The 72,089-nt window shown below is 41.5% G+C and overlaps 5 protein-coding genes across 5 annotated transcripts in view; all 5 read right to left on the bottom strand.

Annotated features, from left to right (window-relative positions):
* STX7 (syntaxin 7) overlaps positions 1-7,507 on the bottom strand; it is a 19,031-nt gene extending 11,524 nt beyond the window's left edge. Inside the window, exons 1-2 of the mRNA XM_048507732.1 lie at positions 7,423-7,507; positions 2,316-2,385 (exon numbers count right to left, since the gene is read on the bottom strand). Of these exons, the coding sequence (XP_048363689.1) occupies positions 2,316-2,385; positions 7,423-7,507 (155 nt within the window). The remainder of the gene's footprint in view (positions 1-2,315; positions 2,386-7,422) is intronic.
* Positions 7,508-28,611: 21,104 nt separating this feature from the next.
* On the bottom strand, positions 28,612-29,613 carry TAAR5 (trace amine associated receptor 5). The gene has a single exon (XM_048508630.1). It carries the CDS (start codon positions 29,611-29,613, stop codon positions 28,612-28,614), a length of 1,002 nt encoding a protein of 333 aa, XP_048364587.1.
* Positions 29,614-41,336: 11,723 nt separating this feature from the next.
* LOC125437650 (trace amine-associated receptor 4-like) lies at positions 41,337-44,758 on the bottom strand. The gene is made up of 2 exons (XM_048505451.1): positions 44,641-44,758; positions 41,337-42,434 (listed from the first exon to the last, which is right to left on the bottom strand). Exon 2 carries the CDS (start codon positions 42,378-42,380, stop codon positions 41,337-41,339), a length of 1,044 nt encoding a protein of 347 aa, XP_048361408.1. The 5' UTR covers positions 42,381-42,434; positions 44,641-44,758.
* A 7,949-nt stretch (positions 44,759-52,707) lies between these two features.
* TAAR2 (trace amine associated receptor 2) lies at positions 52,708-53,739 on the bottom strand. The gene has a single exon (XM_048508169.1). It carries the CDS (start codon positions 53,737-53,739, stop codon positions 52,708-52,710), a length of 1,032 nt encoding a protein of 343 aa, XP_048364126.1.
* A 9,481-nt stretch (positions 53,740-63,220) lies between these two features.
* Positions 63,221-64,428, bottom strand: TAAR1 (trace amine associated receptor 1). Its single transcript, XM_048508923.1, has one exon. The coding sequence runs from the start codon at positions 64,394-64,396 to the stop codon at positions 63,389-63,391; it is 1,008 nt and encodes a 335-aa protein (XP_048364880.1). The 5' UTR covers positions 64,397-64,428; the 3' UTR covers positions 63,221-63,388.
* Positions 64,429-72,089: the final 7,661 nt, after the last annotated feature.

The raw sequence follows: 72,089 nt of genomic DNA, 5'->3' as shown, positions 1-72,089 counted from the left end.
TATTTATGATTTAAAATACTGATTGTGGAAAAGGGGAGGGTAAGGTATAAGGACCATGTTAAAAAAACTTTCCCCATTGTACATGAAACAAGAGCTTTAAGAAAGCTTACAGAACCCCTTAGAAGAAAAGCAAGGGAAAGAAATTTCTATTTCCCTTATAATAAAGAACTGAATTAGTTTTATGGAGAAAACAATACTCTTATTTGGAATTGTGATCATATGAGATGAATCTCCTGCACCTATCAAAGAAGCTGGTCCACAGATTAAGGCCAGTGCAAGTCTTATGCTTTAAAATTCAGCTTTCACCTACCAGTTCACAGATCAAAAGTTAGCAATCAGCCCCATACAGAAACAGAGCCTCTGTAATGACATAACTGATAAATTTTCTTCCCTCATCAAATATCATACTTTATATTGTAACAAAAGTCCATCTCCTCCAGGAAATCTTATTCCAAGAAACCATATGACTCATAAGCAGGGCACAAAATGCATTTATACTAAGAAACCCAATATCTTGATTAAATAACATCACACAACGGTGATAATTCTGTACCTGAATCAAGCTTCTGCCCAACTTAAAACATACCTGCATAGTTATATGCATTAAGAAGACACACAGCATTATCAGTCCTCCTTGAAGCAATTCATTTTCACTTATTTTTCTCCCCCTTTATAGTATGCTAAGCTCCATTCCACAAACTATACATTTGCATTAATTTATCAAACTCAACTTATTGCACTTCTCTTGATATTGTATTTTCAGCAGCCAAGAAGATTAATATGACTACTTTCTGATCTTTGAGACAACTCTGATCAATTATGCACAAGGCATTTGCTGCATGAGGGAGCAAATGTGTGTCACTGCAAAATTTCTTGTACAGACATATCTCCTCAAGCCCCGCTTTCACTTTCTTTTCTCCACATGGCAAGCGAGACTACTTCTAGTTAATTCTGCTTCACAGCCAGTGGGCAGAGTTGCCAGTTAACACAGCTTTGCCCCAGACCAATTCCCTCCTCCCACAGCCACCCACCTAGTCTCAACCCCACACTTCCTCATACTGCTTTGCATGCTTCCCTCTCCACCTTTCTAAATTCTTATATCAGTACATCGAGAGGAACAACACAAGCAGGGTCTCTTTCTGGTTTCTCTCCACTTCTGCTACTCTGCTTTGGCTCTCTCTGATAATTCGGAGGGCATTTTTTAAACTTCCTTACAGACAAGCTTCTATTTTAAAAACAAATCTCTCTCTTTCACTTTTGCAAAGGAACAACAGAAGCTCTGCTTCCACGAGGATCAGGAGGGTTTTTACAATTTTATTTCAAACAAGACTGTATTTTAGAATAATTTAGTTGGCTGCAGCAAGGGCAGGAAGAGAGAGAGACAGAAAGAGAGGAGAGGAAGGGGGGGGGATCTAGCACATGGCCCCCTTCTTCAGCAGCATGTAGTCCAGGGAATGGTTTTGCCTCTTTCTTTTTTTTGTGGGGAGGGGGGAATGTTATGTTGGGAAAGGGGCTACAATATCAATATACTTGCTAACCCAGGTATAAATCCAATTAAAAGGAGCAGCAGTGGCATAGGAGGTTAAGAGCTCGTGTATCTAATCTGGAGGAACCGGGTTTGATTCCCAGCTCTGCCGCCTGAGCTGTGGAGGCTTATCTGGGGAGTTCAGATTAGCCTGTGTACTCCCACACATGCCAGCTGGGTGACCTTGGGCTAGTCACAGCTTTTCAGAGCTCTCTCAGCCCCACCTACCTCACAGGGTGTTTGTTGTGAGGGGGGAAGGGCAAGGAGATTGTAAGCCCCTCTCCTTACAGGAGAGAAAGGGGGGATATAAATCCAAACTCTTCTCTTCTTTTCTCTTTAATGAAGCCTTTTTATACTGCAGTTACAGGTGTGATTAAATCTGTGCCTTTAAGAAGAGTTGATGGGAAGAATTAAGAGAACCAGGAAAAGCTGCAGAGGTCCATTGAGACCAGAAAGGTAGTAAACAGAAAAATGCGAGAAGACCCCTCTGAAAGCCCACTGTGCACTGAAGAGGCCCTGAAGAGGCCCAAGGTAAGTGTTCTGTGCATAATGGGTCAGTAAACTCTGGTATCTCTGATTTTCTTTTACTTCAAGCACCACCTGGATGTTTAACAGGGCCAAAAATAGTCAGGTTAATGAGTCAATCAGCAGATATGTACTGCTTTCCCCACTCATATTCATTCTCAAACATCTGAAAGATACTAAACATTTCGGTAAGACATCATCAACACATATTCAGGGGGAAATTTACAATGCAGTTAAATGAAAGGTCATCTCATGAAGTACTTACAGCTGTTGCCGCAATTCATGTGTGTCTTGTGGCGTTCCAAGCTGATTCAGTACTCTTTGTATTTCTGCAGCTGTTAGCAAAAAAGAGGAAGAGAAATCTCAGTGATACATTTTCACTGCCACTTCATACATTTTTAATTGACAGTTCAGAAATGTACATCAGTTGACAGAGTTGTGGTAAGTCAAACTCTGCAGGACTGTCAACGTCCCTTTCCACAACACCAGATAGTGGGGCAGCTAGAACCCTCTCAAGGCAAAGTTTTCAAGCCCCATTCTGTTCAAAATTGTAAACAGCTACCTGAAGGAAACAGTCACATAAAATTTTCATTGTTTTAACAATATGAAAAACAATTTAAATGTCTTCCCAAATATAATACAGTCATTTTAGAATACCAGACACAAGAAAAGCCATTTAAAATTAGACAAGAATCAGACAAGTCAAAGAGAACATACAGGAGAAGATTAAAAAAGGAAGTGCAAAGTGTGAGGCAGGAGATATCAACAGAATTATCAGAAATTTTTAAAAATTATATGAGAAAACACATAAGAAATTGTGAAAATTCAAGAAAGGAATTGAATTGGGAGAAGGAGCTGCGGGCTTCCAATTCCAGGAAGATTATTAAGATCATAGGCAGACTCACTTTAGCTAGACTTAAAGCCCTTTTAATATACCTGACTTTTTTTCTTTTTATATAAACTTTGTTCTGTGACAATTTATAATTTGGTTGCAATGAAAACACTTCCTGTTTCTGTCTGGTGAGAAATGATCAACCAAATTATCAACCATCAGCTTGATCATGACATAGATTAGAGGCTAAATCTTGCATTTTTATTATGCATAATTAATTTACTCAAGTCATCCTGTGCAAATGAATGTTTCAGAAAATGTAGCAGGAATGAAATTCCAATGCCAGTTAATTGTGCTGAAGACCGGTATGATGGTTAGCACATCTTATGAGAGGGGGCCACCTGCTGGCCAGTTTAAAAAGAGTCCACCTTAAGAGCTCTGGTGAGGACTCACAATCTGCAGTAGCCAAGCCATAAGAGATATAATTACAATCAGATTCCAGAAATCAATTAAAACTTGAAATCTGATAATGAAACCTGCACCAACTTCAGCCTAGCTAAAGATACTGAGATACAAAAAGGGGCCTTATATAGTGAAAAGGACCTGATTTTTGCTTGATAAATAACCCAAACCATCGGAATAGTTTGGCTCCAAGACAGAAAAAAGATCATCATCATCATAACTGCTAAATAAGCTTTTATTCTGTCTAAAACATGATTAAGATGAGTAGACCAGGTATTGGAATCTGTAAAATGAGATCCAAAATAACAAAATAAGTGCACTTGCTCAATCAGATGCTCCTTAATTATCCAAGAGTGACTAACTCACTTTCTATATATACTTTCCTTCTGAAAAACTTAAATGTTCAATTTACTATAATTAATAACCAACTAGTTGTCCTGGAAAAATTCACCACAGCAAAAATTATATGGTTCAACCACACTCTTATACAAGATAATAACACAGCATCATCTGCATACAATACAATCGGCAGATGATGAGTGTTCCATTTATGAAGATGGAAATTACTGTGATTTTAACTTGAGAGGGAGAGTGTATAAATACAAACTAAAAAGATCTGGCGCCAAAATACAGCCCAGTTAAACTCCTTTTGCTACTGAATTAGATTGGAATACTTTCCAGGGACAGGGCATCTAACCTTAACAAAAGATGTAAATACAATGATTTAATTAAAAACAGTAGTCTTGGCAGCATGTGAAACTGTTCCAATATGCTCTACAAACATGAATGATAAATCAAAACAAATTCAGCACATCCATAGAAGCATCGTACAGCTTCCTACTAAAAGAAATATATTTATTTGCCAAAAAAGGGAAAGTGTATAAAAATTATATGTGTAAGGGAACTTTCCTGAAAATCGATTACAGAAGAAATGTTCATCTATTGATGTAGATTTAAGATAGCGGCATACAAATTTCCCAGGAACCCAAAGCATGAGGTGATAATTAGATGGCAGATTAAACAGACCCTTTTTATGGGCAAGAACAATTATGGCATGATTTTTTGGATTGTTGAAGGCTTTCACGGCCAGAATCAACTAGCTGTTGTTGGTTTTCTGGGCTGTTTGGCCATGGTCTGGTAGATTTTGCTCCTAAAGTTTTGCCCACATCTATGACTGGCATGTCACAGTGAGATGTGTTTCTTTCCGTGGCACAAAAACACATCTCACCATGACATGCCTCTGAAGATGCCAACCATAAATGTGGGTGAAATATTAGGAGCAAATGCTATCAGACCATGGCCACCCAGCCCAGAAAACCAACAAAAGCCATTTATTTATATTTATTTTATTGAACTTATAAGCCACCCTACCCCTTGTGGGTTCAGAGCAACTTCCAACATTAAATACAATCAATCTTCACCAAACTCAGTAGTTCTTGAAAGGAAAGGCCCAGCAGCTACACGGAAGATCTGGAGCCTCTATTTTAAAAAATAGCCTCCTTCCCAAAGTTATACCATTAATTAACATAGAAGCACTTTCTTTTAACTTTTAAAGGGAATGGTTCCATGTTGCTCATGACAAATCTTTCCAGAGCCCTTTGGGGAAGCTTCTTTTTCAAGACAGAGGCATCAAATTTAGCAAGTGCCAATTTTATGGGGCTCCAAGTGGAAGAAAACTGGGTGCCTATAAAATTGGTCCCCTGACCAAAACTTACCCAAACTCAGAGACTCCTATAAGGAGAGAAACCTGCAACTATGCTGAAAATTTGGTACCTCTACTTCAATCACACAAACACCCCCAGAGCCCCACTAAGACTCCTCAAAGTGTGCAACTTTGCTGAAAAAATGTCCTACCATTGCAATAGGGAGAAAATTTGTCTTAGTTTGATTTTCTGGTCTAAAATTGCTTCCTCCAGTTTGACTATCAGAACATCATGTGGAGCCCTGTCAAAAACTTCACTGACCTCCCAAAAGCTCCAAAATAAGCAGTACTGGAAGAATTAGCTCTATTGACTACAGGGATTCTGTGTTCAGAAGAAATGCCTCTCTTTATTAAAAGAATATTCCAGGACAGCAAACAGGATGCTACTTAGTGATCAGGATATTTGCAGTGGATACTCTAAGTAAGTAAAGAATTCAGTATAGATTAGGCACTTAGTACAATGGTAATTTCAGCCACATTAACAGAACATATATGCCAAAATGTATCAAGGCAGCAATCAACACAGCAATCAACCCTATTACCTATGAAGGGGTCCAAAACCAGTTTCAGGAATTCTGTTAGGCTCTACAAGAATATGCTGGTATGTATTGGTAAATCCACCCCAAATCTGAAGATGTCCAGCAGACAAAACTGAGTTTCAAGATGCACATTCAAAAGGTATATCATTTATAATCTCTGGCTTGTTTTCTTATAGAATACAAATCACACAGGGTGATTTTTACATTCCACAGAGCAACATAATGAAGCTCACTCTTGCTCATAAAAGGTTATGTCATGGTAAAACTTTGGTCCTAAATATGTACCATGAGATTGCACTGTTTTTGCTACAACAGAATACAAGGACCACCTCTTTAGAATAAAGTTCTCACCATCATCATTCTTTTAATAATCAGTATTCTGGATTAGATTCAAATAACAACCAGGCCTCCATTTATAGAATGGACCTTTCCTTCAGCCTCCGTTTTCTAACTCCAACCTCCCGTACTACCCTAAAAGCTGATTCCAAAGTTCAGGAGACTCTTGGAAAAACTTATGAGATGCAATGCTGGGACTGTAGGTTAGGGTGGGGGGTGGGGAGTCCACAGAAACTAAGGGCTACTTTGGATCCAGTCCAGGAACTGTGCTATTGCATTTTGAACAGTCCATTTGTCAAAGTGCTCCACTAGAGGTAACCCCCATTGGAGGTAACCATACATGAGGGCATACCTTTCCACTTGAGTCAGTTTTGAGCACCACCATCCCAATACAAAAACACTGGGTGAGGTGATTACACTACTGTGAAGTTACATCTTTTACTGCCCAGATAAAGTACAATAGGTTCCAGATAATATTATTAGGAGGACTAAATTGTGGCAAGGTGCCCAAAAAGCTCTGCAACTCAAACAAGTCCAACTGCATGTGCGGGTTAAGTGACATCAAGTCATTTCCAACTTATGGCAACACTACGAATTAGTGACCTCCATTATGTCCTATTGTTAATAGCCTTGGCTTTCTTTATTCTTTCTTTATTGAGTCAACCCAACTCATGTTGGGCCTTCCTCATTTCCTGCTGCCTTCATCTTTTCCAGTGATTCTAAAACTGAATACTGGCTGAAAAGTTTGCTCTAGATTTTCAAAACTGACACAGCCCTCTTTTAAACTAAGGATGTGAGGAAACAAATCCAGTTCAGAGATAAGAGTCCACTGCTCATGTGAAGAAGTGGAGAATCAAACCTGGTTCTCCAGATTAGAGCCCACCACTGTTAACTACTATACCATACTGGCTCTCTTAAGGGATGGGAGAAATCAGGAGATGGGAGTAGAGTGCCTTCTGCCCTTCCAAATTTCTCACTGCCCCTAAAAGACTGGAATGCAGGGAGCATGTTTAGTATTGGGTGGAGTACTCTCACTGTATTCAGAATGGGCTTCTCATCTTACCTCTCCACTGCATGGGTCTTGCCAGGTGACAGTGATAAGACTGGGAGGGTAGAGGATAGAAGTCCACTCCCAGCTGATTCACATCCATCCTAAAATTTCTCCTTTGTGTATGCAGATCAGAAACCCTCTCCCGGCTGATCTTCCAATCAGCTGAGAGGCAGCTTCTGACTCCCCACCCCACCAAAAAAAAGCTATCTGCATCTCCACAAGGCTGTGACTACAAAGTTTCCCAGCTGATTCCCATATCAGTTGAGAGTAAGCTTTTAAACAAAATGTATAGGATGTTTAATTTTTAAGTACTATCGATATATTTTAATATGTCAATAATCACTTTTAAATTAACATTCTCAACATGCAACAGTTGTAACCTGAAAAAGATGAAGGTATGAAAACATCATAACAGTTTAAAAATTAATATTAAGTTAAAATATAACTTACAGCCTTGTGTGATTTTCTGGATATTGGAAGTTATACGCTGGGCTAGTTGATTAGGGTCCCCAATGATACCTTCGTTGTATTCCATGGCTGATCACAATGCTTCACTGTCAGCAGATTCACCAGTAACACCACCTAAATATGTATATTGGAAAGTTAATTTTCCGTTTTAAAAATACACATAGTGAAAAGAGTTACACTGTTAGCAATCAGATCCAAATTGGCTTTGTCCACCAAGTCTTTCCCTAACATTGATACCTCAAATATCAGCCTGAATCTTGTCTGGGTTAAACAAATGACAAAGAATAACATTGACCAAGAACTCTTTGAGCTCTCTTGAGAAAGACATGTAAATAAATTGGCAAAAGAAGAAATTTCCTCTACCTTCATCACTGTACATTTGGGGCCCTTCCACATATTCATAATTACCAAAGCGATAGTGATATCCCCAGAGCAACCTGGAATTTTGTACCACAAACCCCCCCCCCCCGGCTTTGGTCATCAATACTACAGAATAGAGTCTGTTTTACTTTCCCATTGGGTTGGAGGGGGACAGAACCAACCACTGTGGGAAATGCCAAACTTTGAGATGGTGTTCAAAACAAGAACTGGTTTGAACCCCTAAATGTTAGAGCAGGGCTGAAATAAGGAAGCTATCTCTGAATACAGATAAATACAAAAATTATGCAAAATAGAAGTATTTAAGAGGACATTTTTCTAAAGGGATTACAATTGTAGTATAATCAAATAGCAGACACTTGTATAAAGGAATAAATTCATGCTGTATAGCAACATTTATTGTATGTATCACCTTGCTTTTATTGCATTGTCTTCTACCTTTGTAACCCACTTTCTGTATTATACGCCATGTCTTACACAGATTTCTGTTTGCTTGTTTTCTTATTCTGTAAGTATAATTGTAGACCTAGTTAGCCCAGGCTAGCCTGTTCTTGTCAGATCTCAGAAGCTAAGCAGGCTCAGTCCTAATATTTGGATGAGAGACCACCCATGCAAGTACAGAGGCAGGCACTAGTAAACCACCTCTAAATATCTCTTCCCTAGAAAACATAAGTCCGCTACAACTGGACAACAAAAGAAAGGATGAAAGAAAAAGCCTAGTCTAATCAGAGTGTTGGATTGAATTGTTTTCATCTTTTGTTATTCCCCTGCTCAGGGAGAAGAATGGGCTATAAATGAAGTAGGTAAATAATTCTCCCTGCTGAACATCAATGCTTAAAGCACAACATGCTGGATTCTCAGCATCAGTCAGGTCAGCTCGGCCACACTATGTTGATCAGGGCTCAAGTTTACTGGGACAGCATATAAGTAAGGGTGAGCTTTACAAGGTAAACAAGCCCATTTCATTACAATTACAGCACGCTTAATTACAGGGCTGCATTTTTAATCTATTAATCCAAATTGCAATCACAGTACAGCAGATGAGCAAAGCTTCTGCCATCTCATGTTTACACAGTCAGTCATCCTGAAGAGCGGCTTAAAGTAAGAAGCAGATTTAGAGAAAGCATTTTAAGTGCATATACTGTAATATTTCATTAATAGTATGCCTGGATCCAGAAATCTAATCTCTCAAACTTAAAAAGTCACAAAATATAATGTGAAAAGTTAGGGATTTTTAAGTTTCAGCTTTTGCTGAAGTAAATAGTAAGTTTCCTAAATTACAAGCAATAGTGGTGTGGTCTTCACTGAACTGACATGTTTTATATCCTTGAAGGCACTGTCTCCAGAATTTTCTGTTGGCAAGGACTCATGGGTCCATTAAGCATGGAAAACTTGCGTTGAGCCTGTTCTCTGTACAGTGGGCTCTCCTCGCATTTCTCTGTTTACACACAAGGAAGCAGTCCACAGCATGCAGCACAGTTTGTCTGCTGAACTCTGCTGGGTCTCTGCTTTTCCTGGTTCTCAACTGCCTTGAAGGCACAGAGCTGATATTCTCTCCCCCACTCCCTTGCCCTCCACACATGCACACTCTCTGCTGTCGTCACAAAAGAAGAGAGAGACTTGTTTTAAAACAGAGTCTTGCCTGAAATAAAGGCCTCTCAGCCATGGGGTGCGGCAGAAGCAGACTGGGGGAGGTGGGGTGGAGCCAAAAAGATGCCTGCTTGTGCTGTATGAAGGTCAGGTGAGGAGGAAGGTATGCAAAGCGCTGTGGGAAGGCTGGTCATGGGCAGGGGGAAGAGGTCTGGGGCAAAGCTGTGCCCACTAGCAAATCTGTCATGCTCTGCTGGCAAAGCAAGATTTAAATCATGCTATAAGTGGTTTTGCTTGCCATGAAGAGAGTAGGAAGTGAAAGTGGGGCTCCAGAAAATAAGGCCGTACAAGAAATCTTGCTACAGCAAACACTGGTCTCCACTGCGCAGCAAAGACTTTGTGCGTAATCGGCCATGCAGTCCTCAAATTAATTTGACGTTAATCCAGAATATATTTGAATGACTCTGCAACATTCTCACCAGAGAGCCTCAGCCTGATCTTGTCAGATATCAGAAGCTTAGCAGGATCAGCCCTGGTGAGAACTTGGATGGGCCACCATGAGGTGGAGGAAAGCAATGGCAAACCACCTCCAAACATCTCTTGCTTTGAAAACGCTCTGGGGTCGCCAAAAGTCAGCTGTGACTTGATGGCACATGCAAAAAAACCCCACCTCTTCAGAGACTTATAATTATGAATGGCACACATCCCTTAATGTTCTTCTGCAGTGGCGTAGCAGGTTAAGAGCTTGTGTATCTAATCTGGAGGAACCGGGTTTGATTCTCCGCTCTGCTGCCTGAGCTGTGGAGGCTTATCTGGGGAATTCAGATTAGCCTGTGCACTCCCACACATGCCAGCTGGGTGACCTTGGGCTAGTCACAGCTTCTCGGAGCTCTCTCAGCCCCACCTACCTCACAGGGTGTTTGTTGTGAGGGGGGAAGGGCAAGGAGATTGTAAGCCCCTTTGAGTCTCCTGCAGAAGAGAAAGGGGGGGATATAAATCCAAACTTCTTCTTCTCTTCTTCTGTCAACTATTTGGTGCTGAGGGAGGTATTGACCACACACAAGGACTTCAGAGTCTGTAGCTTCTTCATTTAAGAAGGAAGATCCAGGCTGAAGTCTCTGGAGACTACAAGTTTGGATACAGCAACAGAGAAGGATGAGGCTGCTTAATACTTTCCCCTCCAGCAAAATTGTCTGCTGAAATTCCAGATGTCCTCCTTTCCACTCCCCACCTCATCTCCCGCAGAAGGAAAAAAAAAGGTGTCTCAGTACCAATTTACAGTTAATAGGGATTGTTTTGTTTTGTCCCCTCTGACCACAGTGGTCCAGTCCTGCATGCATGAGACTGTTTACCCCAATGGGCAAGCAATCTCTAAGGCCCCTTCCGCACACGCAAAATAATGCGTTTTCAAACCACTTTCACAATTGTTTGCAAGTGGATTTTGCTATTCCGCACAGCTTTAAAGAGCACTGAAAGCAGTTTGAAAGTGCATTATTCTGCATGTGCGGAATGAGCCAAAGACAGTGATAGAAGTTCAGCCTGCCCAATCCAGCAACACAATATCACGCTCCTGACTTCCATATAGGGTATGTTGCTGCTATCAATGCAAGGCAGTTCACAGGGCCTCATTGTTTTTACAGTAACCTAAGTGAACACATTAAATCCAGGCTTCATGCCTTTTTTCTTTAACCTTAGGAAGGCTCTTGTTGAGAGAAACCCTTTGACTTCTTATCACCCTCACATGATTATTCCATCCAGAGGAGGGAGGCACTAAGGGAAGCCAAGAAAGGGATGCTTATTGATTCCCATTCCCTATCATGTACCTCCATCATTTTAGGCATATACCCCCAATGCTGTTGGTTGGCACACCCCGAGTCCTGTTTGTGTGCTCCACACCTCTGCCCTAAGGTTGCTCTTCCCCCGCATACCGGGGAATAAGGTATCCTACGGAGCCAGGAAACGGAGCTCATCAGAAACAGAAGCTGGTGGAAGATTAATCTGGGGGGCAGAAAGCCGGAGCAAGACTCTCAAACAGGAGAATCGGAGGTGCATGCCGAAAATGGGGAGCAGGTTCCAATTCTGTGCTTGGTCATTGGCGCAAAGAGAGCTGGCGCCCCTCAGCCCAAGACCCTTCTGGGGCAATTCAAAACTAACATGCCGATTCGGTCATTTAGGCATCGCGAGAGATGCCCCCCCTCCAGCCTCCGTTGCGAGGGACGCACCTGCCTTGACCCATGCCAGCCAGCCCTGCCTTGCCCTTCCGAGGGACTGTAGCAACTCTGCGCCAGGGCAGCGGCCAACTGAGCCTCGCCACGCAAACAACCCAGGAAGAAAAGGCTGGCCCGAGAAGCCTCGGCACCCCCCCCCCTTCTCAACAGCTTCTCCTTGCTGCTTACCCCAACCTGGCAGCTTCTGGCCTCACTGGGGTACCGCACGCGAGCGCTCAGCTGGCGGCCGCTCTCCTCCCACCGGACCAGCTGCTGCAGAAAGGGCCTCCCCTGGAAATGTGGGTGGCCACCAGCTCCTCCTCCTCGCTTCCTGAAGGAAGTCTCCGGCTGGGCCTTCTGTTGTGCATCTATAGGACGAAGCTGGGCAAGAGGAGTTGCCAAAGGCATGTGCGGAAAGCTAGCCGGGGCGCGTGTTTTTGGGGTGGGTCAACTGATAGTGCAAGTGCAAAGTACAATAAGCGGGAAGGCGTAAAAGCCATACATGGGCTTTTTTCTTCTATCAGCTGATGCATTTTGTTGAAGCAGCTGGCCATTCCTGTGCATTTGCTTCCAAGTAAGCGTGACTCTAAAGGAAACCAGGATCCTCGGATTGCAAGACCTGAGCCAGGCAGGGGCGTAGATGCTGCGGGGACATGTGGGGACAAATGTCCTGGACGCCCACTATTTGATCCCATGGGGGGTGGGTGGAAAAATTTGGGTTTGTTTGGGTTTTTTTGTATTTGTAGTGTATTTTAGGTTTTTGGCCGGCAGGAGGTGCAATTCTTAGGCTAGCGGCACCAAATTTTTTGGAAATCTTTAGGAGACACTCTTGCTGATACCACTCGTGTTTGGTGAAGTTTGGTTCAGGGGATCAAAAGCTATGGACCCCCAAAGTGGGTGCTCCAATCCCATTATTTCCAATGGGAGCTAATAGTAGCTCGGACTACCCTTTTGAGGATCCATAACTTTGGACCCTCGAACCAAACTTCACCAAACTTGGGTGGTATCATCAAGAGAGTGTCCGGAAGATAGCCTGAAATTTTGGTACTGCTAGCTTTAACTTTGCTCCCCTGATGGGCACCCCCAAATTTCACCCAGATTCTCCCTTTAAATCCACCCTGAAACAGTATCATTTTCAATGTTGTTTAAATTAGGGAGCCCAGATTCTCCCTTTAAGGTGAATTTAAAAGGAGAATCTGGGCTCCCTAGTTTAAACAACATTGAAAGTGATGTTGTTTGGGGGGGGGGGAATCCACCCCAAAACAGCATCGTTTTCAATGTTGAACTAGGGAGCCCAGAGTCTCTCTTTAAGGTGGATTTAAAAGGAGAATTTGGGCTCTCTAAACAACATTGAAAGTGATGCTGTTTCAGGGGGGATTCGCCCTTTAAGGGAGATTTAAAAGGAGAATCTAGGTTTCCTAGTCTAAACAACATTAAAAGTGATGCTGTTTCGGGGGGATCACCCCACCCCAAAACAGCATCACTTTCAATATTGTGGATTTAAGAGGAGAATCTGGATTCCCCCCACCCCGAAACAGCATCACTTTCAATGTTGTTTAAACTAGGGAGCCCTGGGTATGTTCAGATTTGTTTGCTGGGTCATGTTCTATAATGTGATTGTGACTTTGAGATGACCTGGTGCAAAAAACCATTCTTTAGTTGTGGGAGGGGAGCGGTCACCCATTCCGGGGGGACTCACATTTTGCCACGGGCTCCATTTTCCCTAGCTATGCCTCTGAAGCCAGGCTGATAATGACAGGACGTTTTGGAGGCCATTGATGCATATGCTTGCCATGATTCAGAAACGGGTCTGGGGAAAAGCTGGATCCTGATGATTTTAAATGGATCCTCATGAATTCATATGATTTTTCCCTTGGAATGAGATGAAACTACCATGAAACTATAGAGCATGTCTTAGTCTATAGAAAGCACCAAAACAATTACACATGCCACTCTCCGTGGCACTGTAGTGGCACTAAAACCTGATTGAAAATCATGGATCTTCATGATTTTTTCACATGGCCACCCCAAAACCACCAGCACATCACAGCTCAAGCTCTTAGCCACATCTTTGAACACAACAACCATGCATACCATGCTTCGTGCCATCACAGGGGTGCATAAACCAACAAAATCCAGATGATTTTAAACGGATCCTCATGAATTCATATGATTTTTCCATTAGAATGAGATGAAACCACCATGAAACTTTACAACATGTCTTAGTCTACAGGCAGAACCAAAACAATCATTCATGCCACACTCCATGGAACCACAGTGGTGCAAAAATCTGCTTGAAAAACATGGATCCTCATGATTTTTTCACTTTCTCACCCCAAAATCACCAGCACGTCATAGCTCAAGCCCTTAGCCAAATGTCTGAGCACAACAATCACACATACCACACTCAGTGGCACAGCAGTGGCACAAAAACCTGCTTGAAAAACATGATGCCTCATGAATTCTCCTGATTTTTTCACTTGGTCATCCCAAAATCATCAGCACATCACAGTTCAAGCTTTTAGTCACATGTCTGAACGCAACAATCGCTCATCCCATGCTCCGTGGTGTCGCAGTGACCCAAAACCTGCTTGAAATACATGGATCCTCATGGACTCTCCTGGTTTTTCTACTTGATCACTCCAAAATCACCAGCACATTACAGATCAAGCCTTAGTCACATGTCTGAATCCAACAATCACACATGCCAGACTCCGTGGTGTGGCAGTGGCTTGAAAAACATGGATCTTTGTACATCCTCCTGATTTTTTCACTTGGTCTCCCCTAAATCACCATCACATCACAGCCCAAGCCCTTAGCCATATGTTTGACCACAGCAATCACTCATGAAACTAAGGGCTTGAGCTGTGATGTGCTGGTGATTTTGGGGTGACCAAATGAAAAAATCAAGAGGATCCATGTTTTTGAACCAGGTTTTTGGGCAACTTCGGTGCCACAGAGCATGGGATGAGTGGTTGCTGTGTTCAGACATGTGGCTATGGACTTGATCTGTGATGTGCTGGTGATTTTGGGGTGACCAAGTGGAGAGTCTCTTACTGCTACCACCCAGGTTTGGTGAAGTTTGGTTCAGGGGGTCCAAAGCTATGGACTCCCAAAGGGGGTGCCCCCATTGTTTCCAATGGGAGCTAATAGAAGATGCGGGTTAACCTTTGAGGGTCCATAGCTTTGGACCCCCTGAACCAAACTTCACCAAACCTGGGAGGTATCATCAGGAGAGTCTTCTAAAGATACTGTGAAAGTTTGGTGCTGCTAGTTTAATAATTGCACCCCTGACAGCAGGCACCCCCAAAATTTCCCCAGATTCTCCTTTTAAATCCTACCAATTCCTGCAGCTTTGCACAGTTTTAAAGGGGATAATGTGAGGTCCCCAGTTTAAACATTGAAAATGATGCTGTTTCAGGGTGGGGGAGAATCCACCCCCAAACAGCATCACTTTCAATATTGTTTTAACTGGGGACCCCAGATTCTCCCTTTAAGGTGGATTTAAAAGGAGAATTTGGGCTCTCTAGTTTAAACAATATTGAAAGTGATGCTGTTTGTGGGTGGATTCCAGCATCACAGCAGCTGCCCAGGGGGCAGGGCACACAACTCAGATTTTGCACCAGGCTCCATTTTCCCTAGCTACGCCTGTGCCCAAAGGGGAGGGCAGAAAGGGCTGCCGGCTGCCAGCTGGGAGCCCAGTTGGTGGGGGGGGGAGGCGAGGGTAGGGCAGGGCAAGGCAGGGGAGTCTGCTGTCCCCGGCCTCAGAAACCTGCTTTTATAAGCACTGGGGCTGGGTGGGGCTTGGGGAGGCATGGCCATGCCCCAGGGGCGGGTGGAGGTGTGGCCCTGCCCCCAACCCCCCATAAAAATCTATACCTACATCCTTGACTTGTGCTGAATGGGCCACACTGTTTATATCCCTTACCAAAAGCTGTGAGTTGACTAGATCTGCTTTGTCAAACTAAGCTGGGCCCGGTGGAACAGTGGTGGCAAGCCATGCTCCCAGCCAGACCCTGCAGAAACCTCCTCATATCCCAGCCTGCCCTCTCCCACCCCCCAAAAATAAAGTTAGGCCTGGCAGGACATAGATAACAAGCTGTCCTCCTCTCTGACCTAGTACATGCCTCCCCACTCCCTTGCCTATCTCCTCCCACACCCCCAAAGACCAAGCCCAAAGACCAAGCCAGGCCTGGCAGAGCATGGATGATAAGCCACCCTCCTGCCTGGCCTGGCACATGGCTGCCTACTCCTCCACTCACCCTCTTACTCTCTCCTACCTCCCAAAGACCAAGCCAGGCCTAGTGGGCCATGGATAACCAGTCACTTTCCCGCCTTACCTGGCACATTCCTCCCTACTCCCCCACTCACCCTCTTCCACCCTCTCAAAGAACCTCAAAGGCCCCTGGCCACCCTCCCCCTAATCCAAACAGCAGGCCAACAGACATGTCCTAGGGCTTACCAACGACACAGAGCACATCTGAAAAAGTTTTGACACCTAAAATTCATATGCAGGAAAGGGACTTTTAGGGGATTCATGTTTGTAGACTGATACAATTTAGAAAAAGAGTTGAGTTATGGAAATTTCAGCAATTCATCTGAGATGTTAATTATTTCTTTGGTGCAGTCATTATGTCCATCATTTAAGCTCAGGCTGATATAGCTTTTCATTATCAAAATGTATAATTGCTAACATTGCTTGTTATATGCTAATATGTGGAGAGATGTAAGGAGTGGTGTCCCCCAAGGATCCGTTTTGGGACCAGTGCTCTTTAACCTATTCATAAATGACCTGGAAGTAGGGGTGGGTAGCATGGTGGCTAAGTTTGCAGATGATACCAAATTATGTAGGGTGGTGAGAACCACAAAGGATTGCGAAGAGCTCCAAGCGGACCTTGATAAATTAGGTGAGTGGGCTCAGAAATGGCAAATGCAGTTCAACGTAGCAAAATGTAAAGTGATGCACATAGGGGCAAAAAATCCAAACTTCACATACACGCTACAGGGGTCAGTGCTATCAATCACAGACCAGGAAAGGGATTTGGGCGTCTTAGTTGATAGTTCCATGGGAATGTCAACTCAATGCAGGGCAGCTGTGAAAAAGGCAAACTCTATGCTGGGGGTCATTAGGAAAGGAATTGAGAATAAAACTGCAAAGATTGTCATGCCCTGTATATAAAGCAGTGAGTATAGCTGCACTGCGACTTGGAGTACTGTGTTCAGTTCTGGTTGCCACATCTCAAAAGGATATTGAAGAGATAGAAAAAAAGTGCAAGAGAAAGGAGGCAACAAGAGATGATTGAGGGACTAGAGCACCTTCCTTATGAGGAGAGGCTGCAGCCGCTTTGGGACTCTTTAGTTTGGAGAGGAGACGTCTGAGGGGGGATATGATTGAAGTCTATAAAATTATGCATGGGGTAGAAAATGTTGACAGGGAGAAATTTTTCTCTCTTTCTCACAATACTAGAACCAGGGGGCATACATTGAAAATGCTGGGGGGAAGAATTAGGACTAATAAAAGGAAACACTTCTTCACGCAACGTGTGATTGGTGTTTGGAATATGCTGCCACAGGAGGTGGTGATGGCCACTAACCTGGATATGAAAACTTTAAAAGGGGAAAGCCTGGACATGAATTTTATGGAGGAGAAGTCGATTTATGGCTACCAATCTTGATCCTCTTTGATCTGAGATTGCAAATGCCTTAACAGTCCAGGTGCTCGGGAGCAACAGCCGCAGAAGGTCATTGCTTTCACATCCTGCATGTGAACTCCCAATGGCACCTGGTGGGCCACTGCAAGTAGCAGAGAGCTGGACTAGATGGACTCTGGTCTGATCCAGCTGGCTTGTTCTTATGTTCTTATGAAAATGAGCTATTTTTTGTGGATCACCTCAACATAAAATCAGAAAACTTTCCAAACTTCCAAACTATTTTCCTGGTATGCCTTTTTTTTAGTATGTATAATCTTCCTGTAGATGTAATTTGGGGATAAGAGGCCTATTCACATATTTGTAAAAGATTGTAAAGATATTTAATCCTTTCTTTGATTTCTCCTTGCTTCAGTTCTTTAACATAGCTTCCTAGGTGTTCCTAGGCAGACAGTCTATGCAAATATGGAGGCAGGGGAATTAGGTAAATACAGTGGTGGAATTCTATAAATTTATCTAACAGTTTGCCCCTGCCACTCTCCCCCTGCAGCTCCCCTCCCCCCACTGCTCCCCCCCCCCACTGCCCACTTACCTGGCTGCTGTGGAGGAACATGTCTGGCCCAGCCAGGGCCTTATTCTTCACCTCCCCACCTTTTCAATTGTTGGAGGAGATGAGGGAAGGTGACAGCTGCAGCTTGGCCGGTGTGTCACGGCATGGTCGCCTGGCCACCAGAGGCATAGCAGGGGGAAATGGTGTCTAGGGCATGACCTGGGTGTCCTCCCCCCACTGAGTGTCCCCCCTGCCCGGCTCCCTGCCCCCTCTGCTCATAGGGGAAGCGTGCCTGAGCAGGTTGTTTGGCCTCCAGCTGGCGCCTGCTCAGAGCACCCTGCCAGAGGCTGAGCAGCCTGCTTGGAGAGGGAAATGGCACAGCCACTCCTGAGCTCCATCCATGACCATGCCACTTCCAGGTGGCCAGAGACCGAGCAGCCTGCTTGGAGAGGGCATGGCTGAGCTCCACCCAGGGCCACACCACTTCCAGTAGCCCAAGCAGAGCCCCAGAGCAGCCTGGTGGCAAGAAAGCCCCCTTGCTCACCCTCCCCTGGGGTGCTGGGATTCAGCCGGTTCAGCAAACTAGGGAAAAATTTGCTACCAGTTCAGCTGAACCAGTGCATAGCAGTAATCCCACCACTGGGTAAACATAAGAACAAAAGAAAAGCCTTGCTGGATCATACCAGTCCAGCATTCTGTCTCACAGAGTGGCCAACCAGTTCCTCTGGAGTATAAAGTATTGCTTCCAAAGTGGCCATTTTCTCCATGGGAACAAATTTCTGTCCCTGCAGCTCAGTTGTAATAGTGGGAAATTTCCAGCCATCACTTGGAGATTGACAACCGTACTCTGGAGGTTCAACAATAGTGCATCTGGGCCAAGGTCTTCTCCTGATGTTCACTCCTGGCACCGTTATTCAGAGTTTTATTGTCTCAGAACATGGAGGTTCCCTTTAGTCACCTTGTCTAGTAGCCAGTTAGACCTGTCCTCCTTGAATCCATCTAATCCCCTTTTAAAGCCGTCTATGTCTATGATGATCACTACATCCTCTCACAGTGAATTCCATGTTTTAATCATGCTCAGTATAAAGAAATAGTATATATATAATACATAGTAGTATATATATAAATAGTATATAAATAGCGTGTGTGTGTGTGTGTGTGTGTGTGTGTGTGTGTGTGTGTATAATACTCATATATATATATAAGTGTATACATAAGTATATATAAGTGTGTATGTGTATGTATATGTGTGTATATATATATATATACACACACACACACACATACATACATACACACACATACATACACACATACATACATACATACATACATACATACATATATACATATACATATACATACACACACACACATATATATACACACACACACATATATACACACACACATATACACACACACACACACATATAATACTTATATCTACTTATATAATACTTATGTATACACTTATATATCTACTTATATATATATACTTATATCTACTTATATCTACTTATATATATCTACTTATATATATATATATACATACACATATACAAATACATATATCTACTTATATATATATGCACACATATACATATATATATATACATACATATATATACACACACACACACATATACACACACACACACATATACTATTTTAAGTATAAATCTAAATAAATCTAAATAAGCAACAAATAGTTACCATTATTTTATAGGTTATTATTTATTCATCATTTATATTCATTTAAGCAACTTGTTATAACAAGTTTTCAATGCATACATATGGAGAAAGTGGATATTCTAACTTTCATAACCATGGGTGGTATTTAATGTGGTGAACAAGACTATAATTTTATATAAGAAAATGGCACCAGGCATCTAGTAAGTTAAATATTCTAAAAAAAATTGGAGCAGTTCTTGAAAGCATGAAAAGTATGATCTAGTGCCAGATGGCAGAAACCATAGACAAAAATAATCTTATGCAAAATCTGAATCAGCCACAAGTGGGAGCCAAAGATCAGATATTTCAGTATGAAATATCCTTCATTTCTGTAAATTGAGTTTTTATTAGATGGGTACCAGATACCTTGGCATATTTAAAAATAACAGTAGATTAAAAAATTACATTCATCTTCCTGTACTTTTCCATTTCACTTTATACTGATTTGTACTTATTTTACAGTGTCTTGCTGGCATACCTGTCAACACTTTTTGAACTATTATCTTCAGACTCACAATTCCATATTAGCCAAAATGAGCATTTCACACTTACATATTTGGAATATGAATACTTCCAGTGTATTATCACTCAATTTTCAGAAACTACCCATCAAATAAGTAGTCCAGTCTCTAGGGAAGAGGTGGTATTTTAACCAGCTCATCTAAAACCTCATCAAGCAGGAAATTCCTTGGATATTCCCCTTAGAATGTGAAAAGTGAGGGTCTATCCAGAATAGTAATGATAGCTCTGAGCAAGATTTTGCAGGACTTGGATTAATGCAAGTTGAAGCTACATAAAAATTTAATCGAGTTAGCTTTAGGGTCTGTTATTGTTGAAGTATTTGCAAGCCTTTCTCTTTGTGTTCTCTGTGTATGCTCTTTCTCTCTCCTCACACACACACATACACGCAGACGCACATGCACACGCACCTCATTCACTTCCTTTGGGTTCTCCTAGGAATCCTATTTATGTTGGACACATGAAACTACCATATATTGAAGCATTTCTCTATCAGTCAGTACTCTGACTTACAATGACTTCCCCAGAACTAAGCTTGCCATTTGCCCACTTTCTGCAAGTAAATCTCAGCCTTTAATTCCAAGTACTCCCCCTCAAAAACTGAGGCTGAGAAATGGTTTCTGTAGTGATGCTCTAAGAATTTCCCCATGCCTCTAATGTCTTTACCAAATACATTTTTAGAATGTCATCGGCAGGTAATGTCACATGCTCCCTAAATGCCTCTCCAGGAACTGGCCTGCAAATCTGCAGGAACTGCCTGCAAATCTAAGGCAGTGCTGGCCACCCTACCAGGTCAGATAGATGTTTTTCTTATCATCTGATTACTGGAGATAGTGAGAATTGACAAATTCAAGAAGCTTTGGTTCATCAATGGGTTCTACCCATGCTGACTGGACAGAACCTCCACATTTTGAGAAAGTAAACCTTTGAATACCAGTGCTGGGAGACAACATGAGAAAAGGCCTTGACCTTAATGGCCTGTTCAAAGGCTCTCTAGAGTTATTGATTGGCTGCTATGTGAAATAAGATACTGGACTAGATGGACCAGTGGTCTGATCATGCTCTTATATGCTGGTACCATCTTCATGCAAAGCTACTGGGCCACGGCTGCACAGAGCTCCTCACTGCTGTATTGGATGGGCATGGAATACAACTGGAGAGGGATCATTAGGATCTAGTGGCTTGGGACTGAGACCAGATGCAGATATTTCATGTCTTCCATAGCAGAATAAGATGTCTGTGGGGGCCTGTTCTGTCACACCTTTTTCTAAGATTAAATGGTTAAATTAGAAGCATAGGCCCTTCCTGCACGGGCACTGAGCAAGGGTGCATTGGCATAAATTATGCCGATGCACCCTTCCCCCGGGACCGTTTACACAGACTGTCCCGGTAGGGGCGCAGGGGAAGGCGCAGCCTTTGCACAGGCTGCACTTTCCCCAATTGGCTTACCTGCTCCTGCTGGCTTCTGTCGTGTTGTGGAAGCTAGGCGACACACACCCCTGGGCAGAGTGATGGCAGCCAGCAGCCAGCAGGAGCAGGTAAGCCGGTTGGGGAAGGTGGGAGGGAAACACCTCCTTCCATCCACTGCCGTTCACATGGCAGCAGGTGGAAGGCGCCACTTTTGGAAAACCTCACTCATGGAGTGAGGTTCAAAAGTGGCGTTTCCACGTCGCTTGGGCGGCGCAAGCACCGCAACGCAGCAGCCCCTGTTGTGCAAACGCCTCCCCAGGGACGGCGCTTTTGCCATACCTGGGGCGCTGTATTCCGCCCATGCGGAAACAGCCATAGTGTCTAAACAGTAGAAGCATAGTCTCCAAATTACAAAAAGTAATACTTCCATTCAATCTTGTGTTAGTCAGATTACACCTGGATGACTGTGTTCAATCAGTTATGGGCATCACAATTTAAGAAGGATGTAGACAAACTGGGCAAGTTAAGAGGAGGTTTTCAGAAGTGTGTGGGGGGGGATGTCCTATGGTAAAAGATTGAAGGAACCACATTATCATGAGCTTGGATATGAGGGACTGAATCTAGAAGGCACAAAAAGCTATAATCATTGCTTTCTCTTCCCCGCAGCAGTTTCTTCTGGCTCCAGGAAAGTTGCTTTGTAAGGTCACACGACTTTCTAAGTGATGAGTGGACTGCCATGAGGAAAAGAAGGAAATAATTTATCTACTGTGAAGGACTGTGAAGAGATTCATATTAAAATTCCTTCCATGCAATGAAACTCACTGGGTGATTTGGGGCCCGTCCTATCACTTCACTATGAATTGGGTTGCTGTATGGAGAAAATATGTGTATGTGTGTGACAGAGAGAGTCTGTGTAGTAGGCCCTGATCATCTTGGAGAAACAAACAAGCAAATAAATGAAACACTTTGCACAATTCCACTTCGTTTGCTTTGTCCAAAATTTGAATTTTATTTGAATTTTGTTCATATGCAATAGTCACAGCCATGGCCATGTTCTTAACCAAAGGCCATGTTTTTCTATGCAGTTCACACATGGAGATCATTCTCAAACATTCTCTTTTTTGGTACAAGTTAGGTGTCCATGCATGAAACTAGATGGTCTGTTATCAAAATGCAACTCCCGGGGGGGTACTACTTGCTACTCCCCAACCCCGTCAGTTGCTAACCAATCTTCTTATCTTCTTATCCTCCTCTCTTCTTGGTATGGCTCAGAAGATCAGAAGGGAAGTCCCATCCCTGAGGATACAATTCATAAAAACTACCCTAATCAGTCAGACTTGCAAAGTTACTTGCTAAATGGCATTAAACAGTTCTCTGTCCCAGTTTCTGGCAATTGCTGCTTTAAGAGGCACAGTTATAACCTTAGAGTGAGGTGGAAATTTTACTGCTCTTAAAGCAAGATTCAGGCAAGATTCAACCCTGGGAATCCCAGTTGTCATCTTAATGTTATGTAATCATCTTCATTATATGTAGTCACAAAACTGGTAGGATGCCATATTATTCTTGAGGGTCCATTGTCACAGATGCAAAATCAACCAGAAAAATTACTTCCAGGAATTTCCCATGGGCTTTTCCTATGCCATTATCATTTATCTGGTTCATGTGAACACACATCTTTTTGTGAGAAAGAACCATACTGCTTAGAGTAGCAGTGGGCAGTAGGAGCTTGGAGTTGGGAATCCTCTGCTCCCACAGGGGACTGATTGACAGCTGTAGGAATGCTATAACATCTAAGGTTATTGTGTCTGCCTGAGAACAAGAGAGAGAAGCAGAGGAATCCTGTTTTCACCGTTCCTTTGTACTGTTTATGCAATCTGTTGCTGTGATGAAAGTATCCATGTGGGCATTGCACATATGATAAATTATTTACTGTTTTGAAGAAAGAAAGAAAGAAAGAAAGAAAGAAAGAAAGAAAGAAAGAAAGAAAGAAAGAAAGAAAGAAAGAAAGAAAGAAAGAAAGAAAGAAAGAAAGAAAAGCCATAAAACTGAAAGGGGGGGCAGGCTAAAGGCACAGATGAAATGGAAGAAAGAAGCAGAAGTTATACAGAGCTTGACACCCAAAATATTAACACTCAAAATTTAAAAAACTCAATGTAGACTGAAGTCGGCCCGCCTTGAAGTGCATGCAAGGAGAGAAGCGAGAGCCCTTTAGGATTGATATTATCAATCCGGTGGAGAGAGCCAGCAGCAGGAAGCGTGATCAAGTGGATCTACAGCAGCTCTGCCGTGTGCTAGTCCCTGGCACCTTTTATTAGGAGTTTACAATAGGGAGCATGTATGGAAGTGCGGGAGGCCCGGGGAGAGAAGGCCGGGGAGAATATCCATATGATACACATGACATCATTAGGGGTTTACCCTACGTCGCGGGGAGGAAAAGCTCAGCGTCTGGAGTCCCACAATCCATACCTGGGGGCAAGGAGCCCCTTTGTCCCTTTGTCTAGGACGCACCTGGTGACCACTGAGGTCCAGGTAGTTCGCGGATGACCACCCTGTGACTCACGGAGATTGCAGGAGATGATGGAAGTGTTGGCGTGTGCGCCCAGAAGGACACAGATGGCACAGGCATTCCATGCGCTCTTTCTGAGGCTCTGCTGGGTTCGCGGGGCTCATCCCTACAGTAGACTGCATGGGTGTCTGAGACAGCCAAAATATGTGGCCTCAAAGATAGAAACATGTGCATGAGAAACCTTTATAGACGGTGTAAAGAAGCACTGCATATGTTTGCTAAAATAACTACTGGACAAGTAGACAGTTTGAAGTTTGTTCAGTGCAGATCGAAGCATGGGATATTCCAAACAGAAGGAGCCTTCCTCTTGCCTGACATGGAGATTCCTTGTCCCACAGTCAGGATGGGCAGTGAAGCCCTGACAGGGTAAGAGCACTGTGCATTTTATATGGAATTTCCAGATGCCCTTCTTGCCAGCAAAAGGATCCAGGCAATTAATGAACCAAAGGAAATGGAAATGCTTTCTCCAATATTTAAAACCTAATAACTCTTTAAATAGCTTTTAAACTGTGTTTATAGACAAAGCTGCACAGAGCTACCATGGACCGGCAGACAAATATTCTCTTTGGGCTTCTCCGTACCACTTAGATTCAAATCAAACACCATATAAAAACAAATCACATGCCCTGCTTTTATCATGGTTAATGGGGTAATATTTATTAGGTAAGAAAAATTAAAGCAGAACAGAAAAGTGGGTAAATGGATTTTATTTGTGGTGTTATGTATAATTTACAATGGCCTATTCTACCACCTGCCCTGCCCCGCCCCACACATTTCAAATGACAACCAACTTGTTTGTTTCCATAGTTAAGAAGTTAAAAGATATCAATCTATAGGGAACAGACTTGCAGTGCTTTTGAAATAGAATATAATAAGGAAAAATAATTACTAAGCAATGAGAAAATGGCTCTGCTTTTAGCATAAGGATCAAGGCAGATGTTAGTCTCCCCATCTCCTAACCATTGACTAATACATGAGAATTTTTCTCTGGGTACCTTTTACTCTTCCCTCCCCTGACTGGCATAAATCATGGTGGAGCCTGGAGATCTCCCAGAATTATACCTATGTCCAGTTGACAGAAATCTGTTCCCCTGAGAAAATGGCTGCTTTGGAGGATGGCATGACACATCTCCAAAATTCCTCCATATACCAAACCATCCCCTCCCCAGGGTCCACCTCCAAACCTCTGGAGTTTTCCCAATCCAGAGTTAGAAACCCTAACCCCTTTCAGTTTTGGAGCCAACTGAAATTTGCAGTTATCATTAGAAGTGGGCTTGCAAACTGTGGCTACTAGAGTTAGCCACAATTAATGAAAGGGAGGGAAGGTATTAATGCATGAGAGCAGAAGAGGAGAGGGGGAATCTGCCAACCTGTCCCTGCGAACTCATTAGGAACAAGAGTTCAGTCAGTGTTACATAAGGGTAAAATATGCTATAGAATAATGAGCACGCTTACAGCTGATCAAATATCTCAGTGCTGCTTTTCTGCTTATTTTTCTGCTGAAGCTGAAAATAGACAGTTTCCTGCTATTTACCTTTTCCTTTCAGAAAAAGATTTCATTCACTATGAGCAAATAGTCTAACAGATTAATCAAGCAATAATAATTCTCAAGTAATTGTTGCAATATCTAATGATAGGCTTTGTAAATGGAATCACTGATGCAATTGATCTCACAGAACAATTGTAAAGTATCTAATGATTAGCATTTACAGCTGCAAGAGAAAACCCATCTAATATCCACACTCTTTACAAGCATTTTATCTTTTTTCAAGAACCTTTCTCTACTATGCAATCTGCATGCATGGTCATCAAGATGTAACATTGACAGGGCTTGTTTCTAGGTAATCTTCTGTAGGATTGTACCCTTGTCAATAATATACCTTTCTGAACTGACTGATTTAAAGTTAGATGAATGTACTTGTTTTTGAAATAATGGCCTGTATCCTGTAATTCTACCAGCAAAGTTTAAAGCTTTCCTCAAGCCTAAATGATCTTTCTATAACGTAAACAGATTTTTCTTTGGTGAACTTTGTTAAGTAGATTGGCAGAACACAGACCTGTGATTCCTTAGTATTTAATAAACAAAGCCTACTACTTACTTTTATTTTTTCTTTGTCATTTCCAACACCAAATATGCTTAAAATAAGCTAGTGAGCTATTAACTGACAGTCCCATCAAACAAAATTTTCCCTCACAAACTAAAATTGGCTTGTACCAATGAATCAGCTACTTGTTATAAAATGCCTCTCTAGCTGTCATTTCCAAATAGAAGAAGAAGAAGAGGTTGGACATATATCCCGCCTTCGCATCCTGTAAGGAGTCTTAAAGTGACTTACAAACTCCCTTCTTATCCCCACAGCATACATCTTTGTGGTGCACTTTCTGCACAAATCACCTAAAATGTTTCAGTCTCCCCTTTCTTTTCCACAATGTTTGTCTGCACTCATCCCTTTGAAACAGTTGATGGCCACAATTAGGTGTTTTTTTTTTCCTTTTTTGTTGTTTGTTAAATCGATGTTTCAGTACGTCTTGCTACAATTCTCATAGCTCATACAATTAATGATTCAAAGATTTTATTTTTACCTCACAATTTTTTAAAAAAATCCACAGAAATTATTGAAATAAACAGGCAATGGGAACAGAGTGAGCTCAGGAAATGGTGTCAAGGACAGGAACAGCACAGAGGCATGGAAAACATAGTAAATAGATCACACACCGAGCTGAAGATGTTTTTAAAACGTTTCAACAAAAGAATAATTTTAAAAGCGGATTCGTTTAAAACATTTTCAGACTGGAAGTCAAACTTTTGGGAGGGACCTAGGGAGGAAAACATAATGTGGAACTCAATGGAGGAAACATTTTATTTCCTGCCTCAACAAAACTTGAAGACGGCACGCAGAATGGATCTGCTAGTTAGGAGTGCGGGTAATTAGTTAATTTTAGGACCTAAGAGGAGCTAGAAAGATGTTTTTTCTACTACCTGGGAACTTTGTTAGCATTTTTAAAGTACTGTTAGCCAGCTAGTTAGAATGGCAGAAGAAATGGAGGTGTGGAGAAGAAAACTAGAACAATGTGTTTCCCCACTTCTTGTCAGAGCTCATCCGCTGCTGGTCTGCTTTTCCATTTCAGCTGGCAAAGTTTTGGCAAGCAGCGAGGCTTCCCTAAATTACAATGAAATTTCACAGAGCTGTGTGGCGCCTCTGTGATTCTTGAACGGCCCTGTCGTGGGGGGCTGGTAGTAGCAGCCTCCCCCCAATATCAACAACAACTACAGCGGCGGTGTTCGGGCCCGTGGAGCTGGCAGTGACATTTGGGTTTGTGGAGGAGGAGGCGGCAGCAGCCCACCAGTGGTGAGAGTGCTGGGGTGGGCTGCATCTGCTCATCATTGGAGGCTCCCGTGCAGCAGTGGGGGCCAGTGCCAGAGGCCCCCACAGAACATGCAGGGTACACCCCCAATTAGAACATGGAAGCGGCAGCGGAATGGTTGTTCTTCCCGCTGGAATGTTACACTCTACTGAGGATGGAGTTTAGTGGATGCTGTCACCTGCTGACTGCGAGGGGGGTAGGGTTTTTACAGCTGTTTAGTGATCTAACTGTGTTATTTATATTGATTGTTCTAGGCAGTTTAGGTGTTATATTCTAGGTAGTGAATTGGTTAATTGGTTGCAGTTAATAGCATTAGTGAGCATGGGGAGCTTAAGTACTCGGCTTAGTAATATGATTGCTTCTTACATAGGTTAGTTACTAGGCTTAGTTAATATATTGACACCATTAAGAACTGCTTGGTTGGTTAGCCTTGGGTCATTGTAGTCATTATGTTCTGTAGTTTGATTGTTGGAATGTACTGGAAGTCGTCCCCTTGTGTATTCAGGTTGTTTTCATGGTGGGGTTTGATGTTTTGTTAATGGTGTTTAATGATGTTACGATGCTGTTAATGATGCCATGATGTTGTTAATGAATCTATGTTACTATGTTATGTTTACTGATTTTCCTTTATGTGTAATGTTCAACTATTGATATGTTAGTTATAATTTTTATATTGTTACTCTATGTGGTTATGTTATATGGTTCTGATAATATTGAAGTTTTTGCTATTTTGTAGTGCTATATTATTGTTGCTCGTTGACCTGATGATGACTATTGATGCCTGTTGTTTATATCAATGTTGTTCACCACCCTGAGCCCACGCAGCAAGCTTCAAGCTGGGAAACAAATCCTGTTCACAGATAAGAGTCTACTGCTCATGTGGAGAAGAGGAGATTCAAGCCTAGTTCTCCAGATTAGGGTCCAGCGCTCTTAACTACTATATACCATCTGCTATCCTGTTCTGAGGATGCCTCCCTATTTTCCTTTCTAGCCCTTAATAAGAAATGTGAATAATTTTCTTCACACTGAAGGTATTGCTTTGTTATATCATTTCAGTTCAATCCACATTTTCACATATTACATCACAACAGTGTAGGCAAAGCTTCAAAAAACTGGGAGTTACCAAACTAGGCTCTTTTATATACTTCTGTTAAATTAGATTCACAAAAATGCGAAGTCCCATTCATCTGTCTTGTCAGTGGATCATTCATGGAATAGGTCAATGGTAGATGTCCTTGTACAAAAGATCTGACAAGTTAAGACCAGTTTTACAGCTTTCCTGAACCATCGGTAGGAAAACACATAAATCAAGGGGTTGCAGGCAGAATTAAAATAAGCAAACCAAATAAGAACATCAAACACAACAGGAGGGGTAATAAAATTTACGAGGCTGTCCACCATGGTGTCTATTGTAAAAGGCAACCAGCACAGGAGATAGATTCCTACAGCTATCCCAAGTGTTTTAGCAGCCTTCCTTTCCCTCTTTGTTGCTCCTAACTGGTTATTCATGTTGTCTATCTGTCTAGCTTGTCTGGTTGCCACAACAAATATCTTGACATACAACCCTATCATTATGAGACATGGGAAGAAGAAGAGGGGAAAGTTTATCCATCCCCAGAGTTTATTGAAGAGCAGTTGGCAGCTACCAACACAAGGCATGTCTTGCAAGAACTGTGCTAATCCTTCCTCAATTGCTTTGGTATAAAGAAATACAGAAGTATAAACCACAGGCACACCCCAGCCTATTGCTATATAGATGCAAGCAACCCGGATGGTGAACTTGGTGGAGTAGAGCAATGGATCACAAATGGCACAGTGGCGGTCAATGGATATAAAGCAGAGGTGGAATATTGAGGTCAGGCAAAAAAGTGTGTCCAGAAAGGTATGTAACATGCAAAAGTCATCCCCAAAATACCAGCAGCCCTCCACTGAACGGATAGTGCTGAAAGGCAGCACTGTTAAGCCTAGCAGGAGATCTGCCAGGGCAAGGGAAAGTAGTAAGAAATTAGTGGGTGTGTGAAGTGTTTTGAAGTGGGAGACAGAAACCACCACCAGCAGGTTCCCTAGTACTATGAGAAGCATCCCCATGGCACAGATTAAGTAGATTGCCAACTGGATTCCAAAGGGGTGTAGAGTTCTGTAGCAAGAACCATTTCTCTCAAAGCACAGTAGGTGTACAGATGCGCTTTCCACAACAGAGCTCATCCTTCTTTTCCAATTTAGCCTGCATTAAATAGCTCAGATCTGGCAACCTTCATCTGAAAAAAAAATGGAATTAATTAGAAGGTAAAGAATATATCACGTGTGAAAAGATCATGACAGAAGCCTTTCTTGGTATCTGGTTGAGTTGTATGAAGTTCAACACGCTGGCTTAGGAACATGAGCAGATGATCACAATCAGGATGATGGTCCCATTGGCTTTCTGTAGAAAGCAACTTCCTTTACTTCTGGAACTGTTAGTATCCATGGCTCTACAGGAATCACTAAAACGGACCTGTAACTGCACTGAAACTGTATAAGAAAGCCATCTCAGATGCTATTGGATAGTGCTGTTAACAGGGCTGTAAGTGCAAAAAGATTGGCTATGAGGTAAATCCAGGGCTCTGTTCCTAGGTGAGGTCCAAGCTCTAGACTGGGTTGCCAGCCTCCAGCTGTGCTCTAGAGCTCTGCTAGAATTACAACTGATCTCCTGTTTACAGAGCTCAGTTCCAATGGAGAAAAAAGTTCTGTTTGGAGGGGAGACTGTATAACATTATACTCTTGCTAGGATTCCTCCCCTCCCCAAATCATGGACCTGGGGGAGCTGCCACTGTATACTCCTTCTTGCTGTGACTATCTTTGGGGTGTAGGGGTGGGGAATGGTTCCAAAATTATAATTTTAATTTTCATTAGAAATGGCATGATCACTATCTTCACTAAACAGGAAAAATTGTTTCTACATCTGAAATACCTTTCCAAAAGAATACCAATACTATACGTTTTATATTGGGGGGGGGGGATCCAGATGTTTGAAAGCAATCTTTTGCTTAAACTGTGACAACTGCCAGAGCATCATCTGGAAGAAAAGGAAGGCCACTTCTTGCCACTGTGAAACAATGGGGAAAAACATTTGTTATAGTATATATACTTGAAATTACAAGTAAGTATAAGTGGATTTTCCTCATGTTCTATTATTCTACTCTGCCTGCATTTCACTTCTCCTGATTTTTAACCAGGAGAATTTCTAAAATCAGCATTTGCATCTCTCCCCCATCTTCTGATATGACCAGTTTATGCATATGTAATTTAAAAAAAACCTGCAAGGGAAGGCATTGTGACTTGACCATACATAGGATCTCAAGAAAGCTGTATTATGTGCATACACACATTTAAACACACACACACACACACACACACACACACACACACACACACACACACACACACAAAGTTCTGAGATGGCTTTCATAAGCCTATTGGGAAAATACCATACCAAATCATGCAATGACTTGTACATATGATCCCATCAGGATTATTTTCTTGTACGGTATTATCAATGCACAGATGTTCTCCAGTAATGTAGAAAGGGTGGGATGGAAGGACCCAACTGGAAGCTTCAGCAACTGGTGCATACACAGGGTTGTGTCTAAAATTTGTTAATGGAAAAAGAAATAAAGGAAAATCATAATTCAGGGAGAAAGGGGGATGAGGAGTAATTTGTAAGTATCTATATTAATGGACTATATTAGAACACAAAAGTTTTGAGGTGGGAGTCTTTTCCTCCAGTCTTACACTGAACAATCTCCTTGCATGGTATTCATGTGCCAGGGAAACAGAAACTCTGATAGCCAGAAATTAATTGCGGGGAGCAGGAACAGTTTCTGCACCTGACCAAGGAACTAACTTTGTAGACACTGTTCATTTAGGAAGTGATAAAAATAACTGCCGGTCATGTAAAATGTGTGACAAACATAAATAGGACTTATTCTATAAAAAATCACTTGTACATGTTGATGTGTGTTACCTAAATGTGCATTGAATGAATGTATTATCTGTTATAGTAAATGTTTAAAAGAGATAGTATGCTTTTTTGGTAGAGCAGTGTTCTGTTATACATTCATGACCATTCACAGATGAATTTTATATAACAGTGGCTCAATTTTTGTGCACATCTTATTAATGAAAATAACAATTAATTGCTTAGAGGAAAAAGAACACCAGAGTTTCTTGACAGAGTACAGAGCAATGCTTTCTGAAAAACCTTTTTTACTGTAAACTGCCAGGGCAGGGAGCTGTCTTGTTTTTATTCTTTACAATGCCAGGAACACTGATGAATACCATTAACTAAAAATTCTCGAAAGGAACTTTCTAATTTCTGATTCTGTTTTAAAAAATAAAGGCTCAAATTGCATCCGTCACATCTTGACACAGTAGTAGTATAAACAGAAACAATCACAGGGCTGACACAATTTCTCACCCAATACATTTCATAACTTATTGCACAACTACTGTCTCACAGGTTGGTGTCTCTGTTTAATATTTAAACTACTGTTTTACAAAGCAAATAAAACATGATGAACAAATGGCACTGTAATATGCATAGCATTTGTACCAATGGAAATTTCTAGATTTTTTGGCTGTTGGATTTTTCAGATCAAACCATTGACTGGTATAGTTTATGGAGACACATTTCTCCACACAGAGCAATTTTAAAATGTTTCCTAAAATGCAGGGAAATCTTATTACGTGACCATTTTGGTCATATACATACTCTGGTTTTTATACAGCAATTGAAATATATCTACAAAATGCACGGTTTACCTCCTGGTGTTCTCTGCTTTGACCTCCAGCAGTCTAATAGTGTCTTCTTTCCAGGTCTGGGAAGCAGATAAGCAGTTGATGTGATCCCTTATATAGTTTGAACAAACAGCCTTCTCTAATGAGTAGTGTGTTTGAAGGGTGTGGCCAAAAAGCATGCATGTTCAACAGCAATATTTTTTTTGCTTTGAAGAAACCGGAAGCTCACAAATAGGCCTACTCAATTTTTTTATGTTAACAGCTGAGCCATGAATTGTGTATACATTTTTACCATTTAATAAAGTCAACTTTTCAAATTGTCCTGACTTTATTTCTCTAGTTCAGTGTGTTCTATCTCACCACTCAGCCTAAACAAGGCTTCTTTGTTATTACTACTAGTTCTTCATCAAGTGAGCTACAGCTCTAAGCACCTGGGGATTTTCTTCATTTTCTCATGCCAGACCAATGACTTGCTTTACATATCCAGTGAAAATTTCATCCATTAAATGTCATTTTAAAAATACATTCCAGACATTGACTTTGTTCAAACCTATGAATCTAACCACTTTAGCAAGAAACATGCTGGCCGAAGAGGCACAAGTGATGATTTTGCCCACATTTTCCTCCTCTCTGAGGCCACCTTGCAAATTCTGCAACCCTGCCGTACTCTTTACAGCATCCATAGGCAGATGATTGAAGAAGGGGAAGATGGAAAGATCAACCTGTGCCAGTTTTTCTGTGGGCAAAGCACAGGATCCAACCCATAGCTTAAAATATATAGTGAATGAATGAATGAATGAATGAATGAATGAATGAATGAATGAATGAATGAATGAATGAATGAATGAATGAATGAATGTGTTTATTATTTAAAGCCAAAGGCCATCACAAAACAGAATAAAAAACTCAATAAAATAAAATCGGTACGCAGCAAATATACAACATTGCATCCCATCTCAGTAGCTGAACTCAAACACATGCTCTCTGATAACTAATATTTGGCTTGTATTTTCTTGGCTGCCAGAGCAAAAAATTTCAAGTATGTAATCAGAGGATTGGTGTCTGATGGGGAAGAGATAATTTTATTAGATGATAAATTCTGGGCCTTTACAAACTTATCTAAAAATTTAACACTGGGTTCCAAATGCAAACAGCAAAATAAAATGTTGTTGGGTAAATCTTCTACTCTGGACTTTCCATGAACACAGAAACATAACCCCATCAGCACTCAAGGAAAATGACCAGTCAATGGAGCCATTGGCAATGTCTGGAATTGTAGTTGAGCAACTGTCATGCAAAGCTTTTCAGCTGGTATAGCAACCAGATAAGGAGATCAAGGGACAAATTTAGGCTGCAATATTATCTACCTGTCATATAATGCATCACTTTTGTACAGTCTCATAAATTAGGTTCATCTATTTGAACCCTCAAAAGGTCATCTGGGATACAATAGCATGCCAAAATGTTATTATAGAGAGCCGTGTTATATCTTTGTTCAAAACTGATTCAAAATTAGATTAATAAATGAGCTGGCAGAGATGTTGCTATGTTTGAACCATCATTTTATTGGAACTAGATGTACATGGCCCCTGATGACAAGCCAAGCTCCGCCTGCCAGGCATGTACTCAGGTGGGGCAAGTCAGGGCACTTTCCCAAGGCACCACATGACTGGAGGCACCCTTTTGGAAGAAGGAGGAGTGCTGCTGCCACAAGATGCCCCACTGCTCAACCTACCAGGCCAGGCATACTACCAAAACTGCTCTGTCCCAGACACTAGCGTAATGCCCATTGGGCAAGTTGGGCAGCTGCCCAGGGCATCACCTTGTGGGGGGCATCAAAATGCTGGGTTCGTTTTTGGGTATTTTAGTGGTTTTCCATTTTTGGCCTGCAGGGGGCGCAGTTTTTAGGCTAGCAGCACCACATTTTCAGCGTATCATCAGGAGACTGTCCTTATGCTACCCCCCAAGTTTGGTAAGGTTTGGTTCAAGGAATCCAAACTTATGGACTCCCAAAGGGCGTGCCCCTATCCCCCATTGTTTCCAATGGGAGCTAATAGGAGATGGGGGCTACAGTTTTGAGGGTCCATAACTTTGGCCCCCCTGAACCGAACTGCACCAAACTTGGGGGTATCATTAGGGCAGTCTCTTGATGAGACCCTGAAAGCTTTGAGACTGTGCCTTCAGAAATGTGCCCCCCACAGCCTGCAACCCCCATTGACAGCAATGCAGAAAACTCAATGCAGAACAAAGATTCTTGGGCAAATTTATAGGATGTTCCTGCAGGGGGCGCATTTTTGAATGTATCGGCACCAAAATTTCAGGGTATCATTTGGAGATGATGGCACCCCCCAAGTTTGGTGCAGTTTGGTTCAGGGGGGCCAAAGTTATGGACCCTCAAAACTGTAGGCCCTATCTCCTATTAGCTCCCATTGGAAACAATGGGGGATGGGGCACCCCCTTTGGGAGTCCATAACTTTGGATTCCTTGAACCAAACCTCACCAAACTTGGGGAGTAGCATAAGGACAGTCTCCTGATGATATGCTGAAATTTGGTGCTGATATGTCTAAAAATGCACCCCCTGCAGGCACCAATGTCCTGGTCGTGGTGGAGTGGCTGCCCATGGGGGGGGGGGCATCCAACTCAGGTTTTGCCCAGGGCTACAGTTTGCCCAGGGCTGCCTCATTACGCCCCTGGTCCCAGACTGTGGTGCCAGCTGCTTCTCTCCATGGAATGGCAGTCAATCATATAGCTAACCACATATGACAGAGCAAACTTCTTTGACCATGTTGTTTCTATTTATAAGCATTTATATGAGAAATTAGAATTTCTCAGACTGGCCAATGCACTTATTTGTATTAGGGATCGTACATATGTTGGAATAAGCAACTCCTGCATTCCTGGAAAATGGGGGGGAGGCGCTATGTATTTCTAAGCTTTTCTATTGTTTGCTCTCCATGCGTAGGCTCCACCCACCAACTCCTCCTTCTTCACCTTGCGGCCATTTTCTTTCTGTCTTCTCCTTTGTACCAAGCACAATGGCTCCTGACCACTTTCCCACAGAAGCATATCACATTTGCACATATGTGATGGCGTGTTAGAATGCCCACTTTTGTTAGGGAAAGTTATTTCTTTAGACTAAGGTTTCTTACTATCTACTTTTCACCTGGAACAATGCCTATGATCTGAAGTTATTTGAAATAAAGGTAAGTTTTCCTTCTTTGCATGCATTTGTTTGGAAGAGCTCCTTTATTGCACTCACACACAGGGCTGGGTTGATCCATATTCAACCAAACTCCAACAACATACTCATACGTCAGCCAGAGGTAGTCAATCTAACGGGACTGTCAGTTTTTTTTACTGAGTTCTCAGTACAGGAAGCAAGAATGCCTCTGGCATTGCAAGGTTTATATAAACAATAAGAACATGAATGTGGAAATATGATTAGGAGAAGAAATACAAAAGAAACTGGAGCAAAAATCAAGAATCACTCTTCATGGCACTCAATGATTTTTATTTATTTATCAAAAATATTTCAATACAACTTTTCTGTCATAAACTGACATTTGTTTATAAATGGATATTAATAAGACATCTTGAATAATTGGTTTAAGCATCACCAGAACTGAAAAAGTGATACGAGGGGCTACCAATAGATCTACTGTCCTATTCAAAAAAGGATTTTGAATGCAGTGCTCTGAGGAACTGCCTCCCCACCCCTACAGTGACAGAAAACACGATGGATGTAAGAGCATCCATTGCCTGATTCACAGTAATGCTACTATGATAATATCCATTCTGCAGTCACAGCTTGGCTTATTAGGAGCTTTCTGGAACAATTCATGAACATTTAAGGCAGATACAAACTGGGTTTAATCACATAATAGTTCTATTTATTTATTGTCCATGTTTCTCACAGGGACTCAAGGTGGATTACATATAGTGAGTCAATACAATCAACAAACTGGTACATTCAATAAACAATGCATTGGGGTTTTAGAAGTCTGGAACCACTCAAAAGAACTAAAGCATAGCATGAATATTAACATGGCACACGACACATTAAGCGGTACAAAAAATACATAATAGGAACCTAGCTGCAATAGCTACACACAGCAGTGTAGACCATATTCTCCAATCATTTATCTAATAACCCAATCCAAAGCCTGTACTGGGAGGCCACAGCGCTACTTTGGCGCTGCCCATCACCTCCAGGAGGGCTTCTCGGCAGCACGGGAAGACTAAAATGTTTAAAAGTCCCCATTGGGCTCCATGGGCTTATACTACCCCAAAGTGTGGTGTAAGCCCAAATGCTCAGCACTGGCGTTCCAGTGGGGAAAGGTCAGGAGGAAGTCAATTAATGTTGGCTTCACCCCCGGAATGCCCCTGGAATGCCCCTGGACATGCCAGAACAGCTTTTTGCATTGGCAGGCCTATGCAAGGGCAGCAGCTTCTGAACTGACCACTGTGGAGCCACATGGTGCGTGGTGCAGAAGTAAGTAACCCCCACTGAAGGCTCCAGAGGGGGATTCACCCTCCCTGAACGGATCTATTTTTTGTGAACCATTTTTCACAGTGAACCCTGTTACCTGCCCAGAAAAAACCTCTTAAATAATTCAGTTTTGCTCAGTTTGCAGAAAGATAGGTGAGTGGCAGCTTTCCTGGCCTCCTCAAGTTGTCAGGGCTGTGAGACCCCAAGAACAAGAAAGAACAACATAATCTTTATGTAGTGAGTTAATATAATAAGTTTGTATTTATATTTACTAGTCTTTACTCCCTTTTTAATTCTTACTAGCTATGTTTCTGCAGAAGTCAGAACATAATTTACGAGTGCTAGATAGAGAGGAAATATTTCTTAGTACAAAGGCATCACTGTTGTCATGAGTTTAAGATAACAGAGTTAGTCTTTGTCTTAGCAGAATTTTTATGCTACTGCCATGTGTAGGGTTGGGTGGAGATCTGGAATAACAGCTGAGCTCCAGACAACAGAGATCATTTCTCTTGGAGAAAATGGTTGTTTTGGGAGGTGGGCTGTATGGCATTACAGCTGAACCCCCCCCCCTCTCCAAACCCTGCCCTCCTCAGGCTCCACACACACCCCTCCCCAAATCTCCAGGTACTCCCCAACCAAGAGCTGGCAACTCCAGTATAGGATAACTATTGTTCTGATTCAGGTCAATAGGACACTAGGCAGGAAAAGGACCCTTCATGAGCAGGAACCAGGTAGCTCCTGGAATTATACGCAGAGTAGGGAAACAAACATAGGAATACAGTATGACATGCCACTTTATTTCCAGTTTCATTTGGGCGAGCCATTGACCTTTGCCTGATCTGCTCACTGAATAACAAAATATGAGGATTATGATATGGGAGATTGATTTATAGTATACAATATAAATTTGGCAGTGTAAGGACACTGTCATGCATCTGTGGCTGCACCTTTTAGTTTGGGATTTGTTTATTTTTCATTCTGGTATTTTACTGTGTTTTACTTTTTTCTGGATTATTGCTTTTAATTGGTTGGATCCTTCCAGCTTCCTGCTGGTACAAAAGAGAGTGGGTCAATCTTATCCAACTGCCCTCATCACTGCAGCCCCCCCCCCCTCCAACATGTATTTTTACCAGCAAGATACCCCAAAAGTTTGTTCCTCAAGGAATTAAAGCAATTGCTGGAGGAAGGAAAACAAAAGCAATCTGCTTTTCCTGGCAGAAATCTGGTAGAAACCAACACATTGTTTTGTTTAATTTGTTGTATTGCAATTGTATGATTAACATTAATTGTCATTTGTTGGACATCACCAAAAGGAAATTTGAAAGGCATTATATAAATATTGCAATAAGGAAAAAATACCAAGCAGGAGAGTCAGAAGTGGTTGTTATGGGTCACTATTACATAAAATGACTAGGAAGGTCCAGAATAGGGTACACATGGAGTACATAAAGAGAGTATTAAAAAGAAGCCCCCATCTAGACTTAGATCTTTCTGCAAAGAGGTATACCTGAAATAGCTTTAGTAAAAGAAATCTCTAGAAAGAATTCACAGGGGTCTATGAAAGCTTCTTGTAGAAACCTTTTGGGTCTAGTTATTTCGCTGTCTCTTCTGAGCTGTTTGCTTCTGACAAAAAAAGTCTCACATTGAAAATGTCAAATCCAAACAATTATTTCAGTTCAACTCCCTGAGCTCTTTTAATGAACTCCATCTATCATATAACTGTAAGAAAACACCAGACTTTATGCGGAGAGATTACTTAAAGAAAAATAAAATAAAATAAGTGCAACCTACCCTGTTAAAGAGAATATGAATATTCTGGAATCCTTGAAATCATAGCAAAACTTTTGTGACTTTGCAGACATAAGTGTATAAAGACATGTGAACTGCAGATTAAAAAGGGTTTACTAAAGCACAAATATTTAAAAAGTAGACCATATTAATTGAAAACCACAGTTCATAAGATATATACTACTAGCATGAACATTAAATGCCTGCCAAAGTTTTTCTTTTATCTTATGTATTTACTATTCTATGTCTGCATGCTAAAAAGTATGATAATTGTTCATTTCCAGAAACCCTTGGAAATATCTGGCTGATTTTTAACTTGAATTAGGTTAGGCAGGAAAGTTGAAGGCAAGTGATGGAAGAAAGTGGCTCAGCAGAGTGGCGGGGGGCCTTCCAACTGTAAGTTAAAAGAACCAGCAGTAACGGGTTAAAACAGTGAAACCATAAACATGATTTACAAATGCACACCAACAAAGCAATAAAACAAGCAGAGGCAAGACAAGCCACTAAATCAACAACAAGCAAAGAAAAGGCAAGCAACAAACAAATAAATCCTGATACTTGAGCAAAATTTCTAAAGGAATACCTTTAGCAGGTGTCGATATTTTAATAGACTCAGAACCAGCTGAATGATTGTGGGTCACATGTTCTAGATTCAAAGACCCTCAAGAAAAAAATTCCTTACTTTTGTGGCACTGTTATGCCCCCACAGAGGCTTTTGTTATGTTGCCATTAAGATTCAGTTTCCCCATAGTTAGCATGGTTTTAGTTCATTGTTAAGTCTTCTAAGAGAGGGTATTTTCGTTAGCCCCTGTCCCTTTAAGACATTTCCCAATAGGCAGTTTCCTTTCTTTACCCAGCAATCCCCTGTTTTAGTTTTAGTCTGTCAGTCTGAGAGAGGTGATAAGGGTAGTTCGAAACTGGAATATTTGTGACGTCCATATTAGTATACAGTGGTCCATAGAGCAGAAGTCAAGTTTAAAAGCAGTTAAAGCTAGAAAAAGACTGAAAGAACTGAAAGGAAGCAAGACACAGTGGACTTTCTTGAAAGCAACCAAGAGAAGACAGTCTACAGCTTCAAACCTGCTCAAGACAAGCAAGTACTCTGACTTAGATAGACCCAAGGGAGGAGTTAGGGTCTTGTTTCTCTCAAGTAATAAACCCATTGTAAGAACTGTTGAACCTGGCTTGTGTCTCCCCTATTCTGTCCTAGCCAAGTACATGGCACCTCAAACAGATTCACTTGGGGGGCAGAACAGGCACTCGACCTTACTTCAGTAGGTGGAAGCACATGGAAGAGGCCATAGCATAGTAGATCATCTTAACTAGAACACAGACTAAGAAGGAAGCAAGAGTCTTTTAAGGATCACAGCTGTAGCCATTTGGTGCTTCAAAGCACTTTGAATAGACTGCGGAAGTAAATCACAGCCACTATAGTTTTTTAAGACTGTCAAGATATGTTCTGTGTAACTTCCTCCAGCCATCAATCTTATTGCTTGATTTTGTACCAATTCTGAGCAGTCTTCAAAAGGAGCACCACAGACACTGCACTATAACCATCGAACCAGGTTATGATCAGAGGATGGATAATAGTGATGTTTTTCAAGGAAGTCTGCATTTGAACCAACTAAAGGTAGCCAAAAAGGTTGCACATCATAAGAATCACACACCTGTAGCCAACAGAAAGCAAACTAGGAACTGGTCCTTGCCGCTGGAACCTAGAGATCTCCACAAGAGGCAGTAAGGGCCTGTATCCTGGCAGGAGATAGCTGTCCAGACCAAAGCACTACCTGATTTTGCATGGATGCTGAAATAGCAGAGTTCAGAGCTCAATTCATAGTCCTTCCCTTTCCTACAGCCAGGGGAAAGTCCTTTTTCCCTCCAAGATTTATTAAGTTATGCCTTCCTCCTAAATGAGACTGAAATCTTAATTTCTCAAACTGTTTCTCATGTACTCTTCCACTTGATCCGGGCATTTGTTCTGTCCCTCCACCTTCTTTGTTTTGGAGAAGATTCTACATATGTATCACTCAGGAAGTTCCTAGTTTCCCTGTTCCATGGGAGACTGCAGTTAGAGAGGAGGCAGGGGGATCTTCTCTGGAGCTTCCAGGTGCATGAAACCTTAAACATGGTAGGGACCTATTTGCAAAATTTCCTTCAACAATTAAAAAGTCTTAAAAAACAATGAATCAGTAAAAAACAATAAAGTAAGATTAAAAACTGAAGACAAACCAGAGAAAAATGCATTTAAAATTATTTAAAACAGCATCTGATGAAGCCAAAAAAAGCCTACTATAAGCAGGGCACTCTCATAAAGCAATAAATAAGCACAAATATTTCAAGCTCATAGACAGAACATGGTCTGTAATTGATTCCTTCTAACTGGCTCTGCTCATCTTTTATTATCACAGTCCTATGCTAGCCTCAATCCTAAGAATTTCCAGTAAAAATTTTAAGGCAGCAAATTTGGAATCTGAGACCCTGGAGAGCTGTTTTCAGTCAAAATACCCAAAGTGTGCTAAGTGGACAAATACAGAAGCCATAAATGGACCTTGTGCCGATTTTGCCTTGGGACTGATGTGGATTGATTTTGGAACTCCTTGCTGGTTCTGAGATGGAGAACAGCGTGGGAACATTGAGTGGAAAAGCACAAGCTGATAGCATCCTGAGGTCCAGATTAGCCAAGATGGTGCATTAGGATGTCAATCTACTGTCAGTAATTGAAAAACAAAACAAAAATACAACATAGTGCTCATGAGAAAGAAGCACACAAACCACTTTAGATTCAGGTCCTGTTTTTGTTTTGTTACTAAGCTATCCAATGACAATGTAATAGTAGCAGTCTAATAAACAGTGATCATCTAGTATTAACATTCTTTAAACATTTGCAGGAAAGAGATTCATTGCAGAAGAATCTCTTTGGAAGATAGTTCCTGTCACGATCATTTTAAATGCTTTGCGAAACCAAGGGTAAAATAAGCCATAAATTATAGGATTACACATGGAGTTGAAATAGCCCAGCCAGAGAAAGGCATTATACAAATCCTCAGGGGTTGAGAAACCAATGTAAGGGTCTGTTATGGTAAGAACAAAAAAAGGTAACCAGCATAGAACAAATGCTCCCATTACTATGCTTAATGTCTTAGTAGCTTTGCTCTCTTTTTTACTAAAAAAATTCCTTTTTGAGTCTGACCCAGACTTTGATGCACGTGGAATCTTAGTGATTTGCACGGCATGCTTGTTTGCCACTTTAAATATGTGGAGATAAATGCCCACCATTATTGTGCCAGGAAGAAAGAAGGCTATGAATGAAGCCATTACTCCCCAGAGCTTATTAAAGATGAGGGCACAAAAGCCATAGCAGTATAAAGAGTCCACATAGTCTTCAATGCCTTCAATATTTCGTTCTGAGAAAACTAAGCCAAATGCAAACAAGAATGGGACTGACCAACTAATCAATAGAAAAATTTCAACTACTGGAATAGTTATCTTGGTCATGTAATGAAGGGGAGCACATACAGCATAGTAGCGGTCAATAGAGATAAAGCACAAATGGAAAATGGAAGTGGTGCATAGCATAATATCGCAACAGGTATGGACTTTGCAGAAGACATCACCAAAGTACCAACATGAGTCTATTGACCTGGCCATACTGTATGGCATCACTGTGAAACTGAGCAAAAAGTCTGTGGTTGCCATGGAGCAGATGAGAATGTTGGTTGGAGAATGCAGTTGTTTGAAATGGAGAATGGAGATAATCACAAACATATTTCCACATGAGGTGAGCAGAATGGTCCCCACCATAAAGAGATACATAACAAAAAAACTGATCGGAGACCTCAGGTTTTTGGGACATGAATTATTCACAAACTCAAAGCAGTACTGCACATCCTGTGAGCTCCAGAGTGTGGTTGAGTTCATGATCCAGTGCCTCTGATGAAGAAATCTTCCATTAAAAAGGAAAAACAGCCATTTCTATGGAAAATAAAATGAGCAACATATAATAAGTATAATGTTCTGGAACAACAACATGTTCAAATATGGAAGGGGAAAATAGAGGGGCAAATGATCTCCATTATATTTGTGGTAGCAAATTTCTAGTGATATTAGTGAAAAAATTACTTTCTTTTGGCAATGATTTCATTGGTGATTTGGGTCTATTTGATTGTAAACTGTGTGGACTCTATACTCTCTGTCTGCTTTTTCCACACCATGCATGATTTTACAAATTTATGCTGTTCTTTTTCCGAAATCCCAAAGTGTCAGAATCTTTAACCTTACCTCATAGAAGAGATGCTCTAAACTCCTGATTGCTTTGCCTGTTCATTTTACACCTTCTCCAAGTCTATGATGTACTTTTTGAGAAAGGGTGATTGCTTTTTCCCTTCTTTCCCTGGATATACTATTTCCAAACTGCTTCACCATATATTAAAAATAAAGCCATTATATTGCTGCTGTTTTGATCTCAGAATACCTTTTTAAATTACTCTGCTAGGGAACCCCTAGTTTGAAGTCACTAGAAAAGACAGTAGCACAGGAGAAGTTGAAGGCAGCAGGAAAAAACAAAAACATAACATGAGATGGATCGTTTCAACAAAGGAAGCCATGGCCTTCAGTTTGCAAGACGTGAGCAAGGCTATTAAGATAGGACATTTTGGAGGTAATTAAATCATAGGGTCATCATAGGTTGGAAGTGACTAGATGGAACTTAGTATACATACATACAGAGAGAGAGAGAAAGAGACTTGCATTTTTTACTGCCACTGACCAACAAAACAATGTTTTCACTTAAATATTTGCCATCAATTCAAGACTTATTTTCTCTTTTTTTGCTGTCCATTCATCCTCTGTCAGTGTGTGCAAATTCCCTCAAATTATAAATCAAATCCAACTTGGTGGACACAAGTTTTGATGCCAGTTTTAACACAAGTAAATGTTAAAGTCATGCAATCATTGTGCCAATATTCAAGAAAGGAGATCCTTCAGATCCTTGTAATTATCACCCTATTAACTTTTTATCAGTTGTTGGCAAATTATACACAGTTGTTGGCAAGTTATATGCATTTTTGCTATATGGGAGGATGGTTGAATGGTTAGAAAGAGGATCTTGGGGAAAAATAATCTGGCTTCTGAAGGGGAGAGAGTGTGATTGATCATTGTCACATTCTAAGGCCCTTTCTGCACGGGCCTCTATGCGCCCTCACACCGGCAAGAATTCTGCCATCGTGAGGGTGGAGGCCGTTCGCACGCAAGCGTGTGAGCGGCCCCAGCAGAGGCCGGCGCAGGAGAGGTGGCTCCGCACCTCCAGGGGTCGGAGAACAGCGAGGGAGGGTCTTAGGAGGACAGCAGGGCGACGATGGTGACGAGGTAAGTGGAGAGGGACGGGGAAACAGCGTGTTCCTGGCGGTGCTATTCGCACCGCGCCGCTGGGAACACGCTGTTTACTCAAAAACTACCCTTTAAATGGGTGTTTTTGAGGGCGGCCTGACACCGCCCTGAGGGAGGGGAAGAGGAGCCAGGTCAGCGCTGCTGCGTTTCAGCAGTGCCGCCTGTGCGAACGGCGGCCTGGGGACGGCGTTTTTGCCGTCCCCAGGCCGCCGTTTTTGGCCTGTGCAGAAAGGCCCTATATTTACTATTGGTAAATACACTTGTAATAAGAAGGGATCACTAAGCACACCCTTTATGGATCTTGGAAATGCTTTTGATACTACTGAGAGATAAAATCTAGTGGAAGGATAGGAACATTTGGAAGTACATTGCTTCCCTCTGAACATCTACAGAGCGAAATTCTGAAATTCTGCAGAACTTCCTTGTCCCTCTTTGCCTTGGATTTTTCTTTGATCAAATCAATTAGAATTGATCATTAGATCGTTAAAAATTGACTCCCACTTCCCACAAAGAGAAAATAATAAGGATTGTTGGATTTGAGAGATAAACTTGCTAAAGATGAACTAAGAGCATTTATTTTCACAGTACTACCAAATAATTTATAAAGAAGTTAAACAGCGCTGATTCTAAACAGATTCACTGGGGGGGCCGCACTGCTTACTTTGCTTGGTCACAAGAAGTATCCATGTATTCCTTATCTTGCTGCTTCTTGTTGTTTATCCAATTACTGATTACTAAGAACACCCAATCATATTATTTCTCAGAACAGTCACCCTTACAATGTAGTCCTTACCAGAGTTGCACCCTTGAATTATTTCAGTGGGTTTTGAAGAGTACAAATTTGCTCAGGCAACACTGTCCATCCTTTCTGTGACTTGGAAAAAGGCAGGTCATACATACTGAAAAATGGGGATTAGTCAGTGTAAATGATCATAGAATGACAGCTTTGTTAGGGATTGTTTGTGGACCTTGGAGCCCTAGCATATGCTCCTATATACTTATCCTGATTGTTGATTGTTTTCCCTAATGACCCGGGCTACATTTTACATTAGAACTCCTTCAATTAATGGTTAATGTAATTTCTAAGCTATATAATACCTTTACAAACTGCACTACAAGGCTTTTTGATGGACCTGATGCTTTTCTCTTGGCTTCACCAGGCAAGAGTACAAGTGCTTTTTAATAGCAAAACACTCCTGTTAGAGATATTCTATTCAGCTGCCTGCTTTGTGCACCTAGTTGGTTAGGATTAAAAGAAATTCAATACTCATAATATAGAATTATGGTCTGGCAGTACAATTTGCTGGTAGAACAAAGCTCTGAAAGACCAGCTGAAAGTGGAATAAAAGAAACCACTATAGACAGACATCTATAATAACTATTTCATTATGGAAACAATTCAGCATCATCTTATTTCTTAACATGATTTATGAGCATTTATAAAGCAGTATTAGAATTCAAGCAAAGAAACATGTTGGCATCGTAAGTGACTTTCAGCCACACAGACATTTCCCTGTGACTTGATAAGCGTATGCACAATTTGCCCTATGCTTCCTTCTGCTGTTTGTAGTACTCTGTGTTAATAGGGGTATATTGTGAAAGGAACTGTATTTTGGTTTTGACCTGGTTCAAAGTAAAGGGCCACTTGAACTAATGGACCTAAGAAGATTCTGTGATTCTAGATTTTTAAAAATGAAAAATGAAGCTTTTTTTGGATGAGCCGTCCCTATGAAGATCTCTATACATGGATGGATCCCAGCACTGGATATATGCCAGAACAGGTGCCTGGGAACTCTCTAAGTGAATAAAGGAAATTATAACTTACAGCTTCTTTATAATATAAACCAAGCATCGGGGTCATAGGTAATTACTATGGTAAGTACAGTAGTGGTGATAAGGTCTTGCAAAGAAATAGTTTGTGAATGTAATAGTTGCTCCACCCAATATTGGTATGGTACAAATACTTTTCCCAGTGTTTTTTAAAAACTCCATAATAATGGCAGTGCCTTAAATGGAAATAAAACGGGATCTTTCTTGTGTCTAAAGAGGTGTATGTTTCAGTCCTGAATGGTGAACCAATACAGTTATAATTTTGAAGAAGGATCTTTGCTAAATATGGGAGGGAGAGCTGCAGACTACTGAAACTCACAGCGACTTCATGCCTCATGTGTTCACCTGTGGTAAGCCTTTTATTTAAAAGATTCATAGCTGTTTCTATATTAGTAGGTAGACCTGTCAGATTGGGAATCTGTGCCCTCCAAAAAGGCAATGCTGGAAACCACTCAAAGATGCATGGAAGCCCCCACAGAAATGATGTCAAACTCATTTTGTTGTTGAAACACGGCTTTTTGATTTTAGGATTCAAAGAGTTACTCCAAAGAAGATCTACTGATCTCAGATTAGGACATTTGTACACTGTAGTTAGATTTTTTTTATGATTGCTGTGCTGCTTGTGAAAATAAAATATGAACTCCAGATTTCTATTTGAAGAGAAAATGTGGAAACAGGTATTTTAATACAATTTCTAATAGTTCAGTCCTAAACAGAATTTCACCCTTCCATGTCCATTGACTTTAATAAACACAGAAAGATGGAATTCATCTTAGTATGCCACAAGTCTATATTTTAATCATATTATTAAAATGCATAAATACTAAACTGGTAGGTCTGAGGCCCAAAGTATCACTATAGTGCAGAATTTTTAAAAAGGTAACAATGATCTGGAACATAATGTTGTTGTGTCAGTCATGACATACAAGTACAGCTTGTTCTCATCTCTACATTTCTATTTCAAAAAGTAAAGTGGTTCCATAACACTTACTTTTTTAAACCTGATCACGTTTTAACTTCAGATCTTTTTAGGAAAACAATACTTTGACTGCATTTTATCCTCAGGCCTTATTTGTTAGGTTCAATAACATGGTAAATGTGTCTCTGTGGTGTTTTTTCTTCATACGTGGGTCCTCCAAAACTTAACAAATATTGATTTCACAAGCCTTCTCCATGTGATCATTACTGTGATACTGAAATGTTCCTGGTACACAAAGAGAAAATAAGACAGGGAAGTGTCTATAATGAGATTCACAAGTCTCTCATCACCATACCTGGTTTTTCGTTCATATTCTGCAACTTTTCATTCTATAGCTATGAGTGAGAACATTCATGACGCCAAGGAGAACTTACAGTGAAATCTTTTTTTAGATTATATCTTCCATCCTAGTAAAGATGATATCCATGACTACCTACCCTTTCACAAACCTGCCCTCCTTTTATACAACAGCCTCCCAACTTGGGGAAGTGGGACTAGCTATTTAACTTACCAGGAAAGTTCCCTGTGGACCACTGCCCTAGAGGGCAGCTGATAGCAAGAAGTAAGCATAGTCAAACCAAAAGAAAACCAGCCTTAGCATTCCCTCTGAAGATATGAGCCAGCTCTTCAGAGGTTACCCCTAAGCTCTTTCTTAGTAACAAAGATCAGCATCCGTTTGTGGGAGGATAGAATCAATGTCAATCAGTAGCTCTTCTAGATGGATCCTTCTTAGGCCTGATGTTTGTTTTGTATTCCATGTACCCAACATCTTCTAAAATTGGACACTCAACCTTGATCCCTTTAATGTTGGCATGACAAGGACGCTATTGTATAATAAACTCAAAGTGTTCTTTTTTTTAAAAAAGGGATGTATATCTTGAGGGGATGTTATTTATTTATTAATTCATTGTTTAATTTACAAAATTTGTGTCCCACATTTCTGCCCTGCCATGCAGGACATAGGGAGCCATCTGCCATGGGGACATAGGGAGTCAAATGTCCCTGGGTGCCCCCCATTTGGTCACGTGGGGGGTGAAAAAAATTCAGGTTTGTGTGTTTTGTATTTTTTAGTGTTTTTCAGTTTTTGGCTTGCAGGGGGCACAGTTTTTAGACTAGCAGCACCAAAATTTCAGAAATTTTTCGGGAGACTCTCCTGATGATACCACTCAGGTTTGGTCCAAGGCGTCCAAAGTTATGGACTCCCAAGGGTGCCCCATCCCCCATTGTTTCCAATAGGAGCTAATAGGAGATGGGGGCTATAGCTTTGAGGGTCCATAACTTTGGACTCACTGAACCAAACTTCACCAAACCTGGGTGGTATCATTAGGAGAGTCTCCCAAAGGTACCCTGAAAGTTTGGTGCTGCTAGCTTAACAATTGCATCCCTGAAAGGAGGCAACTTAAAATTTTCCCAGATTCTCCTTTTAAAACCACCCCCCTCAGCAGGGATTTAAAGGGAGAATCTGAGGTCCCCAGTTTAAACATTGAAAGTGATAGAAGAAACAACAAAACTCAAGAAAGCATCACTTTCAATGTTGTTTTAACTGGGCACCCCAGATTCTCTCTTTAAGGTGGATTTAAAAGAAAAATCTGGGCTCCCCAGTTTAAACACCATTGAAAGTGATGCTGTTTGGGGGTGGATTCCACTGGAGGTGTATTGTGAGAGATGATGCTGACATTTGTTTGGTAAATATTTCACTGGGGTGATTTGTGAGAGATTTACATTCTTAATACCCACTTGCACTGGCTTGGAGCTGTTTCTCAGTCTAACTACCTACCTTATAGGGTTAGTGTGAGGACAAAATTAGGAAAGAGAGTGGGGAGAAAGCCATGTATGTTTTACTGAGGCTGGGAAGTGTTTTGTGAGCTGGTGCAAAAAATCATTGTTTGGTTGTGTTGGGGGAGGATGGCCGCCCATACCTGGAGGGGCGCCAAACTTAGGTTTTGTCCCCGGGCTCCAGTTTGCCTAGATACGCCTCTACCACCATGACACCAAAGCAGCTCACAATTAAAATAAACATTACAAAAACGCTAGTGAGAGCAGCAGTGGTGTAGTGGTTAAGAGCAGGTGCATTCTAATCTGGAGGAACTGGGTTTGATTCCCCGCTCTGCTACTTGAGCTGTGGAGGCTTATCTGGGGAATTCAGATTAGCCTGGCACTCCCACACACGCCAGCTGGGTGACCTTGGGCTAGTCACAGTTCTTTTGAGCTCTCTCAACCCCACCCACCTCACAGGGTGTTTGTTGTGAGGTGGGAAGGGCAAGGAGATTGTAAGCCCCTTTGAGTCTCCTACAGGAGAGAAAGGAGGATATAAATCCAAACTCCTCCTCCTCTTCTTCTTGTGGGGATCTGCAAGAAACCTGCAGGAACAGCTATCTGATTGCCCCACTGATGCTTTCTCCCCATTCATTCTACTTTTCTCAGTCTCTCACCCTTTCTCCCTCCTACTAGCCCTTTTCTTAGTCCTATATGCCTGTCACTTTCTCTTTCTGCCCCATTACTCACTCTTTCTGCCCTGCATCACCATCACCTACTTCCCTCCCCCATACATATCCATTAGCAGTGATAACAGCAGCTCTCCCAGAATCACAATGTATCTTCCAATTACAGAGACCAGTTTCCCTTAGCATTGCCAGCTCCAGGATGCAAAATTCCTGGAATTTGGAATGGAGCCTTGGGAGGTGAGGTTTGGGAGGAAAGTGACTTCAGTAGGTTATAATTCCATATAATCCACCCTCCAAAGCAGCCATTTTCTCCAGAGAAATTGATCTCTGTCATTTGGAGATCAGTAGTTATTCCAGTAGTTATTCCTCATCTCCATTGATGAAACAGCTACTTTGGAGAGTGCAGTTGGTGGTATCATACCCTTTCATGCTCAGTTCCCTTCCCAAGCTGTGGATTATATGGCATTAATTATGCTGAAATCTCTCTCTCCCTAGACTCCACCCTCCCTGGGCTCCAACTACCAACCTCTGGGAATTTCTCAGCTAGATCTACCAGCACCCAAACTCTTTGATAATCAAATTTTCTTTTTCTGCAGCTGCATTATCCATAGAGTCATGAACATTCCTATAACATATGTCCCATGTTGTTTAGACCTAATATCAACCAAGGAAGTCCTTGATCTGGGCTCATTATGCATAGAGATTTTTCCTTGAGGCCCTTTGCTTCAAAGTGGGGGTCATAGTGGGGTCTCTTTGCATTTCCCTGTTTACATTCATTCATTCATTCATTCATTCATTCGTTCGTTTGTTTGTTTGTTTGTTTGTTTCTTCGACTTTTTTACCGCCCACCCCCAGAGGGCAAGAAGGCACCCCACTGTTTCCTGTGCAGCTTGCCTGCCCTCACTTCCGGGTAGCTCCCGGTCATCGCAAGACGGCAGGTTTTGTTTTTAAAGCCCTTTAATTTTTTAATATCAATATTTCTGTTATATCTATATTTCTGTTATGTCGATATTTCTCAGTTATATCAATATTTTTGGGATTTTTACAAAAGCCATCTGTAGATCCCACAGAAATAACCATGAGGAGTGGGCACAGGGAAATGAGAAGGAGCAGAAGCCTCAAATCAAGGGAAAAATCAGGGTTTTCCTGCTTTCACTAACCACAGGGCTTTCAGGATCTGCAGCGCCATAACCAAGAGCACAGAAAACTCTGTTGTGAAGGAAATATTCCCTCACTGTGGGGCAGAGCAGCAGTATATAATCAGCTTGGATCAAAGCCATAGCAAGGGAGAGAAAAATTACCTCTTTTTCTGTGTTGTTTCTGACCTCTTTGCTAAAGAGATGGGGGCTACCCTTTTGAGGGTCCATAACTTTGGACTCCCTGAACCAAACTGCACCAAACTGCACCAAACTAAAACACAATGAACTAATGCAATAAGTGTGTGTTTATATGATATTATATGATATGATAACTTTAGAATTGAATCAAAACTGTGTTTTGGGGAAATGCCCTCTTTTTCTATGGAAGGACCTCTCCAAGCTCCTTCCTTGTAGGTACTATAGAAAGGATTAGTAGCATGAGTCCCTTAAACAAAAGGTATTAGTGCCATGATAAGATCAGCAGTTATTACCCCAGTCATCATGCTCAGTTCAAGATCTAGTTGCATTCTTAGTAACAAATACATGTCACACTAATATAAAAAGGCAAAGAATAACCATGGGCATTCAAAGGACAGTTTTTTCCTGCACAGCTATTTCCTTACAAAACAGTGGAGTGCAGGATTTGGGGAAGCAGCAACTACAGTTGAATAGAACCAGAGGAAGAAGCTAACAAATTATACAAGAAACAACAAAACTCAAGATCTCCTTCCTACAAAGCTTGGCACTTTATTGCAGAACCAGGCCTGGGAGAGCCATGCCTGTTCTATAAATCCTGGGTTCTTTTCTCCAGATACTCTGAAACCAGCTGAGTTCTCAACGATTTTATTGAAAAGAAAACAGAAAACAATGAAACGTTCTAATACAGAGATTTCTAAGCTAAATAGCATGGTTCCTGCAGGCTTGCCTCAGCTCCCTGAGTTTAGAGATGCTCACTCGAAGTCAGCCTGGATCATAATCACAGTTTCTTTGTTTCTTGATTCCCAGGAAAACTCCGTTTCCTGCCATGAGGTAAGCCAGCCTTTGATGTATGGTGGTTTGGTTACTGGCTTTCTTTTGGGTAAATTTTCACAGCCTTTTGGTTCTCCATCCATCAAAGCCCTTGTCAGGCTAGTGTGACTTTTTCTGATACCATAATGGAGTAACTTCATCACATGCCCCTTCTAAATATGAAATTTGTAGGCCCCAAGTCTACATATTTCAGCTATCCATACATAAAAGGATTACTTATGTTAAAACAATATCAATCATCTCTAATACAGAGACCTGCTAACAACAGTGATAATACATGCATAACACTGTTATTATAACAGCACAGCAATACAGAATAAAATAAAATCTGCTTAACATAGAATAAACTCTAAAGACTCATAAGCAATGCAACACCCTTGAGCATTTAACAAAAGTACTCATTCATCCTTCATGGATTGTGACGGGTGAGGGCATCAGCCACTATATTCTCTGAACCTTTGATATGGGAAATTTCAAACTGGAAATCCTGTAAGCTTAAAGCCCATCTCAAAATTCTTGCATTGTTACCTTTCATCTTTTCTAAGAACACCAAAGGATTATGATCAAACTGCACATAAAATGTTGTTCCCATAAGGCTTCAGTCTGTTCAGACTCCATACTAGTGCTAAACATTCTTTCTCTACAGTTGCCTAGGAAACTTCATGAGATAACAATTTCCTACTCAAATACGCAACAGGATGTAATTCCTGATCACTGGACTGTTGGATCAGAACCCCAGCAATCTCTCTTTTCGAAGCATCTGCCTGAACTATGAAAGGTTTATGTAAATCTAGTGCCCTTAATATTGCCTTGTTAACTATTAGCAAGCACAGATGGCAATCACTGTCCCTTCTTTCATTTGTGGTGTGTATCTTTAGATTAGACATGCCCTTTCATGAGCTGCATAATATACTGGATTGCACTTTTGTTATGCAAATTTGTGTGAGATGGGCAAAGAGAATGGTGTAATGGATGCTGAGAGCCCACAGACACTTATGTGCCCCCATATGCAAGCGACAGCAATGTTGTGCAGGACAAAGAGGAAGGTGATAGCCTGCTAGGAAAAGAAGCTGAAGCTGTTATTCATGGAGCTCCTCAACCATATATATGTATGTGACAGTGCTGTTCTAGTCCTCCCTTGTTTGATCCAAGGTTTCTAGTTCTCTAAGTAGATTGCATCCAGGTTTGTTTAGTGTGCCAGAGACCTTTGAGCAGAGAGTGGGGCTGGCTCAAGACTTTTTGGCACCCTGTTTCATATTTTGTCCAAAGCTGTTAAATAATACCATGTCTCCATCTGACTGAACTAGCCTAGTATTCATTTCCTGACTTCCAGTTATAAGGAAACATATTTCAATTCATATCAGCAAGTCTACACCAAACAAAAGATACCATTTATGCCAAAGAAACTACTAAATGCCTTGGTGTGATAAATGAGTTGATTATTGATTTTCAGAAAACAGATTAGCAGTACAGAAATGCTGATGGAATATTTTCCCTAAGAGGATATACTTAAGTGCTTTTTGAAACCATGGGTAGAAAAAACCATATATTAATGGGTTGCAGGTGGAATTAAAGTAGCCAAACCATGTGAAAACATCAAATAATATTGCAGGGGTTGAAAAACCCATAAATGGGTCAATTAAAATAACAAAGAAACATGGAAACCAACATAAGAGGAAAACGCCCATCACTATACTCAAGGTTTTGGCAGCTTTCCTATCTTTACTTGAGGAAACCCCACTTTGTTCATCATTATGGGAACTTTTCAGCTTGCTTTTCATGGCTTTCAAATGTTTTTTGGATACACTGAAAATTTTTGCATAAATTCCAATCATCACACAGCTAGGAATAAAGAAGCCAAATGAGAACAGAACAGTTCCCCACAGCTTGTTAAACATAACTGGACAGGAACTAGAACATGCAACTAAAGTTGCATAACCTTCTATTCCAGAAGCATAGACTTCTGAGAAAACCACTCCAAAAGCAAAAATGGCTGGTACCAACCAGCAAAGGACTATCAATTGCCTAATCACAGGAACAGTGATTTTGCATGAGTAATATAGAGGATAACAGATGGCATAGAAGCGATCAACAGCAATGGAGCACAGATGGAAGATAGAAACCAAACACAGCATCAGGTCAAAGCTATAGTGGACTTTGCAGAAAGTGATCCCAAAGTACCAGCAGTTTTCTACAGATCGGATCATGCTGTAGGGCATTATGAAGAAGCCCAGGAAAAAATCGGTGACTGCCATGGAGAGGATGAGGAAGTTAGTTGGGGAGTGCAGCTGTTTGAAATAGGAGATGGAAATTATGATGGCTAAATTCCCAAACACTGTGATGATGATGACTCCGCTGATGAATACATACATGACTCTCTGAATACCAGCTGGCATGAAATTTTCAGGACAGGATCCATTTTCAAATTGAGAGCAATCAATGATATCCTCGGAGAAGTTAAGAAAAGCCATCGTACGGGATCTGAAAATTATTAGCTTTAGATGCAGCTTAAAATTATTAACTTTAGATACAACTTTTTACAGCTTTCCATCAACTGCAAGCCTAGAGTAGATTTTATATTTAGCCCAAAAACTATTTTCTGAAGAATGCTGCATGCCTGTAGAAAAGTACTTTCTATTTGTTATTATTTATTAATCATAAATCTAAACATAAGGATAATTATTTATATATAGCATTATTTAAAAGAATCATACATACATTATTTAAAAGAATCATACATCCATATCGGGGGAAATGTAAACGTTAGTTTGGGATCGATGAGAGATGGACTCAAAAGAAAATCAAAGGTGTAAAATAATGCTGATGCAGGAATACCTATGCAGTCTGATCCTATGTTTATGTATTCAGAAGTTCAGAAAAGTCTTAAAACATTATGGATTTGTGAAATAAACCATGAGCAAAAGAAACAAAAAGGTGGAGCACTGGAAAAAAAAACCTGAAAGTTAAATTAAATGAAATGAAGTACTGTGTAATTTGTGAGAACATATAGCCATATCATAGATTGAGTCAGTGCAGCGGTGTTGTCTGATGTGTTTAGAATCCTTCTCCATCATTCAATGGCCCCTTCCGCACATGCAAAATAATGCACTTTCAATCCACTTTCACAATTGTTTGAAAGTGGATTTTGCTATTCCACACAGTAAAATCCAGCTGCAAAGTGGACTGAAAGTGGATTGAAGGTGGATTGAAAGTGCATTATTCTGCATGTGCGGAAGGGGCCACAGTCTACTTCTCAATAAGTTAGTTTGGTGTAACAATGTCAGACTGCTACTAGGGAGACACTGGTGTATCAATGGCCATTTCTACACAGCACAAATAAAATATTTTTAGGACTTCAAAAAAAAGCATTTTGGAGTGGAATTCTACACAATCCCCCCGATTTATTTCTAGCCTCAAAACATTTTAAATTAATCCCCTTCTCTAGGAATTCTTTTGGCTGACATGTTTTTTTAAAAAGGCTTCATTTGTATGTTATCCCTTTAAGATGCCATTTTGCACGAGGCTGTGAAGAATTAAGCATTTTGCACAGCATGAGGTTGTGAAGTATGAAACTGATTTGTTCACACACTGGAAAAAAACAGGGGGGAAAACAGAAAAAGGCAGTCAGGAAACATTTGGAGGGAGAGAAGTCAAACACAAGTGGGGGTGGGGAGAGGGAGGAAGACTGAAAATGTTTAAGGAGATTTGTGCAGAAAAGGCCAATGTCAGATTCCGACTAGGAAGAGATGGGTTCAAATCCCCACTTGCCATGGAACTCACATGGCAGTCCATGGCTGGAAGTCCATACTCGCTCGCTCTCCTCTCTCTCTCTCTCTCTCTCTCTCAGTCTGAACTACATCACAGGCTAGTAAGGATACAATTGATGGTGGTGAACCATCCTAAGCTCCTGACAACAGATGTCCAGACAACAGTGATGAGTTCCTGTGGAGAAAATGGTTGCTTTGGAGTGTGGACTCCAATAAGCAAGGCTCACAGATTCCTCCTACACACACACCCTTCAGCCATACTGAGCATCATTTCACATGACTACATAAGCCTGTGGTAGCCCCTTTCATCCTCATGTTGATTTCAAATTTCTTCAAACTGATCATATGGATATACTGCCATGAGATGAATTCATCCAGGAGCCTCCTTTTGAGACATCCCCCCCCCCGGACATTTTTAAATCCAGGTCTGAGATTAATTCAGCTTGTTATGATAGATGTGCATTACACAGCATTACTGTGCTGGCTCAGAACAGCCTCAAGTGCATTACTGGCTCAGTGCAGCACCACTTAGGCATGGGTTTTCCCAGGCTACCATAAGCTGATGGTTGTATGAATAAGACAAAGCCTCATATTCCTGAGTTTTCTGAGCAAGACTTACTGAAATGAATGGGGACATGAATGGAATAGTACTATTATGAAGCAAAATTGTCCTCTAGATGCTGCCAGATTTCAACTCTATTAATCTATTTCTGTTCAATTCAGTATATGAAGAAAAAAAATAGTCAAGTACAATTTATTATGAAGTTTTCTGAGCAAAGTTCACTGAAATGAGTGGAGACATGAATAGCCCAGTAATACTATGAAGCAAAATGCTGTTAATCTACCCCAATCTACCCCAAGAATTTTGCCAAGAAAACCAAACCATATTTTCTATCATTTTTCTTCCTTTTATCTCCTACCTCCTGCTGTTGACATAAAGTAATTTAAATTGTCATGTTGATTTGGATAACAGATCCAATCTTTCCTCCTGGTGCCCTTTTCCAAAATAAACGAGGGTATAAGGATGCTGTGCTTTTATGACAATCCATCTAGGTCTCAAGAGAATTTCAAGCATAAGAAAAACCCAGGAGGGGGTGCAAAAGTGCTTGAGGGAGTGTTGGGGCCTTGCCTCGATGCATTTGCCCTCCCCAGGACACTTATCTCAGTGGAAGAGGCAGACTTGCAGGTGGCCACCTGCCCGTCAGCCCCGTCACCACAAAACCTGGAAGTCCAGTGTGTGGAGGGAGGCAGAGGCATTGTCAGGGGCAGAGCTGACTCCCACCTGGAGTTTAGAGACAAGAGTGTGGCGCTGTCCTGTAAGCCCTGTAGAGTGGCAGGGGAGGATTTTTGCATATTTTTTTTGGTTCCCACATCACCCGAAAGCCCTCTTGGAAGCATTGGTCCAGTGATGCAGCAGTGCTGCTTTCCACCGCCAAGGACTTTGGATGGGGCTGCCCATCTTTTTCATTGGTCCCAGCTTTGGTACTCAAACCATGCTTAAGGGAACAATGTGTTACCTTCAATCTTCCTGATAAGAACAGTCACCATTTTGTGTAAATTCAGCAATGAGCTCAATTTTCAGTTTCAGTACACATGATTGGCTTCCCTGATATATATATTTTTTGATGGTACATGTTCACATAAACTGAAACCAGAAAAATGAATGCCCTGCTCTATTCACACAAAATGGTGACTGACAATATCAGGAGGACTATGGGTAGTGCGATCTCCCCTTGGACACAGTTGAGTGCCAAAACTATAACTGAAAAGTTCTTTTATCTTTTTATTTCATATTGCCCTGACCTCTAGACCCCAGGATAGCTTAATCTCATCAGTTCCCGGAAGCTAAGCAAGTTTGGTCCTGGTTAGTACTTGGATGGGAGACCACCAAGGAAGTCCATGATCACTATGTAGAGACAGGTAATGGTAAACCACCTCTGCTCATCTGTTGCCTTAAAAACCCTCCTGAGTCAGCATGAGTCAGCTGCAACATGATGACACTGTATGCACATACACACACACTTCATAACATGTACCTGTCTGAGACTCCTCAGTTCAACCAAACTCCACCACTGAACCCATTGCTCCCGCAGTCTCCCATACTCTTTTGCTGCGCCTTATGCCTGGAAGTGCCTCTCAGAATGTGTATTCAATGCCACCTCTCTAGGTTCCTTTAAATACCTATTCAAAACGCATCTTTTCTCTACATTACCCCTTAGTTCCCACATCACACTAAAACTAAGCCAAAGCATGAGTAAATAGACGTTCTACATTTACAACCACTCACCTGCCTTATCCCTTTGTCCCCCCATCCCCGTTATGTTCAACTTTAGAGTAAAAGCTAGGGTTGGAGATTCGGACAGTCCGAATCTGGATTTTTACCGAATCTGCACTGATTCGGACGGATTCGGACGAGCAAGGTCCGAATCTGAGCTGTCCAAATCCTAACAGATTCGAATCCATGGGATTCGGATCACCAGCCGAATTGCGTTTTTATTTTTTGGTGTTTTTTCACGTTTCGGCCTGCAGGGGGCGCATTTTTAAACATATCGGCACCAAAATTTTAGGGTATCATCAGAAGACTATCCTGATGATACCCTCCAAGTTTGGTGCAGTTTGGTTTAGGGGGGGCAAAGTTATGGACCCCCAAAAGGGGTGTCCCTATCCCCCATTCTTTCCAATGGGAACTAAGGAGATGAGGCTACCCTTTTGAGGGTCCATAACTTTGGCCCCCCTGAACCAAACTGCACCAAACTTGGAGGGCATCATCAGGACAGTCTCCTGATAATACACTGAAATATTGGTACTGATACATCTACAAATGCCCCCCTGCAGGCACCCCCAGAAATTTGCACAAGATTCTTTGTTCTGCAGTGACTTAGCTACATTGCTGTCAATAGGGAATTTCTGATAGAGGGCTGTGGAGTGCACATTTTTCATGGTAAACCCACAAAACTTTCAGGGTATCTTCAGGAGAGTCTCTGGATGACACCACCTAGGTTTGGGGAACTTTACTTCAGGGGGCAGTGGGAGATGGGCCCTACCCTTTTGGGGTCCCATAGAATCAAACCCCCTGAAGCAAAATTCCCCAAACCTGGATGGTGTCATCCAGAGACTCTCCTGAAGATACCCTGAAAGTTTTGTGACCATACCTTCAGAAATGTGCACCTCACAGCCCTCTACCAGAAATTCCTCATTGACAGCAATACAGCTAAGTCACTGCAGAACAAAGAATCTTGGGCAAATTTCTGGGGGTGCCTGCAGGGGACACATTTTGAGATGTATCGGCACCAAATTATCAGGGTATCATCAGGTGACTGTCCTGATGTTGCCCACCAAGTTTGGTGCAGTTTGGTTCAGGTATGGACCCTCAAAAGGGGTGCAACTATCCCCCATTGTTTCCAATGGGAGCTGATAGGGGATGGGGGCTACACCTTTGAGAGTCCATAACTTTGGCTCCCCTGAACCAAACTGCACCAAACTGTGGGGTATCATCAGGACAGTCTCCTGATGATACCCTGAAAGTTTGGTGTCACTAGCTTTAAAAATGCTGGTTTGCGTGTTTCACCGCTCACTCACTCCAGCAGGCTTCATGTGCAGGAGCGGTGAAACATGAAAACCGGAATTTTTAAAGCTAGTGGCACCAAATTTCAGGGTATCATCAGGAGACTGTCCTGATGTTGCCCACCAAGTTTGGTGCAGTTTGGTTCAGGTATGGACCCTCAAAGGGGGCCCCCTATCCCCCATTGTTTCCAATGGGAGCTAAGGAGATGGTGGCTACCATTTTGAGGGTCCATAGCTTTGGCCCCCCTAAACCAAACTGCACCAAGCTTGGGGGTGTCATCAGGACAGTCACCTGATGATACCCTGATATTTTGGTGCTGATATGTCTAAAATGCACCCCTACAGGCACCCCAAAATTTGCCCAATATTCTTTTTTCTGCAGTGACTTCTGCATTGCTGTCAATGGGGAATTTCTGGTGGAGGGCTGTGGGGTGCACATTTATCAAGGTACAGTCACAAAACGTTCAGGGTATCTTCAGGAGAGTCTCTGAAAGACACCATCCAGGTTTGAGGAACTTTGCTTATGGGGGCAGTGGGAGCTGGACCCTACCCATAACATTGAACCCCTTGAAGCAGCGGTCACCAAACCTGGACTGTGTCATGAAGAGACTCTCCTGAAGACACCCTGAAAGTTTTGTGGGTTTACCATGAGAAATGTGCACTCCACAGCCCTCCCACAGAAATTTCCCATTGGCTGCAATGGAGCCAGCCAGCCAGCCACTACAGAGCACAGAATCTGGGGAAATTTCTTTGGGTGACTGTGAGGGGTGCACTTTTAGAGCTACTGTCACCAAAATTTCAGGGTATCATAAAAGTACTGTCCCTATGATACTCCCCAAGTTTGGCGAAGTTTGGTTCAGGGGGTCCAAAGTTATGGACCTTCAAATGTGTAGCCCCCATCTCCTGTTAGCTTCCACTGGAAACAATGGGGGATGGGGCACCCCTTTTGAGGGTCAATAACTTTGCCCCCCCCAAACCAAACTGCACCAAACTTGGGGAGAATCATCAGGATAGTCCCCATATGATATCCTGAAAGTTTAGTGCCGCTAGCTTTAAAATTGCGTCCCCTGCAGGCCAAAATGTGTAAAAACACCAAAAATTCAAAAAAATAATAAAACGGACCCGAATTTTTCGGATTTACCCGAATTTTTGGGCATATCCGAATCGGCTATGATTCGGATTCGGGTATACAAATCATTTTATGCCCCAAAATACCCAAATCCGAATTTTACTGAATTTTTTAAGTATTGACCAACCCTAGTAAAAGCCATGTGGAGTGAGGACCTGTTTTCTTGTACACTGTAAAACACTGATGGATGAATTATGGTGTTGATTGTTTGGTGCATATGAGAACATACACTGGGATCTTCAATCCAGGAGAGTTTAGTGGCATATGGATACCACACAGAAGGAAAGATGGCTTCTTGGCATGCTTTCTAATATCTACATGCTACTATTTACTATAGATACATATACATATCTCCTGGCCTGTATAAGAACTTTTAATTTATGAACTTTGAAAGGTACTTGTTTATGTGTGTGTATTTTACTAACCTCTGAAGAAGACCCTTTTTGGGTTGATATGTATCAGATATTTTGTACCGCTACACATTTGTAACTATTCTTGATTGTTTAAGTATTATACACTGCAAGTGTGAATACTGAGATAACAATTTATATTTTAGCAGTAATCATCACAACTACATCCTGACATCTCCAGTCCACAAGTAATAATTAAACAAATGGTTCCATAGCATTATGTTAAGTTTTCAAGAAAGTTAAACTTCTGAGCTCATCGCTGAAGACTATTTACAAAACAAAGCAGAATGCAGATGCCACCGGGGAACTGTTAAATGAGGCTGGCAATTAGATGTATTAATAGCAAATTTATAGCAAATGATGCTTGAAGGCATACTTGTCTACATTCCCACAACTAGTTTTAATCCACAATGGGATTAGGCAAAAAGCGCAAAGCATTTATCTCATTCTCTTCCAATTTATTATACTGCTGGGTTTAAACAGGACCAATAGATCTCATTAACACATCTCTGATGTATTTCTCATCTATAATGAGCAACAACAGCAAAACAAAACTAATTAGGTTCTAATGAAGCCAAACACTACTGGACATTTACAGAACATGATTATTCCTTATGAGGCAATATGTTTTGAACATGGAAAGTATGGATGCTCTTTGGGAAATTTCAAACTTTAATCAGGCACAAGAGGATGGGTTATTTCTGCCTTATTTAAGCCACACAACTAAATGGTGTGATAGCATCACACAATAGCACTAAGAGACACCACACCTCATTATGAGCTATCAGGGAGAAACTTGAAAAAAGTACAACATAATAGATAGTTTACAGTATAAAGAGAAATGAGTGGGAGAACATACAAAAGAACAAATGATGACAGAAAAGAGGATGGTTTATTAAACTAGTCGGGGGAGGGGGGATTAGGTGATTACAGGTAAACATAAAATATGCTATCAAGTCACAACCAACCCCAACAGATTATTCAAGGCAAGAGATGAATAGAGGTGATTTGCCATTGCCTTCCACCTCATAACAAACTCAGCCTCCCACGGTGGTCTCGCATCCAAGTGCTGACCATGGCCAACCATGCTTAGCTCCCAAGCCCTGATGAGCTCAGGCCAGAATGAGCTATTCAGGCTGCTGCAGGCAGCATATAATTAAATATAAATTATATTAGTATATTTATTTATTTATATTTATATTTTGCATTTTTACCCCACCAGTCTCCCAGAGGGACTCAAGGCAGCTTACATATATACATAATAAAACAATATAATCATATAAAAACAGTATAAAATATGAACATTAAAACCAGTAACCAACAAGATGGCATAAAAACAAGGTGACCAGACGTCCCGCTTTTGGCGGGACAGTCCCGCCTTAAACCAATTTGCCCTGCGTCCCGATTTTTGGAAGGCTGCCGCACTGCCTTCAGGGGTGCTCCTTGTTCCCGCCCTGTCACAGGGCGGAAAACTGGGGAGCGCCCCAAAAGGCAGTGCGCTCCTGCGGCTGCGCGTGTGCGCACACATGCGCACGCGCCAGGGTCCTGGTTTAAAAAGGTGAAAATCTGGTCACCTTACATAAAAACCTACGTAAGGACATAAAAGCAGATGTGCGTGCCGCACCCAAACAAAGGCCATGGGACAATATTGAAGAAAGGATTGCCTGGCTGGCCTGGCAGAAAAGGCCTGGTGGAACAACTCCATTGTACAGGCCCTGTGGAACTGAAACAGACCCCACAGGGCCAAGATGTCACTAGGGAGAGCATTCCACCAGGGAGAGCATTCCACCCATGGCGATGCCAGCCAGACATCCTTGGGGCTTGGGACCACCAACAGACTCCCCTCCGCAGATCGGAGGGGTCTTTGTGGGCAATAAGAGAAGAGGCAGACTCGCAAATATGCAGGTCCAAGACCGCTAATGGATTTAAAGGTTAACACCAAAACTTTGAAGATGACCTGGTGCTCGACATAGAGCCAATTGAGATCTTTTAGGCAGGCGTTATATAGTCCCGGCTAGAAGCTCCAGCTAGGAGCCTAGTAGCTGCATGTTGTACAAGCTTAAACTTCCAGATCAACATCAAAGTTAGGCCAGTATAAAGTGAATTACAGTAATGTAGCCTAGAGGTGACGATCACATGGATTATTTACTGTGGCTAAGTTGGTTTGTGAGAGGTAAGAGGCCAGCTGCACAGCCTGTCATAAGTGAAAAGAAGCCGCTTGGACTGTCTTTGTGACTTGGTCCTCCAACGAAAGAGTGGAGTCCAAAGTCACAGCCAGGCTCCTTACTGATGGAGGGCCTCACCATCCAGAACTGGCAACTGGAAATTACCCAGCCAAGCCACAGTATCTCCATCTTCGATGGATTTGATTTCAGTCTGCTTGTTCTCAATCAACCAGCTGTGGCTTCTTAACAGTGCTGGAAGCACTCAGGGGCAGAGGCTTGTTGGCCCTCCATTTTAAGAATGAGCTGGGTGTCATCCGCATATTGATGGCATGCCAGCCCAAAGCTCCACACCAGCTAGGCCAGGGGTCACATATAGATATTAAACAGCATCAGGGAAAGGATGGCCCCCTGTGGCACCTCACATCCAATGTGGTGCTGCTGGAAACCTCCCCCCCCCCCTGCCATCCCAGTCCCTGGAGATATGGTCACCCAGCCTAAAGCTGTCCCTCAGACTCTAGCATCAGTGAGGAGGTAAACCAATAGATCATGATCCACTGTGTCGAGCACTGAGGTAAGATCTAATAATACCAGCAGCGCCGACCTGTCTCGATCCAGCTGGAGACGGAGCTCATCCATGATGACAACAAAGGCCACAAAATGTAAGCTTATTTGATGACAGTGGAGGTATGACAGAAATGGAAGGCCAAAACACAGACAGAGATGCACTCTTCCCCCTTGAAGAATTCTTGCAGTAATTAGGACACTCTGTTACAGTTTTTCCTTTATTATATTGAGGGTCACTTTGCTGCTGCTAATAAAAGAGAAAATAGCACATGACTATTAACTAGTTTTCCATTCCCTTGTTCCTTTATTCTATATAAAATATTTATACTCTGCCTTTGTATGTGCTTATAGATATTTAACAAGCTGAAGTTCCTTCTGAAAAACCAAAGTCATTGTAACAATGTTGCGACCTTTTCTCTGATCATCTTTAAAGTGATATCACTTTAGTGTTATTTCACTTTCACCTTCCATGTTGATTAGAGTGGTCTCCAACAAAATACTGAGGAAAGAAGAGTCAAAATTCACTCCACAAACAGCTGTGATACGGATGAATCCTGCTGAAAAACCTTTCCCAATAAAATCATCTTCAGAGCTCTTCGGAACCACAGGTAAAAAAATGCATAAACAATTGGGTTAAACGTCGAATTCAAGTAGCCAAACCAAACCATTGCATCAATGAGAACAGGGGGTGTTGTATAATTCATAAAGGGATCAGTAGCTGTGCAGAAAAAGAATGGGAACCAGCAGATGAGGAAAACACCCATCACTGTACCTAAAGTCTTGGCTGCTTTTCTTTCTCTGTTGACTGAAATATGATGCCTCACTTTAAATCTTATTTGCATTTGGCTCATAGTATCCCGGATGGATCTGGCCTGTCTTTGAGCTACAATATATATCTTTCCGTAGACACACAACATGACAAATCCAGGGATATAAAAGGAAACCATGGAGGCTATGACGCCAGAAGTTTCATTGAAGAAGACAAAGCAGCCTCCCACACAATAGATGAATTTGGAGAATTTCTCTTCTGCTCCTATCATGTTTAGCTCCAGAAAGACCATCCCAAAGCCAAACATTACAGGGAATGTCCAACTTACCGAGATCATGATTAATATAACAGAAGTATTTATTTTTGATTTGTATCTTAGTGGATCACAGACAGCATAGTAGCGGTCAATAGAGATAAAAGATAAATGGAAGATAGAAGCTGTACTTAGCATAATGTCCAGACTGGTGTGGAGTTTGCAGAAGAAGTCTCCGAAATACCAACAGTTCTCAACTGATCTCACCATACTGTAAGGCATGACAAAACATCCCAGGAGAAAGTCCACAGTGGCCATTGAGAGGATGAGGAAATTGGTAGGGGTGTGAAGCTGCTTGAAGTGTGATATTGAGATGATAACAGTTAGATTGCCAGCTATGGTAGCAAGGATCACACACACCATGAAGACATACATGGAGACCCGGACATGAATTGACCAGCTGCTCTTTATGCAGGAAGCATTTATGGATTCACAGCACAACTGCATGCTTCCAAAAGACTTGGATTCCTGCAAGCTCATTGGCCTCAGTCTGATGGGTATTGCTTGGGCAATTCTTCTTTTACAATCAAAACAGAAATTACTTGGTCAGTTGTCATCCAACAAAGCTAAAGTATCTGCCAAGAGAGAAGTACATTACTTTTATTTATTTAAAATGTTTAACCTGCATGCATAATCAGTGTTTTAGAATAAACATGTAAATAGTACAAAAATAATACAATAGCACAAAACAATACATTTTAAAATCTGGTACATTCAAATAAACTGTAAAATATTAATAAAAATTAGCAATTTAACTATTTTAAGGGGGGAAAGGCTTCTCTGTTCAGGAGTATTACAGTGAAGCTGGGATATTTTTGATGGGTAGGAGTGCAGGGGTATTTTTATTAGTGGTATTTTTATCAGTATTTTTAATACTTTTGTTATATACTCAGGATTTGGATCATCAACCAAAAGAGGGACTGCAACCAAGAAATCAGAAGGAAATTGAGACTAGGGGGCTTTCCCCACTGACAGAGTTGAACTCAGTGAATCCCCTCTGCCACCGAGCTCAACATTGTTTTGTCTCAGTCCCCCCCCCCCCCCGAACTGTGACAGCCTTGTTGCAGTTATGAACTACACTTTTCTGCCGGAACAAGGTCGATACCACTTCGAAGCTTCGAAGTGGGGAAGCATCGAAACGACACCTCATCCGTTCAACCAATCACAAGTCGCTTTTGTGGCATGCACAGAACGGGAGACTCATGGTGGGCAGAAAGCGCATGTAACTGTAAACTGTAAAAACTGTAAAAAAAAAAAGAACGCTCCCGTTTCCCGCCGTAACACAAGCGCCAATCACGATCGAGAAGCGAAACAGGCACCAAGAGACCTACTCCCAGGTAAGTTCTGTTAGGATTGAAAGTGCAACCAATATCACTTTCTTAGTGAACTGTAGGATTAACCTATATCACAAGTTTGTGAGGACAAAGTAGAGTATAGTGAACGGTGTAACTTGTCTTGAGCTCCTTGGAGGAAGAGGAGGAGAAGAAGAAGAATTCGCTTTGTACCGTGCTTTTCTTTACCTTAAGGAGTCTCAAAGCAGCTTTCAAACTCCTTCCATTCCTCTCCCCATAACAAATACCCTGTGAGACAGGTGAGAATGAAAATTTTTGAGACAACTGACTACCTCAAGGTCACTTAGCAGATTTCATGTGGAGGAGTGGGGAATTAGACCCAGTTCTTCAGATTAGAGTGCGCTGCTCTTAACCACTACACCCCAAATGGATGAAAATGTACTAAATAAATAAATGCTGCTTCACTTCTGCTATGCTTTCTGAGAAAGTGTGCTAGGTAGTTTAAAAAAAGATATATTGCTTTAAAGTACAAATAAAAATTGCTACAAAAAATAAAGCACTATCTAATATCACTTCTGCATTTTAGGTGTGCAGTGCAGAATTTGTTATTGCTGGTGATCCTGAAGCACTGTGTTTTTCTTTATCACTATGACACTGTATGTTTTTATTGCACTGCAGGAAATGCTGGTGTACATCCATGACATGCACAACATCCATAACATGCATAACATGGATGTCTCAGTAGACCACAAACTGAACATGTGTGATGTGGCAGCCCAGAAAGTCAATGCAATTCTGGGCTACATCAATAGGAGTATAGTGTCTAGATCGAGGAACATAATAGTAAAAATCTATTCTGCATTGGTCAGACCTCACCTGGAATCCTGTACCAAATTCTGGGTACCACAATTCAATAAGGATTGACATGCTGGAACAGGTCCAAAGGAGAAGGTTAAGGAGTGACATAATAGCCATGTTTAAATATTTGAAGAGATGCCATGATGGTGAGGGAGCAAACTTGTTTTCTGCTGCCCAGAGACTAGGATATGCAGTAGTGGGTTCAAGGTACAGCAAAAGAGATTTCATCTAAACATTAGGAAGAACTTCCAAACTATATGGGCTGCTCGGCAGTGAAATATGCAGCCTTGGAGGGTGATGGAATGTCCTTTGGAAGTTTTTAAACAGAGACTGGATGGCCATCTGTTATGAGTACTTCGTGTATTCCTACATGGCAGGGAGTTGGACTCAATGGCCCTTGTGGTCTCTTCCAACTCTATCATTCTATGATTCTATTTAAACATAGAGGTGTTATGGCTCATTATTACTGCAGCACAAAATTTCAGTGAAAGTTGGGTGATGCTTTCCCAATAAAGCAGTCAGTTCACTATTGGCTGCAGAAGATATTCCACCCTCAGTCACCATTACTCAGCTAGGTGATGGAAGGAAATTCCCTGGTTGATGGGAGGAAATTCCCTGGCAAAATGGGAGTAAGATTGGTGTCCCTGATCTGATAATGTTGCTTCCAGCACAGCCCAAAAGTGATGACATCCCATTGGGTGAGGCTCTAGCATTCACATCAAACTCTATGGCTAAATCAGAGTTCTAGGCAAATGCTAGAACCTCACTCCCAGTGTGATGACAACACTTATGGATCACAGCAGAAGAGATCATTGTGATGGGAACTCTGACTGCCTCACTGCCCGATCATAAGCCCCCACCTCACCCACTGCCAGCTCATCACTCCAAACTCATTTCTCAGAAAGTGAACTTTTAGAGAATTCAAGCACGAGCAAGGGTGTAACAACAATAAGGCTTAGCGAAATGCACAGCACAGTCAGTGTTTAAACACTACTATCACAGTAATCTGTACAGCTCTGAAAAATAGGTCAATCTTATTTATACTCATGTTGTATCCAGGAGGCTGAGGCTTCGTCTAATGAGTTTTTAGGGCTATGAAATGAGATGTGAACCTCCAGGATTGTAGCCAGTTCTTTTACACTACAATCACAATAATTTTTCCAAGGAGTAAACTTCATTGAGTAGACCTGGGAAGGATTCTGCATAGGATTCTATGTAGGCTTGTGCTGTCAGCCGTGATCGACTGTAACTCTTGCGGTCTATGTATCAGTCCCCAAATTTCTTGATTAAAGAAAAATTCAGTTATTTGTGCAATTATAGGACATTTCATTTGTATCTGTCACTTAGGTTTTTTGTACAGCAAACTTAAAGAGCTTTCCTTAGTTGAGACAGATTTTGACAAAGCTGTAGTTGATGTGGAAAATACTTAGCTCATACATGCTTGGCTAATCCACAGTTAAGTTCCTGCTAACATTAGAAAAGTTCAACCCCAAAACATCCCACTGCATGTTTATATTAGCAATGACCTTTTGATCATACAACCGACATTGTATCATGTTGTCAAAACTAAGAAATGTTTAATTTCAAATACTTTCAAACAAACTCTTCTCGGGGTTTGACAAATTATTGTTGATAGCAAGAACTAAACTGTAAATCATATCAGTGTTTTAATCTACAAAAGTATTCTAAATTTTTTTCCAGTTGATGGACATAGGAACTTAAACAGAAGCAATAATATCTTCCATTGGTTTAGAAGAGGCACCAGAAAAAAGTATGGGAGATTCATGACAAATTTTATGCTTCCAGGAGCTTTCTACAGAGACCGAATGCAACATCGTGTTGTAAACCATGAGGTCAGAAGGGGAATAAAATTTAGCTCCCAAGAGCATAGAATTTAAATAGTTTGATTACAAAACTATTCTACAGCATAATTCAAGGATGTTGGCTTAAAACAATCAACTCCAAATTGCTGCCACTTTACATATTTTAGATTGTAGTCCCAGGTGTCCTGAATGTACCTAAGAAGATGGAGATGTGTTTTTTTTCTTATTTTTCCCTCCCACTCTGCTGCAATCTGAAATATTGCCAAATTTTGGTCCCCTCATTTGCATGATAACAGAAAGATACCAATGGATACTAAATGGAACTCTACAGATTTTCAGAGTCTTAAGTTCCTACCTTCTGTCTGTGTTTGGTATGAAGAAATCCTGCTGTACCATCAGTCTTTGAGTCTTTTGGTCTGAATATTTTGTCTTCAGATAAGAAACCACCTAGCTTCCTTGCTGCTGTTTACTTCTGAAATATGCCAGTTCCACGTAAGAACTGCATCACCAATGGGAAGATAGTTAAAAGCTGCCATATTTGGAAAATAACTGCCAGAATGAACAGAGAACCAGGCAGAATGTTTATTTCCTGCCTTTTCTTCATGCCAATCAAAAGTATAATGCTGTGATCAGTTGGAACAGGTAAGGTAAATCTCAACTGCTACAATTTAACTAAACATAAAACCACACTATCAGCCAAAGGAGTCATATATCATACAGTATGTCATCTGCCTTGCGCAAGATTCTAAAATGGTAATAAAATACATAGAAGCAGCTCTCTTACAAGACCTTTTTCTGTATTGCCTTTCAAAGGACTTGCTGTTTACCAAGAAGTACACTCAATGGCCTCGCTTTGCTTGCTCTGTTGAGCAAACAGGCCTGATCCAAAAGACTAATCAGTTACTATTTGCAAAACAGAACTACTAGATGTACTGAACATACATAGTGACTGCCAATTACCAGAAGTATTAAGAGCTGCCGAAGAATAATATTAATTGCTCATTCAGTTGAAAGTGTAAGGAAAAAAGATTTTAATCTTTCATACCCACATTAGGAAGAAAATGCGAGAGTGTGCCATTACAATACTTCAGATATAATAAATCCCATTTATTTAAAAACTGAGCTCACAAACAATTTTCTGAGCCTGTAAGTAGGGGCATTCGGCAAAACTGAACCAAAAAATTGCCACCATTCTCCAGAAAAATGGTGGCAATTTAAACGGAGCTGAAAAGTGGATCCTAAATAATGCAGAATCAGACCCTCATTGGCCATGCCACTATTTAATTAAAACAAAGATTGGGAAAATCCTCTCTCCTTCCTCTCTCTCCCTCTGTTTCCCTTGACTTATCTGGTGGACAGCCAGCCAGGCCTCTGTCATTTCTGCCTCTGCACTCCATGTGGAGCTCAAAGGCAGTGAACTGTGTAGAGTTACTTACTGGACTTAGCCCAGCCAAGCCCAGAGTGTAGTTCTGTGCCACCTCTGGGTTCTTTATGGGAACAGGAAAATAGGCTTGAATATTATATTTGATATAAAACAATAAGGGATCTATATAAACTGAAAATCAAGGAGTCTCTCTCTCTCAAAGGTCAGATGGCTACTATAATAGAACTCCAATTGATTTGCTTTTGTAACCATAGATCTACTGAAGACTTGGGCCATGTGATCTTTCAGTGCCCAAGATTTACAGTGGATCAGGAAAAATATCTTGGAAACATTTTGTTATGGTTATCAGGGAGATAAGATTTGAATAAACTTGTAATGCTGTTGCAGGATAAAATAGATAACATAGCAAATGGAAAAGATCATTGCCATGGTAGCTAAAACTAAGATAAAGTTAGATTGCTTGATGTAAGTCCTACTGATGAATGGTTTTATTTTAAGTAAGTGGGGTAGTCATTATTATGGAAAATATGAAATTAATCTGTTATTATGGTTGTGAATTTTATACTATAGTTAGCAGTAGTAGTGGTTAAGAGCAGGTGGACTATAATCTGGATCACCGGGTTTGATTCCCCACTCCTCCACAAGAGCAGCAGACTCTTATCTGGCAAACCAGATTTGTTTCCTCACTCCTACATTCCTGCTGGGTGACCTTGGACTAGTCACAGTTCTCCTAGAACTCCCTCAGCCCCACCAACCTCACAAGGTGTCTGTTGTAAGCATAGGGAGCTTCTTAGAGTCTCTTTACAGGAGATAAAAGTAGGTATAAATCCAAACTCGCCTTCTTCTTTTTCTTCAATGTGAGGGTTATATAAGCCCCTTAGAGTCTCCTTACAGGAGAGGAAAGGTGATATAAATCCAAACTTCTTATTCAGTGTAAAAGTTTTCATGATTCTGACAGCCCTATCCACAGCCCTTGGCAGTGGGATGTGACATGCTGCAACACCAACCAGCCACCTCCAAGAGGATTTTTTCATGGTGCAGGGAATAAAAAATGCAACATAACTCCCCTGCTGTCAGAAACCCCTCAATTATTGGATTTATGCCACCAAGAGCTAGGGCACTGTGTTCCTGGTCCTAAAACCTGGATGGGAGCCAACTAATGCTGGCCCTGCCCCCAGGAATGGCCTGCCTCTCATGCTTTTGCAGTAGCTGGGCCGAGACACCAGTGGCCACTGGCACATCTGCCTCCTCTGCAAGGGTAAATGCCCCAGCGAGGGCAAGCATACCAGCACAAGGCTGTGCTGCTTCCCCACGCCTTTTCACGCACGCACCCCCAGATGGGGCTGCAAGTTTGTTGTGACTTTGAGTCAGTGCAGTAGAAGTATTTGATTTGATTTTGATCACCCTCAAAACCTTGAGCAGACATTCTTTCTTCTTTTTTCTTCCTTCTTGCAAGCATGGAGATGTAAGAGGAGACTCCTTGGTTAAGTACAGAAACTTTTGCAGCTTAAAAAAATGGAGGGTTGTTTCTTTCCTGGTAACCACCATTCTAAAGCACGATCAAGGATGGCAATGGAGTACACAAACTTAATCAGAATTGAGGTCAATAGAAACAGTCTGGCTCTTTGAGTTCAAATATTGCTTAGCCATGGACCAATTACTGTTGCTCATATTAACCTTCATTACTGATTTGCTGTGAGAGTACAATAAGATAACCTCCCTCCATATGACACCAAAAATTTCTTGAAAGATCTGGTAAAGATCACCAAAGAAATAATAGCAGCTGTAGTTGCAATTGCAAGAATGTGTTTGAATTTAAAGTTGGGGGCAGCCAATGAAATTAACCGACAAAAGATTCAGGAAAGAAAAAAAAGCAAGTACCTCTTCATTCAATCAGTACTTAAATTGTAGAATTCACTGTCAGAAGAGCTAAGATTGTGAGCTCTGGGTTGAAAAATATCTGGAGATTTGGGGACTGGAGGCTGGGAAGGGCAGGGTTTGGGGAGGGACCTCAGCAAAGTACAATGCCATAGAGTCCACTCTCCAAAACATCCATCTTCTCCAGGGCAACTGATCTCAATCATCTGGAAATCAGTTATACCAGGAGATTTCCAATCCCCAATGGGTGGTTGGTAACCTACAGAAAAAGTGAAGAATAATGTCTGCTACAATCTCTTATTCTTACACTTTAGCAATGGGTAGTTGTGGTAAGATGACCAAAAGGTAAGAAGACCGAAAGGTAAGAAGACCAAAAGGTTACTACATCCTGGAATCCTTCAGTTTTCAAAATGCATTTAATAAGCCAAATGGACAAATCATGAAAGATATTGTACTAAAGTAGCACCATGATGAAAAGTACCCCTACCCAATAGTAATACATTATTTTGTTGTTTCAAGAACACTATCAGTTCAGAGGCAGGATATCAATACTTGAAATAATAATGATATGTTTGTGTGTCTCTCTTTTCTGAGGTCTACACAAACTTTTTCCGTAGCCTTGGAACTCATCCAAATAATGCACTCTCCCAGTGCATTCTAGTGTATCAAAGTTCCTTAGATTTCAGCCAAATGTTTCAAAAGTTGCTTTTGCTTGACTTATCTGTGAGATGAGAGCCATCAGGTTTATGCTATGTAAACAGTCTTACTTTGGCAGTAGCTGCATTTCCATTTTTAAAAAGGAAGTATGAGAAAACCTTTCCTCCTACTTGCTGGTTTGTTTTGTTTTTCTGACTTTCAGCTGTTTAAAGAATTACAATAAATTGTAGTGTCAGAAGGGCAAAGTA

This window comes from Sphaerodactylus townsendi, linkage group LG01 (assembly GCF_021028975.2).
Source record: "Sphaerodactylus townsendi isolate TG3544 linkage group LG01, MPM_Stown_v2.3, whole genome shotgun sequence".
NCBI lineage: Eukaryota > Metazoa > Chordata > Lepidosauria > Squamata > Sphaerodactylidae > Sphaerodactylus > Sphaerodactylus townsendi.
The sequence above is the reverse complement of the archived record's forward strand: the minus strand, read 5'-3'. Positions and strand labels throughout refer to the sequence as shown.

Coding starts and splice junctions, on each gene's coding strand:
- TAAR5 (XM_048508630.1), bottom strand. CDS start 29,613: ATGAGCTCTGTTGTGGAAAGCGCATCTGTACACCTACTGTGCTTTGAG.
- LOC125437650 (XM_048505451.1), bottom strand. CDS start 42,380: ATGAACTCAACCACACTCTGGAGCTCACAGGATGTGCAGTACTGCTTT.
- TAAR2 (XM_048508169.1), bottom strand. CDS start 53,739: ATGGCTTTTCTTAACTTCTCCGAGGATATCATTGATTGCTCTCAATTT.
- TAAR1 (XM_048508923.1), bottom strand. CDS start 64,396: ATGCAGTTGTGCTGTGAATCCATAAATGCTTCCTGCATAAAGAGCAGC.